At 36.4% G+C, this 72,089-nt stretch overlaps 3 protein-coding genes and 2 non-coding genes across 8 annotated transcripts in view; 1 reads left to right on the top strand and 4 right to left on the bottom strand.

Moving 5' to 3' along the window:
• Positions 1-10,947, top strand: part of mxra5a (matrix-remodelling associated 5a) — a 15,310-nt gene extending 4,363 nt beyond the window's left edge. For both annotated transcript variants that reach the window (XM_046837845.1, XM_046837846.1), the window contains exons 5-7: positions 1,118-5,062; positions 5,792-6,713; positions 8,000-10,947. In XM_046837845.1, the coding sequence (XP_046693801.1) occupies positions 1,118-5,062; positions 5,792-6,713; positions 8,000-9,908 (6,776 nt within the window). In that variant the 3' untranslated portion in view covers positions 9,909-10,947. The remainder of the gene's footprint in view (positions 1-1,117; positions 5,063-5,791; positions 6,714-7,999) is intronic.
• Positions 10,948-18,707: 7,760 nt separating this feature from the next.
• On the bottom strand, positions 18,708-33,247 carry gyg2 (glycogenin 2). The gene is made up of 9 exons (XM_046837284.1): positions 33,038-33,247; positions 31,145-31,286; positions 29,299-29,473; positions 28,188-28,350; positions 27,885-28,011; positions 27,314-27,581; positions 25,871-26,038; positions 22,780-22,920; positions 18,708-18,883 (listed from the first exon to the last, which is right to left on the bottom strand). Exons 1-9 carry the CDS (start codon positions 33,042-33,044, stop codon positions 18,767-18,769), a joined length of 1,308 nt encoding a protein of 435 aa, XP_046693240.1. The 5' UTR covers positions 33,045-33,247; the 3' UTR covers positions 18,708-18,766.
• A 1,090-nt stretch (positions 33,248-34,337) lies between these two features.
• cd99 (CD99 molecule) lies at positions 34,338-63,528 on the bottom strand. 3 transcript variants are annotated; one of them, XM_046837285.1, is made up of 11 exons: positions 63,302-63,515; positions 53,901-53,927; positions 53,700-53,723; positions 50,678-50,704; positions 48,533-48,568; positions 48,317-48,394; positions 47,206-47,232; positions 46,585-46,608; positions 37,091-37,207; positions 36,320-36,373; positions 34,338-36,177 (listed from the first exon to the last, which is right to left on the bottom strand). In XM_046837285.1, exons 1-11 carry the CDS (start codon positions 63,357-63,359, stop codon positions 36,149-36,151), a joined length of 501 nt encoding a protein of 166 aa, XP_046693241.1. In that variant the 5' UTR covers positions 63,360-63,515; the 3' UTR covers positions 34,338-36,148. The 3 variants fall into 3 exon arrangements, with proteins under 3 accessions (XP_046693241.1, XP_046693242.1, XP_046693243.1); XM_046837286.1 differs by lacking the exon at positions 50,678-50,704 and having other exon boundaries at positions 63,302-63,518; XM_046837287.1 differs by lacking the exons at positions 34,338-36,177; positions 36,320-36,373; positions 37,091-37,207 and adding an exon at positions 40,486-42,809 and having other exon boundaries at positions 63,302-63,528.
• On the bottom strand, positions 36,503-36,594 carry trnar-ucu. The gene is given in 2 exon segments: positions 36,503-36,538; positions 36,558-36,594. It is a non-coding gene; the product is annotated as a tRNA-Arg (tRNA).
• trnar-ucu lies at positions 37,905-37,996 on the bottom strand. Its single transcript is given in 2 exon segments — positions 37,905-37,940; positions 37,960-37,996. It is a non-coding gene; the product is annotated as a tRNA-Arg (tRNA).
• Positions 63,529-72,089: the final 8,561 nt, after the last annotated feature.

The following is a 72,089-nucleotide window of genomic DNA, read 5'->3' as shown; positions in this document are numbered from 1 at the left end:
AAATGTAGTTGAGTAAAAAGTAAAATATTTGATTTTGAAATGTAGTGAAGTTCAAGTAAAAGTCTCTCCAAATAGAAATACTTCAGTAAAGTGCAGATACATTAAATAAATACTTAAGTACAGTAAATAATTAGGTTTACATTGTTACTGTCCACCACTCGTAGTGCACCACCTCAAAGCAACAGGGTTTAAGCTTTAAATGTTATTATCATGTCCAAGTAGGTTTCGTGTGGGCATTCTGGTTTCCTCCTATCTTATAAAAGCATGCCATTAGGTAAATTGGTAATGTTAGACTTTATAGATCATGGGAGATCTATTAGTTGTATGTTGGATGTTTGATTTTATTGTTTTTATTTCACTGTAAATGATTAACATTGGCAGTAAATGTTAGTGATGTGTTTAGCAGATTACTACGATGGCATTTTGGTGCCATGTAAAAAAAAAGGATTTCTCATAAAGGTTATTACAAGAAATAAGTCATAGCAATACGAAAATAAAGTAGACATTTTTGGAGAATAAAGTTGTAATTACAAGAATAATGTCAAAATATTTTGAGAATAAAGTCATAGCAATACGAGACTAAAGTAAACCACCGAGTTATAATTAGTAGACCGACACTGCAGTGGTTATGTAGTAATGCAAACTTTATTTATTCAGAAGAAAAAATCAGACAGGCATTGAAGAAATTGCCTCTTTTGTTCAGTCTGAAACGGCAAGCAGTGGTCAAGTCCAAGAATATTGATGGTTACATCTGCATGATATTCGAAGAGGATACATTGTTTCTCAAGAGACTATGAGGATAATTATCAAAGAAATCAACCCTGAAGGAATTAAACACCAGCACGCTGGACATGATTTTTATTCTCCATCTGCTACTACTTTTCAACTATTCTTAAAATATATATTACGTAATTTCAAATTTATTCTTACAATATTTATTTATTCTCGTAATAAAGAAATTCTCATAAATTTGAGAAATTTTCTCAAAATATTACGATTCTCGTATTGCTGCGACTTTAATCTCGTAATCTGAGATTTTTTAAGTAAACACTGTCGTAGATAACTATACACTGCATTACTAAATTATATGCTAATCCTTGAAGTCTTTTCTCATCAGATGTGCTCAAGTGCAAGAAAGACAGAGCATTTCCTGAAGGACAGCTATGCCCTGTATGTTTTTCTCCCCGACAACTAAAGAAAACAAATCTTTGGGAGCTAGACAACCCAAAATGCACTAGTCCTGTGATTAGTGCCCCGCACAAAACCTATGCTGTGGATGCAGCAAGTGAACTTTTGATATTAGAGGACTTCAGTCAACCTCTTGGAAATGTTTCACTCGGCTTGTCAGACGAACACGGAAACCAAGTCGATTTGAATTGTCATGTGAACAACCCGACCAAGCTGACCAGAATGAACTGGACCCATGTTAACTCGTTTCAGATTAACACAAACATCACCTTGTCATTAGACTTGGAATGCCCAATAGACAGGGGTACTTACGAAAAGCTATGGAGACTTGTGGCGTATTATAGCGATGTACCTGCTCACCTGAAGAGAGAGATTATGCTAAGCAAAGACCCCCATATTAGCTACAGGTATCGCCAAGATGCAGAATTGGATGCTGTTTATTTTACTGGTGTGAAAGCTAATATGGTGGCACAACCTGCATGGATAATGCAGTCAATGTTGAATTTACAGTTAAACAGACCTCAGTCCACAAATTCAAGGGTTCGACTCATTCTCAGCACCCATCTTACAGAGCTGGTAGAGGCAGAGAAAGATAGGCAACAGAGGAGAGAGTGGGTTTTGATAGAGTCCCGAAACACCACTAAAACATCTCAGGTTGTTGTGGTCGGCAACCCAATCCAGATGCACTGTAATGTGCACAGCTCAGGAAACCCATTAATAAAGTGGATGCTGCCCAGTGGGTCTAAAGTTGAGGCCCCATATCGAAGCAGTGATAACAGGATCACAGTGTCTCCATCTGGTTTGTTGGCTATAACAGCTGTGGATCATGCAGACTCAGGTGTCTATTACTGTATAGCAATGGTGGAGGTTGATGTAAGCATTCTTCCCTTTCGTGTGACAGTGGAGGAGTCATCTACTCCAGCTCCTGGAAGTGAGGGTGTGGCTGAACCTATGGCAGGAGTTGCTAGTGAGCTTGTTTCTCTTCCCTGCGTAGCCCTGGGTTCTCCTGATCCAGATATAAATTGGATTTTACCAGACAAAACTATTATAAACACATGGTCAAATTTATCGAGGATGTTTGTGGCCTCGAATGGAACTTTAACCATTCGCAATAGCCAGCTTTCAGACAATGGTTATTATAAATGTGTGGCTGAATCTCAACATGGTGTGGATACATTAGCCACAAAAGTAACTCTGACAAGGACCTCTGGAGGACATCCTATAAGAAAGTATTCCAGTAGACCTCAGCCGGCAGAAGGCATCTCAACCAAAATAAAAGCTCCAATAAACAATGATTTGGAGGCATCTGGGGACAATGAAAATGAAGAGCCTGAAGCAAAAGCTTTTCAACGAGTGAATACGTCTTATAAAAGGAGGATTCAAAATGCTCCTGTAAGGGGTGGACACCCAACCAGAAAAGTGTGGAGACGTCCTTCCCTGCCGAGAAGAGGAACTATCTCTATGGCAACTAACAGGAGTAACCTGACAGAAACAAGGAGAAGGATCAGTGTGTCAAATGGCCAGATAGATCCAGAGCATTGGGCTAACATTCTTGCAAAAGTCCGGAGTAGTGGTGAAAATGCAAAAACTACTACCACTGTAAGCTCTGGTCTGATTAGCACAAATACATTACATCACTCTGACATGGCTTTAACAATGCAATCAGGGTCAATACCGAACGTATCAAGACAAGATAGTATTACAGCTAATGCAACCACAAAAACAACACAAGAAGCAGCATACACAACAACAGAGACATCAGTGCAAACCACTGAAGTCAGCCTAGATATCAAACCACTGGATGTTGAAGATCAGATACACATAACCTACCAAATCGCTGCTCCAGATGTCGACCGAGATTCAGATTTGATTGATGTTGCATATACCACAATTGGTCCACAGCCTACTACTCGTTCAGTGGGGGATGCAGATATTGCCAAGTGGAATGAAGTGAGCACTGTTAAGAACACTACTCCATATGGAACCCTTTTACAACATACACAAAAACACACATTGGATAACAAAGAAAGTGAAGCACTTCCCAGGGCTAGAGGTGATGAAAATGACAGTGGCAGTGATTATGAAGACAGCAATTTAAAAAGGCCTGGGGTTGGAGTTTATCAAGGAAAATCTGACCACAGTCCAATATCAACCACATCTATTGTTTATGTAGAACAAAACACAAACAATTGTTTTGTGACTCATTCATTTACTGACAAAACTGTATCACAAGAGATACTTGACAGTTCAAAAATCCCACTGCTTACCACTATGGCACCAAGCGTTCAATCCACTTTAGAACATAACAGAAGAGCACATACTACCTCACTTCATCTTAAGCCTCCCTCTAGGGGCTCGTCCAATTCAAGACGTAAAAATAATGGTAGGCGAAGAAAGCCTAATAGAAATAGAACAAAACCAAAGCTGTCCAAATCTCCATATGTTATAAATATCACTCCAACTACTTCAACCATGGTTTCTGAGACCACCAAGGTGACTTCTACACCTGAATTAAAAGTAGCAACATCTATAGTTTCAATTAGCACTGTTGTATTTACAGACAGCCAAGGAATGCTTACTAAAACAGGCCATGAAAAGAAGACAGATCTTTTGAAGGGCATCATAAATACCAAATTTGCTAATACTTCTGTCAAAAAGAAAGAATCAGAAGTGGAGCCTACACTGGTATATGCCAAACCAGATCATATTTTTCTAAACACTACAATGTTGTCAGTGTCTTCATCAACATCCTTAGGCTTTACAGAACAATCAACTATACACAGAGAAACTGCTTCAACAATACCTTCTTTAATTCAGAACACCCCATCCCATGACCGCGAGACAATTACAAGGCTCCATCCCCTGATGGGAATTCATTTCAAAGAGGCAAAAAGGGAAAGCACTACTACAGGACACCCCGGCTCAGGGATCAAGTTTGACATGTTCCCCGAGAGTCCAAAATTCTCACTTAAACCTTTCTCCTCTTATGCTGTGAAAAACCAGCATGAAATCACTGCAAGCCATGATTTAGAAATCCCTAGCGTTTCGACAATAGCAAACATCTATGAGGGGGCTCATGAGGATTCTCAGGTTACATCGGAGAGGCCTGAAACATCGCAAAATGCTCAACAATCTGCCATGGTCTCTACAACAGAACTAAACAGTGCTTCAAAAGAAACAGGCTCAGGTAGAAAGGAAATTGCAGATACAAATACTGCACCTCTGTTGGAAGATAGGACATACAGTACCCCTGTCACCACCCTGAAAACAACTACTACTACTCCAACACCACCACCACTACCAAAGACATTATCAGCAACAACTATGCTTACAACAGCAACAAAGAAATGGAGAACCCCGGTTATCCACCCGCATACACCTTTCCAGAATGTACCTTCCATTATAGGCAGGTTAGGAATACCTGACAGTCCAAATGATATTCCTGAGAGTAACAGGGAAAGACTTTTAAACCCGGAACAGAATATCAGGTCACCTAACAGAAACATACCAACCGTTTTTCATTCAACACATCTATTAGAAAATACTAAACCAGACAGCACTGACACAGACACCAAAAAGCCAAAACTAGAAACCACACTGAAGGTTCCTTCAGCTATCCCACAAGTTCCTCCTCCAAGACAAAACCTTCCTGTGCAGCCAAAAAGTACTTCTTCTATTATCCACCATCCTACATCCACCTACAATGTCCATCATTCTCAGCCAAAGCCAGTTATCCCAGCTCGAAAAGGACGACCGAAGATTTCCAGCACTAATCTTACCACATTGACAGTACAGGCTGAATCTGATGCCTATCTGCCCTGTGCGGCTATAGGAGAGCCTAAACCTTTCCTCTCCTGGACAAAGGTTTCAACAGGTATGCTGTTCTTTCTTAGAAATAAAATATACATGGCATAATGTTACTTTATATACAGTACAATCGAATATAGAAAATAGTAAAGGTGAGGTCTTTATATAAAACACTGGAAACTTTTTACCATGTCATTAAAGATCATTAGTTCATATCCAGTCACCTGATACAGGGCATACAATATTTTTTTTTCTGGATTAGTAATTTTGTGTTTGCATTTAATGTGTGTTTATTTAAAAAATTTGCATTCCGGGATATCGATTTAAAATAGAAATACAATTTTTAGAAATCCCATAGTTACCATATTTAGCTAAACTGAATATGAATGTATTTCTATTTTAAATCGATATCTCGAACAAATGATTGTATGCCCTGTATCAGGTGATTAGATATGATCTAATGATCTTTAATGACATGGTAAAAAGTTTCCAGTGTTTTATAAATAAAGACCTCACCCTTTCATATTTGAAGACTTGTGAAAATGTTTAGGAAATAATGAATATACTGGTTTAATATATGTTTTTATTAATAGTCTTAATAGTTCCTTGAACTTTCTAACATCGCAAAATCAGACATGTATATCAAATTATGGCTAAATTTAGCCTCTATCTGGTAGAATGTTCAATATCTGGTATCATTCTTATTGTGATTCAATAATTGGACACATAATCTTTCGGTTTTATTATCAGAACTAATATGCAATCTTCTAATCCATGCCATTATATCCCTTTGTAGGAGCCAGCATTACTCAGAACACCAAAATCCAGCGATTTGAAGTACACCTTAATGGCACCCTGACAATTCGTAATGTTCTTCCATTAGACCAGGGCCAGTACCTTTGCAGTGTCCAGAACCAGTATGGACAAGACAAATTGGTGGTCACTCTGATAGTCTTAGCTGAACACCCCAGGGTGTTTCAGCCACGCTATCAAGAAATAATCAAAAACCTAGGAGATACTGTTGACCTTGTGTGCCTTTCAAAAGGAAATCCTCATCCTCGCACTACATGGGTGCTCCCTAACAGGACAATATTACATACTGATGCTTCTTTTCCTGGTACACATGAGCATCGAGTTTTCGTTTTAGCAAATGGCACGCTCCGGATTAAATCTGCTACATACACAGACCGTGGGATTTATAAGTGCATTGCTAGCAATGCAGCAGGCGCAGACTCTATATCAGTTCGTCTTACAGTTTCTGCTTTACCTCCAGTGATCCAACAACTAAAAAATGAGAATATGACTCTCCCAGAAGGCACCACTATCTACCTGAACTGCAGTGCCAGAGGTGCTCCTCCCCCTGCAATACGATGGTCTCTGCCAAATGGTGTACAGCTTCATTCTTCAGAATTTCTTAGCGATCTTAACCTCTTCATTTTTACCAATGGGACCCTGTATATTCGTGGGTTTAGTCCGGCGAATTCCGGGAAATATGAATGCATGGCTACTAATGCAGTAGGGATTTCTTCCAGAACTGTTAATTTGACTGTGAAAAAGTCGATTGCATCAGCCAGAGCCAGGATTACTGCCTCATCTCCACAGAAAACAGATGTCATATATGGGGGAAAGCTCCAACTGGATTGTGTTGCATCAGGAGATCCAGAGCCCAGGGTCATCTGGAGGACTCCATCCAAAAAGCTGGTGGATGCTCATTATAGGTAATAAAAATTTCATTTACAGCAAAAAAAAATTGTTAAACACTTATACCTACATCTGTCTAATGAGTAACAGCACAGCTTTGGGATTTCTGGCTTTATATGTTATTGTCTGAGCAGATTCTGTATATTCCTGGATATTTGGTTTCCACCAACCTTCCAAAAAATACTAATGTACGTAGGTGAATTGGCCATGCTAGATTCCATGTGGGTGTGAACATGGATAGGCAGTATTTATGATACATGTATTTCAAATATGTATTATTTATAAATATATAAATAGGATTTTTATATATATATATATATATATATATATATATATATATATATATATATATATATATATATATATATATATATATGACAGTCCATAGGAATGGCACTCTTGATATTCATTTATTAAAGGTAACAGACACAGCTAAACTAACCTGTATTGCACGTAACGAAGGTGGAGAAGCTAGGCTATATATATAAAATAGGATTTTGTCATTTGTTATTGAGAGGGTTGATGAAAATGGCTTCAAACTTCTATCAAAAAACTTTAGTGTTTTGTATTTTGGTAGTTTTAAATTACTGTAAAATACTTTGTAAGAAGTCTACATGATGACATTATAAAAATCAGGCCTCTGATTGGTGCCTACTCAGTAGATTGCGCAGAATTTTTTAGATCAGAACAGAAAATTGATCCATATAGCAGATGGTGGTGAAGGAAAGAAATGTGCAGGCTGCCAGCTTTCAATGATTAATAAATAAAAATTGTATTGCCAAATATTGTACCCTAAATGAAGTAGCTGTTTAGTTGGATTATGATTTTGGATCATACCATTGCATGAGGGACTGGCAGACACATAATATATTATTATATTTATGATTAACAATCAAATGATTATTTAGTTAGAAACTAGTTGCTATGAATGCAGGTGCCATCATTTGTATTCTTATTAATGGCTTGTATGTTATCGAGTCAGTGTTGCTTATGTAAAGTTGCACTTCATTACCAAACACCAAGTTACTAAATTAAGATACAGTTATGAGTCATTCACAAACTTTTAAACATTGAACTGTTGGTTACTTTAAAACTAACCTTCATCTGGGAGATCAGGGGGAAATGTATGTGAATATTTGATCTGTTAACTGGTTGCATATGTCAGATTTATTGTGTGACTCTGCCTGAGAAAAGCTGTTGCTATTAAATGCTGTTTACTTAATTAACTAAGTCGGTGTAATGGTGAAGGAACTTCATGTTACTTTACACAGTTTACCCATTTGTCAAAATTTTTTGTTTCCAGTTACGATCCTCGAATCAAGGTGTTTGCCAATGGGTCACTGTCTGTCCACTCCATGACAGAGAAAGACGAAGGCGACTATCTTTGTGCTGCACATAATAAAATGGGAGATGACTACGTACCCCTTAAAGTCAGGGTCATGACAAAGCCAGCCAAGATTGAGCAGAAGACACAGATCAACCAGAAGGTTATGTATGGAGGTGATTTGAAAGTCGACTGTGTTGCGTCAGGTCTGCCAAACCCGAAGATCCAGTGGGCTCTGCCTGATGGCACTATGGTAAACAGCATTAGGAAATCTGGCAGCAGCAATGGTGGTCCAAGTAGTAGATATGTGGTTTTTGACAACGGCACTTTATTCTTCAATGATGTGGGGGTGCATGAGGAAGGTGATTATACATGTTATGCTGAGAACCAGATTGGCAAGGATGAGATGAAAGTATATGTCAAGGTGGTGGCAGATGTACCTGTGATCAGAAACAAGACCTTTGAGGTAATCAGGGTCATGTATGGAGATTCAGCCTCACTGAAATGTGCTGCCAAAGGAGATCCCAACCCTTACATATTGTGGTTTTCTCCAACAAATAAAGCAATTCCTTCTGCTTCCGATAAGTACTTAATCCATAATGATGGAACACTGGTCATTCATAAAGTGCAGCGCTTTGATGGGGGGAACTACACATGTTTAGCTAGGAACAGTGCAGGGCAAGATCGTAAAGTGGCCAGGCTGGAGATCCTGGTATCACCTCCTGCTATTAATGGACTAAGAGGCTCTATAAACTCTTTGAAAGTTTCTGCAATGAAGAATCAAAGGAAACTGATCCACTGTGAGGCTTCTGGCACTCCAGTTCCTCATGTGCTATGGGTTTTCCCAAAGAATATCATACTGCCAGCACCTTATTATGGTAGCCGAATGACAGTCCATAGGAATGGCACTCTTGATATTCATTCATTAAAGGTAACAGACACAGCTAAACTAACCTGTATTGCACGTAACGAAGGTGGAGAAGCTAGGCTTATGGTACAACTCGATGTGATGGACTTTACAGAGAAACCAAGACTCAACAGTCCTAAAACGGAATCTCTGTCTCTAACCGTTGGCAGGACAATGATGTTAAATTGTTCGGTCGAAGGTTCCCCAGCACCACAGTTGACCTGGGTTCTTCCTAGTGGTTCTTCAATAATGAGCGGCTCCCAATTTAGCAAGTTCTTTCACAGTTCTGATGGGACTTTGGTCATTTCTAACCCGGCTGTGTCAGAAGCAGGAACATATCGATGCTTGGGGCGCAATGCTGGTGGACTGGTTGAAAGGACTGTGGTGCTGACTCAAGGGCGGAAACCAGAGATTAATAACAGGTACAACTCACCTGTAAGTGTCATAAATGGTGAAAGCCTGCAGTTGCACTGTCTCTCTACTAGTGACTCAGTTCGTCTTACATGGACTTTGCCAAGTGGAGTTGTTCTGAACCAAGCTCAACGGGCAGGTCGTTATGCTGTTCTACCAAATGGTACTCTTTCGATCCAGCAGGCTTCTGTGTACGACCGGGGCTCTTACACTTGCCGTGCTGCAAACGAATATGGAAGCTCCTTGCTAACAATCCCAGTGACTATAATTGCATATTCACCAAGAATCTCCAGTGGGCCGCCTCCTACCACCTATGCCAGAAAAGGAGTTGCAGTTCAACTGAATTGTATAGCTAGTGGTATTCCCAAGGCAGAAGTGGCATGGGAGACTCCAGATAGAACGCGGTTAATTGTCAGCACTCAGCCACGCCTGTTTGGAAACAAGTACATACACCCTCAGGGCTTCCTTATAATCCAGAACCCCACGCCAAAAGACACAGGTTTTTACAGATGCACAGCTAGAAATGTAATTGGGGTTGATTCAAAGGGTACATACCTTCATGTGTACTGAGAAGCAATAAATATAAAACGTGCCCAATGATCTGTCAGGTTCACCTAATCCATAGCTTTAGTCTAGCTATTTTTTCAATGTGTACATGACTTACTATCAATCCAGGACATGTTCTGCTGTGTTGGTGGAATCCTTGTCATCACTTTGTCAGTCGGTTATTTCTATCGCATCAATTATTGCTAACATTTAGGGAGTTGTGCTACTTATCCCATTCATACCAAATACCCAGTAGCTACTAATCTGACAATTCAGTGTAGGTTTTTTTGTAAATACTGAAACCCCTTTTTCATGGTTTTAGCCAGGGGCAATTTATGTCAAACTGTATATATAAGGCCTATATATTTTTTTATTTAATCTTTAAAAAAAAAATAATCTGAGGTTATTACTGACGTCTCCAGTATGAAAATAATATGAATCATTCAGGGATATTGAACCAGACAGCTACATTAACTAATGTTTTGAATTTTAAATTGGAAATTAAAAAAACTTTCAATTTTTTTATTTTTTTTAAACACATTAGTCATTCTTATTTTCCTACACTCAAACCTATAAAGGTATACTTTTTTTCCAATTTCTTTTAAATATTTGCTGTTGGACACCTTGATGACTGACTGGGAGAAATTCAAACCCTAACCATGGAGAGCACTATGTTTAGTAAAAAAAACAGTAAAACTCCTCATTTGGGCTTAGTTAAAGTACATGGGCTAGATATGTGTCCACAAAGAACTGAACAAAGGATTTGGATGAGAAATTCTTTTTCTTATAACATTTTTATATATAAAAATATGTTTTATAGAGCTTCCTTTTAGATTATAAACAGAAATCTTTTCAAAGGTGAAAATTGTCTAAACTTGTATGTTGCACCCAGTTGGCCAATTGAATAAAATTGTATATGTATACTGACAGCATCTTTGTAAAACTGACCAAAGAAAGGCACATGTTTTTTTTTTTTCTATGATGTTGCTTTAACTTATTTGTCCTTCAAAGACTTGTACTGAGATTTAATTTTATTTTGGATATCTGTAATAAAGACCATTTTAAACAACTTATTTTAAAGTTTTCTTGAAACCAACCATAACAAACCTCTATAGTGTCAAATGAGAACAGCCAAGTGGCAATTCTACAACAAAAGAATAAACTAGTGAATAAGGAAGTTAACTTAAATTACTTAAGTCAGGCATTTATGTAGTTTCCTTAATGCTTCTTTGAACAAATGAATTTGCTTTTACACAATTTTGTATTCTACATTTTTAAGAATGTTATTTAAGAATATATATTAGGAATAAAATTGTAGTTTGTTGGAGGATGGTTTCCAAATTCCATAGTTCCTTAAAATAGTCAATACTGATTTACCATCTGTAAACAAAATCAAACACTTTTTTTGCTAAATTTAAAGCTCATTTATTCAGAAAACTTTGCACTTTCATATGAATAAATAATTATAACAGTTTATTACCTCTAATGTGTAAATAAGACATTACACCCTTGTATTTTGGCCCCTTGACATTTACACCCAAATATGGTCCCCAAACAATTTTGTAAGCAAATAATTATATTGCATGTCTTTGTCTGCTGTAACATTACAATTTCCCTTCATTGGAACTAAGAGGCCCAAAGCTTGACAATTTATCTCTACTTAAAACTGAGCAACAGAAAGACATGGTTTGCCAGGTTTAGTGTAAAAAAATTCGAGTGGCCTGTTCAAAACCCTGAACTCCACAGAGCCCTAACACCCACTGAACATTCTTGAGACCGAATGAAACCCTGACTTGGGATAAATCCCAATAGTTAGCATAAAAACAAAGGGTGGACAATGAAACATTCAAAACTAACATATGGCCATATTGTGTGATTGCTGTTTGTTGCTAATCTGAGCTTTGTTCAAATGAATAGCATGGCTTAATTCCAATCCACATAAAGTGAATCTTTGTTCACTTTGCCTACTCCCTTCCTTTCCCCAAACTTCTGGTTAATGGTGCTTAAAGCGTGGGTAATCATTTTTCCAAGACTCAAAGCTGAAAGGCTATAAATTGAAAAGTGCGAGCATCCACAGGACAGATTTTTTCCAACTGGAGGCAGCAACAAAAAGTGAAAGAAAGCTTAATTTTTTCTGAATTGGATTTGGTCCTAGACAATCAAGAGCTGGACTGTTGAATCTTGGGCACACCTGCAAATTTTGACCTGCCAGAATTGTGACAAAGTGGTCATAGAGTAATTGTATTTCCTCAATGTTTAAAGCTAGCAGCCTCAGTCTCCTTTCTAGATTAGATACTATTTCATTGTTGTAAATAAAAAGGGTCAAACTAATATTATGTAACAGAAATAATACTAAAGATTTAGCTCCTTCGTATCTCTTTCAGCAGAGAAATACATTTAAATCATTTCACGTAATGATTCTCAAATATTTGTATCTTGGTACTGCATAAGAAATAGAAATGCAAGAATTTAAGAGAAAATGAAGATAGATATTTTAATTAATTCCCATAGCATAATTTATTGTCACTTATAGTAGACCTCAGGCCTGATTTGGCAGTGGGACCACCAAGATGTCACTGCTGAGCACTTGAGCAAGGTTTTTAACCCTCAGTTGCCCAGTTGTAAGTCACTCTGGATTGGGCCTGCCAAAATACCATAAATGTAGAGTTGTACCTTATAAACTTATAAACCTTTGTGAAATAAGAGTTAACTGAATGCTAATGGAAATGTGATTCAGCAAGTGGACATGGAGAAAAAAGTACTAATCCCAGTTTGTATAGGCTCAACATGCACTGTCATGTTTGGTGCCATCCTAGACCTAGGGCCAATAGGATTAGTACAAGGCATAGCCATAACACTTCAGCAATGCAATGGAAGGACTGAGGGAGCCAAATTTCCAATGTGCTTTGCAAAACGTATTTTGTGTCTCTGTAAGAGTTTCCCTTAGAAATCCCAGAACACACAAATGGCAAAAGGTTCTTGATGCCAGTGAACATTTCTAACATCTGGTTTTGCCACATCACTTTTTACTTTTTTTTTTGTAATAAAAGGAAACAATGTCAGCATTGGCGGTTTCTAGCCTTTTTGGCACCTTCGGCAAGATTCCTACTGTCAAAGACACCCACACCCCCAATGGCCCTGCCCTCTCACCACAGTAGTCTACTCCCACACCATACAAATCATTTGCAACCTTTCATAAAAAAGGTTAAACATTTAATAATCATAGCAAAATTGCCTAAATTGAAGTATTTAAACATATACTGTATATTAAACACCAGCAGAAAAACAGGTAAATAATTTAAATTGGCGAGGGCACAGCTGGCGGCAAGGCAGGGGGTGCTTACTGGTACATATATATTTGAGTTTTATTACTTTTTTTTTTAACCACAAAGGTCCTGGATTACATAAATAAATATCAAAAATCAAATTCCAGTCACACCAACTGCCACACCTGGACCCCTGAGCAAGACCCTTAACCCCTACTCAATTGTATAAATGAGATAAATGTAAGTTGCTGTGAATATGAATCTGCCAAATGCTATAAATGTAAGGTAAAGTTAGAAGGTTAGAAGAGCCTATTCCTATAAACTGACAACTCAGTGTAAGCTATTAATGCAATGTCTCACATGCATTAATTGTGCTGAAAGACCTGCAGCTACCCAAGTTGTCAAGATGGCTTCCTATATGTTCGCATTCTTTACTAGCGATGAGCGTTAGACATGAAAATACAGCTTAATTAGAATGCAATATGCAGCAGTTTCAATCATAATTAAAGAGATGACTTAATATGAAGGAAAATTTAATTGTATATTTTGTAAACACTGGTAATTAGCAGATGGTATACTTGTGGATGTGAACTACCAACATTTTCACATGTGCTAGCAGACCACTTGGCTTTTATTTGGTTTGAGCATCCAAATGTTAGGAGTTGCCGGGCTGAGTCAGCAGTGTGCAAATGGTGAGGGATTTGCTTCCATAGTGACTTTTTCCAGAGTGGTTTCAATTTTATCACCTCATTACTGAATTCACCAGCTTCATCCTTCAAAGTAAGCAACATTTGGACTCATTTGGTGACGTCCTAGTGTGAAGGTCCATTTTCAATCTTTTTATAGGCTGTAAATGCCTTACGACACATATGTGTTTTCATCAGAATTTAGGTTTGGGTCATTCATTGTGCATAGTATGGATGTTGACTTCGGCCATGTGGAGGTATTTTAGGCTGCGTGGGAGCTGATGACCAAAAACCCACTGACACTGGTGGCCCAGCAGGCTAGTCCACAAAGCTCAAAGCTATGTTTGTCCACACAAATATATATATATATATATATATATATATATATATATATATATATATATATATATATATATATATATATATATATGTGTGTGTGTGTGTGTGTGTGTGTGTGTGTGTGTGTATGTATAAATATAATAAAATATATAAAATAACTGCTACTGTTCACTTCTTCCCAAGACTAGATTAAAAGAAACAATTGCAAGCTTTATATATTTTGTTCAAGGTTTTAACTTTTTCACTCGAATGAACATTTTTTTTATTAAATATGTTAATTTTAAGCTTTTAATAAAGTTTCACCTGTTATTGGGTAAAACCAAATGAAACGTAAAATTTCACTTATTGCATTTAATTAATTTATATTTATTACAAAAATACACATAAAACGTGCCAATAACTATGGGCTTGACTATGCAGGTTTATAGAAGAAGAATGTCTTGCATGAGTTTATGGTCCAAAAACAATACAGAGAATTTAAGCTGAATAACAACAACAGCAAGAAGAAGAAAAAGCAGAACATTTGTATGTAAATGTACAGAAGATGGAAGGCGAAAGAGCATGCAGGACAGATGTTAAATTCCCAGGACACTCTTTTCCCAGTTGACATCTGCTGTCCTCTTCAGTGTTTCTGTTTATTTTCCCCAGACAGCTAGTTTTCAAAGCACACAAATCTATGATCTTAGCGTAGCAGACCGAGCATGTATAATGTATAATGTATAAGTACAAGGGTCTTATCAGTGGATCATAGCTTTGCATGTGAAAGACTTGAGAAATTGAGTAAAATTCGTTGAATAATATTGATGATTCAGCCTAAATATTTATAACAGGAACAAACAGGTTCAGTTTATTGTCTCCACAAACAAACCACAACCGACATAAATGATGATGACTTGTGCTGCTTCCTATGCTTTGATTGCAGAGTCCAACCGAATGGAAATATTTACTTTGTCGGTGGAGATTTATGAATAAACCTGATAAACAGCACAAATATCAGATCGTTCTGTGAAAATTGGCAGGTACTTACACATGTTCATGCTGAAAATGACATTTCAGGTCAGAAATCCACTTTATTTCACATTATTTCATTTATAACATGTTATTAGTTGCTGTTTCGGGATTTTGTCCTTTTAGCATAATATCCCTTTATGTAAGTTGAAAGTAGTTATAAGGTCAAAATTATGGGATTACTCACGGGTATTAATATAATATCCTGGAACAATGAGTTCAATAAAATATATTTTTTTTAAAACATGCTGTTATAGAACTGGGTGATGTGAGTTACTGTTACAACCCCAAGATTGATTATTTTATATAAGATATTATTCAATTATATTGTTATGTAGCGAAATATAGAAAGTATTTAACTCTTTTATACTGTAATTAGCCAATAATAAGGATTTTAAATTTATTAAAGGTCATTCTTTTTTAACAAAATAAATACAAAATGTAAACCAGAAACAGTGGACACTGGAGACTAATGTTAAATAATTATATGCTTAATATAAAAATTAATAATTATATCCTATAATAAAACTATCATAAAGCATCTAAAATATAATCTGATAATTATTATCATTAAATGATGTACAATAGATATAAAATAAACCTTCTTTACCCGCTATGTAAAAAATTTAAAGGAGAATACTTAAGAGGAAAATATTAGAAAACAAATAGGAGGAAAAATAAGAAAAAAACAAAAAACAATAACCTAGTTGCATAAGTGCACACCCCTAAATCAACAGTTTATAGAACACATTTGGATTTTAGGAATATTTTCATATCAAACATTTTGTTTGATTCAGGATTGGGATCCGGTCAAAAACGCTGATGTGCATTGTTGTGTTGATTTGAATGTTTGCTTTGGATCATTTGTATTCTAAAATGTAAGATTCCTTACCAGCTTCTGCTTATTAGCAGGCACCTGAAGGTTTGGCTAAAAAAATGGCTGGTATTTGTAGCTATTGCTTAAAATCTACCTTGATAAAAGCTCCAGTCCTGGCTGAAGAAAAACAGACCTAATTTCTAACGGGGTCTTTGTTTTTTTTTTTGTTTTTTTGCACCAAACATACCTTTTGAAATGATGAAGTGACATGCATGTATTGGCATGATTCAGGGTGATTCGGGGTGATTCAGTCATGCTTGAATGTGAGAATGTTTTTTTGTGAGAAAGGACATCTGTCTATATCCCATAGCCTGGACATGTGAATAATACGAGCAAAGAGTAAAAAGTACTTGTCAGGAATTTCTGCGACTCCTTTAATGTTGTTGTAGTTCTCTTGGCAGCCTTCCTGGTTAGTTTTTGTTTTTCTGTTCATGTCAGTGATGTCAGTGTGGTGCTGCATTTTTTCCTATTTGTTAACCTTCATGGTGTCCAAGATTCACAAACAATATAGACTGATGCAGATGAAGGTGGAGGAAACCAGAAAATGAGATCCAGAACCAGAAAAGCAATCGAACGACCGGTATCAAACAACACAGAGCAGACTTCATAAAGTGAGTGTGAAGTCGGGATGCTTGTGTGGATGTGCAACAAATTGAGTCCAGGCGTGTGCAATCAGTAGTGAACGTGAACAAGAGTGTGTCCGCAGTGGCTGTAAGTCTTTGGTGGGCCATGTGTTACACCTCAGTGTAATCTGGGCATTGGAGTTCAATGCTGTTTCCATCACTGACATGACAGATACGTCTAATGTTCGAGACATTCTTTTATTACCCCTATCCTGATCTGTTGCTCTCAACAAGTAAGGTGCCATGCATGCTTTGTAAGCTCTTTGCAGACCATAGCAGTCGGAAATCAAAAAATACCAGAAGATGAGAAGAAAATCTTTGCGGAGCATCTGATCTTTATTTGGGGTTAATCAGAATAATCTCATTGATGGCAGCTGTATGAGAAGTACTTTTGGGCATGTGATTAAAGGTGATTGGTTCATTCTGAACACAACCACATCCTCAGTTATAAAAGGGTGTGCAGATTTAAGCAGCTGAGTTATTGGGAATGTTTTTTTTTCCTTTTTTTCTGCTTTAATGTACTGTTTTTTTCCTAAAATAATTTAGTGAATTTAAAAGTTCCTCTTTGAATTATTGGTGTACATTTTATATAACAGAAACCTGCCATTTGAACAGGCAGGTGAAGATGTTGTATATCCATTGTTCGTGCTAAAAAAACTGTAATGTATTTGGGTAAATAATTTTTTATAAAAAAAAAAAAAAAATGAATACTGGAGAATAGAACTAGAGAATGTGTCAAAATAACATAGAACACATTTATCGTATTTTTTATTCCTTCTTTTAACAGTAGGGAAAAACAGCATCTCAAAACCATACACTCAGCAACTGTCTCACTGTGCAACACATCCATACTAGTCTAACTACTGTGTTTATTTCATTGCAAAATGACTGCCACCTATAAAAAAAAAATACTTAGTTGTATTTCTATTATTTAATGCTATCTGAAACCAAAACACATACTGTACAAATGGCCAAAAATATGCCTCAATCTTCGAGCAAATCAGAGATGAATCAGGATGTTTGTAGGTAACATCTGTTAAAGTTTGCAGCGTTCTCTACAGGGAGACGAATGAGTGTGCTGTTCTACAGGATGAGGATATGGCTGCCATTACAAGCAAACAACTGGCATGCACAGGTAAACAGCAGCATTACTGTTTATTCGAAATGGGTTTAATACAACTCCTAATAAGCTACAATCTAAATTGCTAAAATATGTCTGGAGAGCTTAAACATTTTACAGAATTTGCAGGAAGGGCACCCCCTAGTGTAGCACCAAGGTCAAAATAAGCAGTGCTTAATAATAAAAAAAAAAGTATATATATACAAACATACATACATACAGACAGATACATACATAGATACATGTATGTATGTATGTATAATTGCAGTGTAATATTTAATATTTTGAATATTGTTGAATATAATTTGAACGGGTCATGTGATACTAACCACTTAATTACAAGCACCAAATCTGTGGTCCTCATCAAAACTTAAACAATAAATTCAAACCAAGCATACTGTGTTTTATTAATTCTGATCTGCAAAACACTGGATTAACATTAAATCATTTACATTTTAAAAATTAAAACAAGAAACCGGTGAATAAAAACAAATGTTTGTGATCTTTGTTTCATCTGTATCTTTTACACTAACAGGACCCTCCACACTTTAGTCATCTGCCAATTACAATCTTATAGCTTGATAGCTAGCTGAGAGTTAAGCAGTTATTTTTATAATTTTTCTATCCTTTCTAACTGCTACCCAATACTGTTTCACAAGGCTCCATAGTTCGAAAAGTGATATCTACCCTCTTCTGCAATAATGAGATCTCAAACACCATTGATTGTCTAGTGCCACTTTGACTGACAGAGGAGAAAGAGAGCTCTTTGGACTCCCAGGTCACGCATGGTAGTGACACTAATGAGATTCACACTCACGACCTGCTGACTACAACGCAAATGCATTTTTGTTCTACCACTCAGGAGCCCCTTTGATTAGTGGACACAATAAAGGTAGACACGATAATGGATGCAATCCAGATGAATGTCTGCTATTTATTCACTCACACACACAAAACGGGATGTTAATCAAGAAACTGGTCGAGCTTCATCCGGATGTTTTCAAAGGCATCCTTGCCCAGGTAATCAATACGGCCCTCTTCCCATCTCTTTCGATGCTCCAAATTTGCATTTGAAACTTCCTGGAAAAAGCAAATATAAAAGTGCTTTAATTAAAGGTGATACATACAAGATACAACATGATTTAGAGCATTGTTGAGTAAGTATTGTGAATACAAATGTAAGCTTGCACTACAAATGGACACTGGTTTATCACAAAGTAAAAATCTAATCCATATTTCATTTTAGTCTTGTTTTAGTACCTCCTCTGCTGGCCTAAACTCTATCAGGACTTGTGTTTTCATTTAATTTTGTCCATCATTATGTATTCAACTTCCCAATAGTACATTCTCTCCATTCTCTTCATTTCATAGCGTTTCTTTTAGGTGCACTGCCTCTACAGTATATCCAGATTCGAGTTTCTATCCAATCAGATTACAGCCACCACATCACATGTTGCCAGGGTCAAAGGTATCTGTTTGTTATAAAGTCCTTAGTCATCAGCACTGTGGGGTTTAATTTTGTTTGTTTGGGGTTTTTTTGTATCATAAAATACATTTTGCTCGAAGCAGTTGCTTTAACCAATCAGATTTGGCCCCCTAGCTGGCATCCGATCAAATCTGCATTTTCATGTCCTTGGATGGTCAGAGTTTGCAAACTGCATCTGTAGCAAACTGCACAAGCTCAAATATATTCATATGGATTTATTAGCTGTTTTTTTTTCAATCCATAATGGCTGACAGAGGGGAAGAAATTGATTTGGTTGAACTTACAAGACATTTACAAGACAGACTTTTCAAGAAAAGCTGGACATCGTGAGAAAAGGTCGGACAAAACAGTTTAAAACAGTTTTTTTTTTTTTTTTGGCATGAACAATTTGCCTTTATTTCAAATCCTCAGGAAAAATATGTGCACATAAGAAATGCAAAAATGCAGGGAAAACCCAGGGGCATTTTATGAGGTTAATATCGATGTTTCTGCTAGAGATGATGTATGCAGGTGGTGCAGTTGTGGCTACAGTGAAAGGAGACTTGTTGAACTGTGTTCACTGGGATTCTTGCTTTAGTAATACCATTCGTTCTCACTGTATGAGATTCCTGTCCATGACTATTATCATATTAATGGTTTCTACAGCTGTGGCATCATAATAAAGGTATTAAGTTTGACTTATTGATTGACTTATTGAAACACAAATATGATATTTTTTTTATTTTTATTAAATGCATGGCCATGCTTGTTTTATTTCATTTTTATCACTGTAGCAATATGTCATTAATGAATGGATTAAACTTGTTAAGCTTGTTTTTCATTTTGTTATTTTAATATTTGTTCATATGCCTTCCACAACAGCCAGTTAGTGTTCTGTTATTGTCATGATCACACCAAAGGGGGCGCTAAACAACCATTTTTATCAGCCCCGGCACTTGTGCTGTGTTTTACCACTTCGTTATCGTTGCTTTTGTGTGTGTGTCTAGCTTTAGTTTTTTATTCATATAAAATCAACCTATTTCTTGATACTGAGCAATGCTCTCCTAAACGTTTTTCAATATAAAATAAAAGAATTAGTTGCAGCTCATATAAGGTTGTGACACTTGAATCGCCTTCGCTAAATCTTCACCGTATGAACCACCAGTTATATTTTTCTTTCATTGCATGCATATATTTCATGAAGTATCTGCTACAAAGCCGGTGTGAATTAGTTATTGAGTGATCAATATCATCATTAGCTGCTGTCACTAGTTTAGTTAGTTAGCAGCTTGACCGCTAGCATTTTGTGAGTACTGGTTTTAAAATAGCTAATCTACAGGCAGCCGTAGGCATAAAAAAAACAACAAAAAAAACACCCCCACGTAGAATGCTGTTCTTGATAATCAGACGCAATGGGGTACTGAACATTTGGGATTCCAGTGCAATTAAAATGATAATATACTTTACAAACCCAGGTAATGCAAAGCATGTAATGAAGCGAGCTAATGTAAGTCACTTTGCATCAACTATAATCGTATACAAAATATCTGTGCCTATTAACTGAACACAAACACGTGTTTATTTTGGCCATAATTTATACTTTTATTAACTTTCAATAATAATGCTGATGCTGTGAAGATCCTGAGCCATCTGGAGATGTATTAGCTCCAGTTGGTCCCACTTCTTGAAGAGTACGGACATTGGACTTTAAGGATAAACAACCTTTTAATCAATACTCAATAACATTCTACATATGCTGCTTCTCCATCATTGAGAAATTTGAGAGGGTTGAATTTATAATCACAGATTTTGAGCTCATTTATGAGTAGCTCAGGAGATCCGTTGTCATAGAAATTAAAAAAAAATTAATTGAATTGAATTTAATAATTGGCCTAATTCTAAATAGGTTACTAACTGCCTTAACACTATTGTACTAAATAAAAGAAGCCTTTATTCATCAGTTATTCAGTCATTCTTTTCTTTTCCATATCCCAGCGTGACAGCTAGCATTCTGTGAGCTCTGGTTTAAATGTGATTTAACGTTGAACCTGAATAAGAATTCATTCTACATTTGCATTTATATCACAATAACTAACACATACTACATGTAAAACATGCTAATTTTCCTTATTAATTCCATCTCAACAGCTTGTTTATTTAATCATGGCAGTTAGATTAGATTAGACTTTATGGTTTATAAAATTCTCATTATTTGTTAGTGTTAAGATGAACCTCACACTGGTTCTCTAAACACATTCCTATGTTGTTTGTTCAGTGTCTATAGGATCTTTATGATGTGAGTATGTACGGTACACGGAATGTCGTTGTCTGGTTTTACACATCTCTGGTTACTATGTCTTCGTACCCAATCAGAAACAGTTTTAGCTCAGGTTTTTTCAGTGTGTATATATACTTGTCTGTTGTCTGCATTAAACTGAAGAAGAACATATGCACCATTCTGTGTGCTGTGATTTTCCCCCTGATCAGACACCACAGGCATCGTAGATCGCACTGGAAACCTTTCCAAGAAGTAATCTTTTGTTTGGGCATGATAAAAATCGAACATTATTTCATTTTACTGGTTGTTTCACCTTTTTTTTTTTTCTTTTACTTCCTAGCTAATCTGCTGTAGTCCTTACAGAGGACTTTATTAATAGTGATGGTTAATGTTTCTTTGAACAAACTGATGTTAAATTATTCATACTTTTAATACTAGCAAAGTGTGCACAATGATTTATGTTGGTAATGCTTATTTTTAAGATGGAACCAGACTGTATGCACACATTCACAGAAAATATCTACCAAATCAGACAAGACGCAACAGCGGCTAAGAAAATCACTTTGGACCCCACACACCCAGCCCACTCTCTCTTCAAACTGTTGCCTTCTAGTTGGCGCTACAGAACACCGTCCACCAGAACAGCCAGGCACAAAAACAGTTTTTTTCCTGCAGACTATACTCGGCATAAACAATTAAAATATTCATAACTACACACTGTCCATCATAACTGACACATTTGTACATAGAATCCAAATGGTCCATGTGTAAACTGAACACTTGTAAATAACATCTGTATTTAACAACATTTTTACTCTGTATATATTGCATTATTGTAAACTATCTGGTTTACAATTCTGTTACATTATGTCTGTACTTCTCCTGCACTGGAAGCTCCTCACCCCAAGTCAAACTCCTTGTGTGTGTAAGCATACTTGGTAATAAAGCTATTTCTATTGATTCTGCAAATATCTTGTTTTTGTGCTGGCAAAACAGACTCGAAGTCACGCACTACCGGTTTTTACCAACAGATGGCACTAGTGAATCGTTTTTGAGTACATCTGGATTCATAGTTTTAGAGTTTTTAAAAGAGCAAGGAAAATCTTTAGAGGTTTTGGTGTTCCATTGGAACAATTTGCTTATGTATATCTAAAAATAAGAAATCAATAAATTCATCCACTTTCCATCACACATAAAAAAACAACAACAAATAAAACAAACTCTAAAACCTACAGTGTTTGATGCAGCCTCTGAGAGAACTGATTCTACTCCTGAGATGACTTCTTCCTGTTTTTGTTCAACCGGTGGTTCCTGAAACTGGGACTGTTCCAAAATCTCAGCCTCGGCTTTGGATAAGTCGTCAGGTTTAAGACACTGAGAAAACGAGTAACAGTGACAAATTAGAAATGCACTGAATGGGAATGATTGAAATCTGAAATGGAAATTTGCATGGCTGTTTACCAATAAATTACTTTGTGCTTCAGAAATGTAGATTGGTTCACCTAACACTTCCACAGTTTTTGAATTAAAGCTTGACAATGGATCTAGACATCAGTTCAGTTTTTTAACTTGGTGTGTATTTAAAGGGTTTTCACAAGACATGGCTAAATTCCTCACCAGTTGAAGAATGCCTAAGGGTTTACTGCTGGTTTTCATGATGGAGTCAATTTATTATGAGTCAGAAAAAGAGAGAAAGAGAGAGACAGATTGAGCTTTTCTAATAGTTCCCGAAGTTTCTTTAAAGCTACAGCATCAATCATGAAAAGAAAATCTGAAATTAAATATTAAACTGGAATTTAGCAAAACTCTGATAACAGAAATATTTTAAATATTTTAAATATTTAATTAAAAAATTATAGTCCTAATATTATTACACATCCTTTTATGTATTTGGTGACTAATAAAATAGTTTATAATTCAGTTTGTTAATACCTGCATTCATTGCGGTTAAATTCTCAATTCCGATTGGTCAAAAAGTGTACATTCATTGATCTCTATCAGCAAATAATAGCAAAGGGCAAATTCCGGTGATATAAGAGGAATAAACTCTTATCGGATGTGGTTTTATTCTAAAATACACTATATAGACAAAAGTATTGGGACATTTGACTTTCCCAGCCACATATTATTCTTTCCCAAACTGTTACCACGAAGCTGAAGGCACACATTTGTATCTGGTGTCTTTGGATGTATTTGGTAGCATAAAATATTCTCCTCACTTTAACTAGGAGACTCAAACAAGTTCCAGCATGACAATACCCCACGTGCACAAAGCAGTGGAAGATCTCCTGCCAAAGAGGACTGAACTCAACCCTTTTAGAAAGAATAGGAACTCTGACTGCACCCCAGGCCTCCTCAACTCCCCTGCATCAGCACCAGCACATACCATATTTATGACCAGGTGTCTGAAAACTTTTGCCAATTGTGTATTTATATAAACCTGGTAATCACCAAATAAGAAGGTGTTACTGAAGTGAGTGCAGGTTTTATTTGGTCACATGTGACCAGAGAGAATTTCATCTTTATCTTCACTATAAAATAAAAAGTGTTTGAGGGAGATGTTCTTTGATAAAATTACAGCCCCGATGCCGCATGTCCTCCAGTTAACAGAAAATGAAAAATTACAATTCCTTTTAGCAGAGGAGAGCGATGCAGCCTCTGCGACTTCATTTGTCACAGTGTGTCACAGCCTGGGGGTCATTGCGGAGCTAATATTGTTGCTGAAGAGTCTTTCGAACAAAGCAAACCCATTATGGCTCTGGCTGATGAGTTCCATTCGCACCCTTGAGTCATCCTCCAAATGTTTTGATGGATTTTCTATATAAGTGTATGGAGGGGAGAGAGTGTGTGCAGATGCAGTTACGTTTACTAGGATACTAAACCTGATCGGTTTTATGGTAAAATACACATGTAATTACTCATTACAGTAATTGAGTAGGTTTTTTTTGTGAACTCTTTTTATTTTTTTTAAGTAGTTTGAAATCTTTTATGTTTTAATGACATAACAGGAGATGGACTGTAGTGTTTTTATCAGCGCTGTCAATCGATTCAAATAATTAAGCGCATGATTGTATTGAGTTAACTCTTAATTAATTGCAACTTAATCGCACATTTTTATCGCACCTTAAATTAATACTTTTCAAGTTTTTTCATATTGGTCATGGACCATGTTTATTATTAGTGAAACCAGACTCAACAGAGAGCATGAAGACAAAATATTTTTGTAAATGTTTTAAAGTAATTCTGGTGTTTTAAATTATGTAATCAAAAGGAACTATTGCTATGTTTCCACACGGAGGGTTTTAATTGCCGGATGTGCGTATCATAGCAGTTTTTGTTTTTTGTTTAAAGACTTGGCGCATCAGTAAAACAAATGTTTTTTTTTTTTATATATATCGGAGTAAAAAAAAGGATGTTGTGAATAAATGTGTTGCGATGAAGGATTTAATTAGGCCTCTTTTATTTATTTATATAGTCAAACAGAAATGCGCGCTGCATTAATCGCACGTTATTAAAACGAGGGCTCTTGTATTTGCATTAATGCGTTATTAACACATATTTTATTTTATTTTTATTTATTTTTGTCATCACATTTTAATTAGTGTTCCTTCCATCAAAAATTACTTTGAAATTTATATCCCCTTGTCCTTTTTGAAAAAAATTTTAATCTCCCACCCGACCCCTTCTGTTAAAAAAAAGTCACTCGGTAAATTTTACATTTTTTTTATACTTTTTATTTTGAGTTATTTTTAGACTGGTAACTGTACTTGCACTTAAGTCAAATTTCATTGATTTAACAGTACTTTTATTTGAGTAGGATATTTTATAACTCTTTCCACCTCTGCAAATTGCCTTGTCAATATTGTACAAAATGAATAAATGCTTATTTTATTACTTATTCGGTGATCATTTTATTAGAATTTCCCAGCTAGATGGGAATTTGGGGTTAGTTCTCAGGAACAGCCAATATAGTTATCTTACTGTATTAACAGGTAGGGTTAAGAGCCTTGCTCAAGAGCCAGACACTGGCAGTTTGGCATTGCTGTAGCTTGAATTTCTGACCTTCTGAAGAGTAACTTAATATTTTAACCATAAGTTTCACCATTCCAGGAATCAGTGGTATCTAATTTCCAATCTATGATAGCCAGCAGTTGTGTGCTTAAATTTAAAAACAGACAGAGAACAGATGTGCTATTCTTTGGTCGTTGAGAAACACTGTTACCTGCTCACAAGTTGGATCCTCACTCCAGTTTGCATAAAAGTGTATTTCATTTGAATAAATGCAAATGTAAACAGCTAAACTGCTTAAAATCACTTCACTCACCGTGTCCTCCAGCTGATGACATGTGCTTGAGCTCGGTGCATTCAGCGTCAGCTCCGTAAGCAATTCACTAGGTTCTTTCTCTTCTCTCTCCTCTGCCTGAGGGACTAACTCATGGCTGTGAGGGTGAGGATGAGGAGTGGTGGGTGATGTCACAGAGGGCTGTGAACTCTAGTGCAAAAAAAAAAAAACCCACAGGAAAATAAGCAGCTATCTAGCTTCACATGCTTTGAAAATGGACTCTAACCTTGCTCTGTATGTAAAAGCATGCTGCGCAAATAAGCATGCAGAGTACAAACAGGTTCTAGAGGGCTGTTATATTAGTCAGAGCTTAGGATATAGTATTATGCACGTTCGGTGCAATATAGATGTAAAATATTCAATATGAATATTTAGATGTAGATGAATATATCAATATAATATGAAATATTCAAGAATAAAAAGTAGGAAATGTTTGAAATCATGTCCAGATGTTTTTCGTTCCGAATTCACTAAAATATCGCAACAATTCTCACTTTTATTCTTTAGATCACATCATTTGTCCATTTACAGTTTTGTTTAATGTGGTCAAAGATCAAGCAAAGAGGTTGGTTCTCATCACTTATATTACCATAGTTACAGGGACAAATCTACCGGGGTGGCACGGGGAGGCAACTGCCACCCTAATAAAAACATTGGCCACCACTGGTATCCCAATGTATAAAATATTAATTGAATCAGTTTCCTCAACAGATTTAGAGCAACTTCAATGTGATGAAAAAAAAAAGAAAAAATACAAATAATGGCAAGATATCTCATGTTTTTATTAAAGCGTAGTCCGAACAAACGATTCTTATAAACTGCTTGGTTTTAGTGAATCCAAAATGTTGTGGTGTCTGTGTATTTGTGTTTTTTAAGTAAAACAGTACTTGATACATTAAGGCTTTGTATCTATATATCTGTATTGAAACTCCTTAGAACTCAAGAAACAGAAGTTAAATATACTGTATCTCATCTCTTTTAATTTGTGTCGTCCAATCCAGATCTCACGTTCAGGTAAATTACGCAAAGTCAATCTCATCAGTCTTTATTACATTTTTATAGACCAATATATAAAATGTGGTGTATATATATATATATATATATATATATATATATATATATATATATATATATATATATATATCATTCCTTGAATCCATAAGAACCAGGCAAGAAGGCTTGCTTCAGTGTTGCCACCCCTTATAATTCTTATGCCACCCCCTTGCCACCCCATAAATCATGTTATAACTCCACTTCAGCAAAGTTATAAACTCTTTCACCAATTCTTTTTTATTGTTACTAAAAAAGCCTGCTTGAAAAACATTTCAGTTAAACTTATGAAACTAAAGCATCTTTCCACAATTGCTGATAAAACATTTGCTTACAATAACATGTACACATAAAAAAAATTGTATGTAGCCTTACATGCCATGAAGTGGGCGCTTGTATAGAACAGGGTACAGCCTCTGACATGCCCAGTTGCTCAGTGTGTTCAACATCCTGGAGCTCCTGAGGCTCATCTGCATGCATTTTTGTGTGGCCGTAATACTCCGCCCACCACTGGTCCACATATTTGTCTAAGTTCCTGTTGGTATCCCATTGAGGAGCGTCAGTGGGTGGTTGCTGCTTGTTTGGAATATGCCAGGGCTTGTACCTTCCTAGGAAGTGCACAATCTTTGCTTGATGGCCATATCTGCCCAAAGCATACAAGGTAAACATTGGAAAACAAACAAAGTTAAAGGAATTTTTACTAACATTTTACCTTTGGAAACAATTTCACAGAAAGGAAATACCTATTCCTATTAACATGACACTTCCATAAGTATTCATGTTTTTTTAGTTCAGTACATGGAAATTAAATTTTAGAATTCTTGTCCATGATATCACACATCCTAGTTATTCAGTAGATTACATTGCAGATATCCTTCAGCATGACTATATATTTTGCTTCTGCAGCCACAGAAGCGGTTTATTGATTATTCTGTTAAATACCTACTTGTGAAAAGCCGGCAAATAGGTGTAGATCGCATTGGCGCTGAGGTTGTAAATAAACGGTAGATGCTTATTGATGTCCTTTATTGCCCAGTCACTGAAAAAAGTATTTAAAAGCCCCTGATCACCTCCTTAAAACACACAAACAAACACAATATTATAACTTTGCGACTATATGGATGTTCAGTAACATATTACGCATTCAGAAACGTTATATATGCTGTGGTTATTGTATATTTCCTTACTATATCATCCTATTCCCCATTCTCTTTCTCCTTTACTCCTTCCGTTTCTACTTCATCCTCACCATCAAAGCTGCCACACATCTTGGCATGTTCCAGCAGGCGTGAGTGGGTCTCCAGTGACGGTCTGAATACAAATACACCAGAGTTGAAGCAGTCGGGCCAGCCTGGATCTGGAGCTGCAGAGAGCTCTTCTCGATCAAACAGCTCATCAACATTACACAACACCTGCAGATAACAAAAAAAGAAATACAAAAAAATTGGTCATAAGTTCTTCAAAACCATTTAGTCGAAAAATACACTCCACTGGCTTCCTGTACCAGATCAAATCAGATTTAAAACAGTGACATTTTCCTACAAATGCAAATGGAAAGCACCCAATATCTCACAGCACCCCCACTGCACCATGCTTTCTCCAATCCTCAACCACTGCTTGACTTGTCCAACCATTGTTTTAGGCTACAAATAAGGCCTGCTACATTTGTTCTGGAACCTAGGTGGTGGAAGAACTTTCACATGACTGGGAGGTTCTTGCTCAGTGGTTAAGGCAGAAAGAGTTCAAATCCGAGCACCACCAAGTTTAACTGCTCAGTTATAGTCCAGTAGCTCAGTCCATGGACCACCTCAACCTATACTTTTTAGAAAGTATCTAATTCAGCACTTCTGCTGTTTAAAAAAAATCTTGCTTTTACAAACTATATTCTCAAACTACATAGTTTTTGATTGTTGATGTTCTTAGTTTGAGGAGATGGTAGATTAGTGGTTAAGGCACTGGAATTTGGATTTGAAGGTTGTGAGTTCAAATCCTATCCACACCAAGATGCCACTTCTGGGGCCCTGGGTAAGTCCCTTAACCCAGTTGTGTGATTGAGATAATTATAAGTTGCTCTGAATAAGGGCAAATGCCATACAGCCTTTTTGTACGTTTCTTTGGATAATTGCAAATGTTGAATGTGTTGATTATATGATTTTTCTCTAATAGTGGATGCTCATTATGGAGTCCTATGTCATACTTCATATCTTTTTAGAACAGGTTTTGCTATATAGATGGACAGTAAAAGGGGCATCCACCAACTGTTGTTTTTCAACAAATGAGTTTTTTGCCATTATTGTCCCACAAAACTCAATAATCCAATTACCAGATGCATTAAAAGTTATTACCTACTAACTACTCACAAGTGTATCAGCATCCAGGAACACACATTTGGTGTACTGTGTAAGTGTCCAACAGTGAAGCTTGGTAAAAGTGATTCCCAGATCTGGACGCCCAAGCCAGAAGAGATGAGCTCTGTCCCGGCTGTCCAACATGTCCACCACAATAACCTCATCAAACACATCTTCCAAAGACAAACTGGACACACATACAAGAGAGCAGCTGTGCATGAATGATTAATGTCACCCAGAACTTGTTTTCAAGACTAAAGCATTACTCAGATATTAAATAATAAATTGACAGTTCCATTTTTAGACAACAATAAAAGGCACATCTGTTTAAACCCAGCAAGATATTCACATTGCATGCAAATTAAAAACGCTGAACAATGCCCCTATGCACATGCCAGCGCCATGAAGATCTGCTTTACATGGTTTGGAGAGGAAGATCTTGAGTGGATCTGATCTCATCTCATCTCATTCCTACACCTTTGGGATGAATTGGAATGCTGACTGCACCCCAGACCTCCTCACCCTACATCAGTACCTGACTTTACTAACACCCTTGTGGCGATTGAAAACAAATATCCATAAGCACACTAAAATCTAGTGGAACATCTTTCTTAGAAGAGTGGAGCGAATGTTGAATGCAATGCTCACTCAAAAATCACATACCAAACTTATGACCGGGTGACTTTTGGCAATATAGTGTATATTGGTGTGTGTGTGTGTGTGTGTGTGTGTGTGTGTGTGTGTGTGTGTGTGTGTGTGTGTGTACATAGAATATTATGTTCTATTAAAAGGGCAGGTTTTATGTAGGGAATAGAGACCAGCCCAGAACAAATACCAGTGTGTGATGTGTCCGATGTCAGATGACCATTGAATGACTATACAGAGGTCACTGATCACATAGTAACTTTACAGAAATGTCCATAGAGGAAGGTAAGTTGTAGCTTGAGGACAACTTCTTGTTTGTTTGAACCAAGAAGATACTTGCTGTGTAAAATTTTACAGGATCTTAGTAATATTTCATAGAATCCACAAGTACTAGAATCTGCTTATACAAGCATATAACATTTGACGAAGGTTCTTTGTAAAACATTTGTGGTCTATGTGGATATATGTCCAGGTAATGAACATGAACTATGGTTCTTATAAGTCACTGCACTTGACTGAACTATGTCACGTGTATTGCCTCACTATGCGCTGCACTTTTTGTCTTTTATGATGTTTTTCATAGTTGACATTCATTATCCTGATTATGTTCTTATTATTTCATCAAAATTATCTGCACTTATATGATCTGCCTTCCCTCGCATTACGTGCAAAACCTGATTGTAAGGGGTTCTTCTTTTTTAAATATTTTATGTAGAATATTGAAAGGTTCTCCAACCAGGAATGGTGCTCAATTAGATTTTTAGATTTTTTTAGTAAACTGGGGTTGCATGGCATATATTTGTCTACTTTAGCATGATTTAAAGCTGGCAAGCACCAGTTAAAAATGCACTCAATGCAAGGTTTAATGCTACATTTTAATTAAGCAGGCATTTTTATTATTTTCTTTTGCACATTGTACTGTTTAACATACAGTATGTTTACTGGTGGTGCTGTATTTTGTGTATTTGTCCTACACTATCTTGTGTTGTCTGTTTGCACCAAGTTTCACACGATGCACTTTATGTGGCGAGGACAGCTTACTTTAGTCTTTATATATGTGTTCTTGTCGCTCTATGTTGTTTTTATGTTGTTTTATGTAGCACCAAGGTTCTGGAGAAACGTTGTTTAGTTTCACTCTGTACTGCATCAGCTATATATGGTTGAAATGACAATAAAAACTTCTTGACTTGACTTATTTTAATCACTCTCTTACCGTGCCTCTGTGCTAATGTTCGGAGACACCATCGCCACCAGTTTTCGAGTTGTTCCATGCCTTCGCAAGCACTTGCCCACCACTAGACTCCCCATGCAGTAGGGATCAGTAGTAGCCAGAGTCACAAAAGCCTGGTAAGCCTCTAGTAAAGAATAACAGACAAGAACAGAGTTATAAGTCTGAAGAAGTTTCAGACCTCTACAGCTGAAGAAGAAAGAACAAAAGGTGCTTTATACTTGTCACATGTACATTACAGCACAGTGAAATTTATTTTTTCAAACAAAATGTAACTGCTGCTCTTGACTCTATCTATCTTGAATCTAATTATCTCTGCTCATGAAATTGAAAGCATTGTCACAGTAAAGCATGGTGGTGGTAGAATAATGTTTAGAGCTACCTGTGTTCTTTTGGTTAGTTCTATAACTAATCCCCTATTTACCTGGTCACTGACTTTTGATGGCAGCCTTCTGTAGACAGACTTTGGTAATGCAATGTTCCTTCGCATTTTTTTATAATTAATTTATTGATTCTCCGGAAGGCCGTCAGTGTTTAGGATTTCTTTTTTTTACTTGTTAATTGGTCTAGGATTAGAATACTTTATTGATCCCATTGGGAAACTGTTGGGTTGCCGTTGCTTTTAGAAAAATTAAGGGTAGGATTAAAGTAAAAGAAAAAAATCAGAAATTGTAATAAAATATAGTGAAATGAAATGTGTAGTAACAATGACACAGATGGCAGAAAAGTCAGACTACAATAAAAGTTATACAAGTTATTGCACATGTAACAATTATTATTATTATTATTATTATTATTATTATTATTATTATTGCACATAATTGCCCAAGATATTAGCATTATATAAGCGTGGCATGAAATATCTATATCGCTCATATATATATATATATATACATATATATATATATATATATATATATATATATATATATATATATATATATATATATATATATATACATGGTGCAATATGTTTAGGCATGCTCTTTATTTGTGCAAGTAATAGTGTGTGTCAATTCAAATTCCTCTTGTATCTAAATAGTCCTCTGGTTCCTCTCAAGGTTTCCTTCTTATGCCATCTCAGGGAGTTTTTCCTTGCCACAGTCGCCATCGGCTCGCTCATCAGGGACAAACTTACACTTATAAAGAACATATAAATTTTTTATCACCACATTATCTGTGTAAAGCTGCTTTGAGACAATGTTCATTGTTAAAAGCACAATACAAATAAAAATTAATTGAACTGAATTAAATTAAATCAAAACTTGAACCCCAAATCTGCCAAATTGACATTGAAAATTTCATTTTGTATACTGAACAACACCTTTAATATGATGTAAGATCCTCAGATTTTTCTCCTCTTCCACACCAGGTGGATCATTATCCAGAAATCAGAATTGAGCCGAATGTTGTTCGTTTTAAGTGTACTCTTGCTATAGCTTACTAACATGAAGTGCCCTTTAAAGCGAGCTTGATGAGTCCAAAGCCGTCGGAAATGTGATTAATGGCAGTGTTGTCTCTCTGACCTTCTTTCCAGCAGACCAAAGAAGCAGATGGCTGCTACATGAATGAAATGTCACTATCTACTGAATGGCAATCAAGGTCATAATAACTGAAGAGCTATGTTGCCATGCAGAGGAAACGCAAATTATAGAGTTCATGTTTTCGGGAGCAACACTTTATTCGATATGCTTTATTAATGATAAAAAAAAAAACCCTACACATTCTTTTATACAAATCACATTTCAGTTTATCTTACATGCAGTATATAATATCAGACTTTTGTCATTTACATTCCCTACTCTTATTTTTTCTAGGCCTCTTGAGTTGTCTGAGATCAGAAATATAACAGCATTTTGACATGACTCCTACACTTACCTGGCATTTCCAATGTTGTTCTTTTGTCCTGTGAAATAAATTCAGGCTACCAACTCCTGTTGCTGCTTTACTGAGACCAACACTGTCACTCTATGGCATGCTGCATTCTCAGAGAATCAAGTTGACAGGCTATATCTAGAAATCACTTCTGTAGCCAAGGCTGCAGAGCTTAATCCGTGTGTAGTGGAAAGCAAACTGAAACTCAACCGCTCTGAATTGTAACTCCACATGACGACATGTTAAACAAAAGTTCAGTATGGACTCCAGGTCATGAGACTTTGGTCATTTCGCTGCACAATATTTGGTCTGGAAAAATTGCAGCAAGTTGCACATAAGGTCAAATATGGACAAATGGATAAAAGTTTGTTTCCACCTAACAATAAGATTGGAAAGTGCTTTTTGAACTGGCCACATTTAGATCCAATTTGTTCTTATAATAACCTCCACTCTTCTGGGAAGTTACACTAGAATTTGGAGTATTGGGAGATTTATTACATTTCCGCCACAAAGGTGTTAGTAAAAATCCGGTAGAACTAATCCAAACTGTCCTTGTGTTTTTGTCTCATTGGTAAAAAACTATTTCTTTCTTGATGAATACACTGATCAGTCATAACATTATGATCTCCTGCCTATTATTGTGTTGGTCCCCCTTTTGCTGCCAAAACATTCCTGACCTCAAGCATTAACAGCATTAACTTCTTCAGCAGCTTCAGGAGCTCGTCTGATGGACCGGACCACACGGACCAGCCTTCGCTCCCCATGTGCCTCGGCCACCCATGACCCTGTCGCCGGTTTACCACTGTTTCTTTCTTGGAGCACTTTGAATAAATACTAACCACTGCAGACCAGGAACATCCCACAAGAGCTGCAGTTTTGCCTCTGACCCAGTCTAGACAATTTGGCCCTCAAACAAATCCTTATGGTTACCCATTTTTCCTGCTTCTAACACATCGACTTTGAGGACAGAATATTCACTTTCTGCCTAATAATATCCCACCCACTAACAGGTGCCATGATAAAGAGATAATCAGTGTTCTTGACTTCACCTGTTAGTGGTCATAAAGTTATACCTGTTTGGTGTATATGTATTTTTCCTCTGAAAAGTGAAATCATTTTTAAAAAGTAAAGTTAGGTACTGATGGAGGTGAGGTGAGGAGGCCTGGACTGCAGTCAGTGTTCCAATTTATTCCAAAGGGTTGAGGTCAGAGTTCTATAGCAGGAGATCTTTCACTTAAAGCCATGTAAGCTTGTAATATGTTCATGTAACTGGCTTTTTGTACATTAAAGATTAAAGATGAGATAAACTCAAAAAGGTCATTGGCTTTATTCTTTCGAGACCTTATTGACATCAACCGGGCATATAAATAACAAATGTTTAGCTGTTAGTTATATGGATAAAATTTTGCACAATTAAAGCAATGATGAATGATGACAAAATGTTATTGTTAATCTGTACACAACAAAAAGTTTACAAGTCTGAATACAAAGTGTACAAAGCACGGGCTTCATGTAGTTAATGCTATTTTCCAAAAATGAATGAAAGCAATAGACAATGTCATGGGGCAAAAACTCAAAATCACTTAAAGGCACTTTTGTATAAAAGAAAAATATATGTTAGGAAAAAAAAGGTACAAAATGGGTTTCTTGTACCCTGTGCCATAAGACTTTCATGACAATATAATTTGTAATTGTCATGTAACAGAACTACATGACATGACATTACTAATCACTAACAGAGCTTGAATCAGGATATGCATTTTATTTTCATATTATATATATATATATATATATATATATATATATATATATATATATATATATATATATATATACAGTGTACACCACACACACACACACACACACACACACACACACACACACACAAGTCATTCCCGACTTACCATTACTCCATTAGAACTTGAAAATATCGTAAGCCTACCCAGTGGTCTTAAAGAATGATGGAGTAGTATGGGGTAGTAAACTGTAATTTGTACTGTATATTACTGATACAAGTTGTATGTATTGTATATAAACTATACTGTAAATATGTATGTGGCAGTGGGTGAAAGAATGAACACTGTTTCACGTGTGTGTGTGTGTGTATACTGTATGTATGTATATATATATATATATATATATATATATATATATATATATATATATATATATATATATATATATTTTTTTTTTTTTTTTTTTTAATATAAATTTTATATCACAGGCAGACGGGGAAAAGAGCATTTCACTCTGTGTCCTACTCTGTATGCTGTATGTTGACTTTCTGTCTGTTACCTATAAAATTCAAAACGTAAGCTAAGTAAAAACGATTAGCCAAATCTGGTCATGGTTTATGTTATGTTTATCTCATGTCTGTACTTTACAGCATGGTTCATGTAAATAGTAATGGGGTCAAAGAAATGTTCAGACATCCACAGCAGAAAGTGATACATTACAGCATTTGCATATGGGGAGTGTTTGTAATGTAAATAGGCAGTAAATAGGCATCATAGAACGAATACACACACACACACACACACACACACACACACACACACACACACACACACACACACACTACTAATACTACTATTGCTACTACTACTAGTAAACATCAATATATATCACATCTTTATGTTGTTTTTGTTACAGAAAAGTAACACCTTTTAAGGGAAATTGTATCTATAAAACTGTCTGAGTGTCTTACATGATCAAAGATAAAGAATATTTAAAATGCAGGTTAGTGTATTCTAGCAAAATGTCTAGAAAATCTAAAGATAAGCAAAGAAGTTACCAGTACAACAAAGCACTTTTTCTTGACCACTGAAACTAAAACAATTTTTTATTAAAAAAAAAAAAAAAAAAAATTGTGAATTTTTGTGCAAAAAAAAAAAAAAGTGATTTGTTTGCAACAAAATAATTGTTGATGACGTATTTTAAAGCGAACAGGAATTTCCCCAATATACACATTGATCGACAAAGAACAAAAAACATTGGACCAATTTATACAACTAAGAACAATCTATCAATTAGCAAACTAACTAAAAAAAATGATTCTCTAAGATCCTGTTCGGGCCTCGGCTGGTTTGTAAGTGTGTGCTGATCCACCAGGAGTTAAGATATTCTGAGGAGGTTTCTGGAAGCTGCAGACAAAACAAAGCCGTTTGATCAGAAATAGCATTTTTTTAAATCCCTCTCTGCTAAAAGTCACAGAATGACAACATCCTTTTGAAGGCAACTTAAACCTGTTCTACAATAAAACCGGTTTAATCAAGGGAAGTTCACCTTGTGGATCGGACTGCGTGCCAGGTTGGTTTCCACCGCTCTCAAGGTCAGTGCCTACACACATGCACAAAAACACACACACAAATAAATAATTTTTTTTCACATCCTGCCACATGAGCACTCGTCTTCATTAACCCAAAGTATTTTAATTACTAACTTTATGTAACACTTCATTAAAAACATCGACTCTGGTGGGACTCGAACCCACAACCTTTGAATCACTTCACCAAGTGTTACTTAGAAGTCCAATGCGCTATCCATTGCGCCACAGAGCCACTTGTTGAGAGTCGCGGCTTTATGGGCTTTTGTAACACGACCCCCGCTGCCAGCTGGACGCTGCAATTACATATTTTTATCGCTAGGGGCAGTGTGTTGTTCCAGCACCATATGGAGAATTCATTAATGAATGTAGATTCAGCAAAAAATGTGCTCTGCCCAAAATTTTGGAATCAGAAAGAACCATAATATTGTAATAGACACTTTTCTGCTAGAAATACATTTGGGAAAATAATTTGATTTTGTTAATTTGTTTTTGGATTTGTTGTTTTGTTTTCTAATTTGTTGATTTGTTTTCGGATTTGTTATTTTGGTTTTGCATTTGTTCATTTGTTTTCGGATTTGTTAATGTGTTTTGCACTTCTCGGCCACCGTACAAGGTTCCTGGAAAATGGCATTCAAGTTTTTCTTCTTCGTTGATTCCAAATAGTGTACAAACTTTTGTAGTCAGCTCTCTATGTTAGGGGTATTAGCACTGTATGGTCAATCACTCACCTCCTTGTCCCTTAAAACAGAGTTTCTTCTTCTGGTAAGCGAAATAGCTGGAGGCGGCACCAAATATGGCCACTGCCACAGCGCTGATGATGCCCGCCATCTGCCCACCTTGAGCCGCTGTGTGTCAAACAAAGACATGGTTATAGAACCTCACAAAAAAATATAAAAAATATATGAAATATATATAATATATAAAATATTTAAATATATATATATATATATATATATATATATATATATATATATATATATATATATATATATTGAACTCATCAGGTAATTCCCATGTTAATCAAGGACTCCGATCCACAGGATTGAAAAACTGGCCTAACAAAATATCACAATATTCCAATTATAAATGTAAATAAAAAATTTGGAATGCAGCCCAAGTATATTTGTTCATAAACAACCAGCAAGGGAACTGAAAATGAGTTATTTATAATACTAAATATATTATCCTAACAACGAGGTTAATGAATTGTTAAAGATAATGGTAATACACTGGTCTTGTTGATGAATGTTTTTATTTTGTTTATTTTGTTTGTTTTTTTAAACAAATGCCAAGTCTGGAAATTAGTTTTCTACAGACATTTCTAATTAGAGTCAATTATCTGATAGACTGATGAACGGCTCACAAACTTTGCAGTAACTTTCTATCTAGAGAAAAAAAATACAACAGAAAATATTGAAAAGCATTTATTCTTTATTTATAATATCGAGGCATTTTTTGGGGAAATGACACATTTGAAGTAAACAAGGTTTTATGACAGGCCCTGGAGTATGCTTTTATTTTTTCAAGCTCATTGCAAAACCTCGACTCTGGTGGGACTCGAACCCACAACCTTTGAATCACTTCACCAAGCGTTACTTAGAAGTCCAATGCGCTATCCATTGCGCCACAGAGCCTCTTACTGGGCGAGGAGCAGAAGTGGTTCTGGCAACCATGTTAAAACTTTACATTATTTCAGCTACAATTTCTACAAAGTATTTTAAACGTATTAAATAAACTATAAACCACTGGTTCTATTATTCACATGTTAAAATATCAAACATTTCTTTCACTTGGAATGTTTTCAATTGTTTGTTTTTTTAGACTTTTTTATTATGATTGCAACTTTACAAATGTAAACCATACTTTCAAATACAGCTTTCCTTTATTAATACAACAATGTACTTATTGTATAAAAGAAAACTGGGAATAAAGTAACCCAACATAATGTATAAGTCAGAAATTTATGTTAAATCCACCTACTATATCTATTATATCAAAAATAATATATTTATATGAACTGTTCTGTCATTTCCTTGAATGTACACATTTTAAAGCGAACCTCTGGAATTTTTTGAAACAACAGCCAGAATATATTTCCACCACTAGGTGGCGATGTCTTTCCCAGTTTCCAAAAGTAATGAATGAGGCCCTGTAATTTTAGCGTACTAAAGTTACTGCTATAACACAGTATAACAAACACATCTGTAGCTACAGCACATCCTGCCTGGACATGAAAGATCATTATTTTGGGAAAAGCCAAGTATTATTCAATGAGTCAGTAAATGAGTCATGAGTCATGAGTCAGTGTTCTACTGAATCACATTAAGACATACAGAAGTAAAGTCTGCTGCTTCACAATGAATCAGGCATGGATTAGTGAGTAATGGACCTACACCCAGTCCAGATGATGTTTTAGCCTCTGTGTCAAGAGACTACATTGGCATGTAACAAGTGAGCTTGTTTGGATGTCCAACTAATCAGATCACTAATGATCAGAAAATAATTCATAATTATTATAAAATGTGAGATATTCTGAGGTGTATTTGATAGAATCAATACCAACATTAAGTTTTTACGTTATTTGGATAATCTGATGAAATTAAAAAATTAATAAAAAAAAGAGTACATGAGTAAGGAGATAATCACATTCACGTGAGTTACTTGTAAAAAATATAATTACAATTATTTATTATTCGATAAAAAACTTTTTTTTTTAAATTACATTTTAAAATAGCAACTTTTAGAATTTTACTTTACTTAAGTATTTACTATATTTTCCAAACTCTACAGGTCTTTATTTGTTTGTATGTTTGTTTGTTTATTCATTCATTTATCTATCCATTTATTTGTTTATTTATTTGATTGATTGATTGTTTCTTTCCTCCAGGTGCCTAGGTTTACATTTGACCTGTTAAAAATTTGCATTCATAAATTATACACTGAAATGTAAACTAAAGGACAAATGTCATTTTATTTGTTAAATTGTAATTTGTTCAATTGTCTGTTTTTTTTTTTTTGGGGGGTAAAACCGTTAAAATGTAGTTATATTTTATTAACAAAACAGTGTTTTCCCAACTAAAGCAGTCTGATTTAATTGTGTAAATAATTTAGTGGTTTGGTATAATAATCATAATTCAGTGTTTTTATATTATTTAAGAGATTGGATAATGAGAACTACATTAATGGATATAGTGATAGTAAACACACACACACACACACACACACACACACACACACACACTTCTGGTTATCATTTGGTGGTTGTGATATTGATATTTGCAGTGGCTATTTTTATGTATTACTTTTTTGCCAACGTATGATGTCACAGTGCATTAACCTGCAATCAATTCACACCCAATGGCAAAAATCAAACCTCATTAGTATCAATAGATTGCAGTGTTTGATGCTGTGGGAAAAAACTGTAGAGATTAGTATTATTTCATTGGTACGCCGCACTCAAACGCTCACATAACTATCATAATACGTCAAAAAACAACTTCACAGACGTCCATAATTAATCTGAGTTTAGGTCGTTCTTGTTAATTGTTTGAGAGCATCGTTGACTTGAGGTTCACTACAAGCATGAATAAACATTCTTAAGTCACTAAGCTGTTGAATATGCATTATTTTAATCATGCAAAAAGAAGAACGAAAAACAAGAACCTAAAGATAGTGTCATGATTCATCTAATTATTGAGCTAAAATCAGGGTTTCCTTCTCGACTTATCTGAATTATTCATATTAATATTCATATTCCACAAATATTCGGAATAAATCAGGATAAAAGCAGGAAGTGCTACAGAACTCCTTCGAACCTGTATATTGAGTCAGATCATTTTCAGACATTAACAGTACTCCATCTGAATATAGAAGGGAAAGTGCCAAATCAAATGCAAATGCAGGGAGTGAACATATTTACAAAAAGAACAATATTTGTTATAGAGCTAGCTAGACAGGTCTCAGGCCATTTCTGAATACACACCCTGAGGCAAGAGAGGCCACAAACACATTAATATACATTCTGGAAATATCAGCGGGGGGATGCCATGTTACAGATTGAGTTCTGCTCAGAGATTTAATAATAGCAGTGGCTTCACCAGTGGAAAAAAAAAATGCAGAATGGTTTCACCTTTCGTGTGAATTTTATTTCAAGAACCAAAGAGTCAAGAGCAGGTAGACAGAAGGACAGAAGAAAATACACCAAAAATGAACAGCAATATGTTGTAACAATGTTGTCTTTTCAGTACACAAAAAACCCTTCTAAAAATACTTCCAAAGCTAAAAACAATAAATTAAACCCCTTTTTATTCCTAGCAACCTCCCACTTCATAAGAGATAGTAAGAAACACATGCAGTGCCAAATGCACCTCTCAAATCTTCACATTTCGGAGAAACACAACGTGTCTGATCTCCGCCGTTCTCCGACTAATGAACACATCTTATGTGTGGAATGTGGTGTGACTCACGATCTCGCAGGCTACTGAAATGGCAGTAACAGTGAAGGTCAGCTTGTTATGACAACTTGTTTCAAGGACTAAAGACATTAAACCTGAGAGAAGCCTCTTGATTAATAACGTGTCTCACAAAGAGTACAAACACAAAAACCAGACAGCAACAGTTTTGACTAAAGAGTGGAAGAGAAAGACTAACAAGATGATAATTAGACAAAACAACGACAATATAAAACAAAAACAAGAAGGTTGTAGGTTTCAATCATTTTTTTTTTTCAAGTGCCAATGGATTAAATGTAATAAAAAAGTGAGCTAGTGAAGATACTTGGGTTTGGGAATGACTAAATGGTCAAAAAAAATATCTGCAATCATTTAAAAACCCAAGTATTTGCAGCTGATTCGCAAACTGAATTGTAAGCAGAATCAGTGCAAATAATAAAGAAGGATAGTACTGACTTTTTTTTGGAACTTAACAGGAAATAAAAGCAAAGGAAATGCAAAGAAGCACAAGACATAATAAATGAATGGAAGGAAGGGGAAATGACGCATAGTTCAGAAAAAAAAAAAAGAACGTCAGTTAATTGCTTTTTTGTCTTCACCATTCCATACTCTATACACGTGTACCACAGTGGAAATACAAGTTTCCTACCCTATGTTATGCACAGTATATCCAAATTGCGAGTCATAGTTAATGTTCTTCGAAGGGTCATGTGACCAAAATCATGTCCTAATTTATTCATTTATAGTGATTGATCATATACAGCTTTATGAATCTGTCAATCCGTCAATCGAATACTAAAGATACGTTGTATAAAAATGAACGTGAATTATTGCTTGCAAAAAGCTGTTGCCTGGTAAAACTGGTCAAGTTGTGAATCTTCCTTGTTTCACTGTTACTAAAAGGGTGCTGCTGATGCGGTTTTGTTGTACTGTATTGTCTAATGATTTGATTTCCTTTTATACTATAAAATAAAAACGGTTGCAAAAATGACCGATCTGCTACATATTAATTTGTTTTTTTTGGGTTGTTAATTTACTGAAAAAAAAATCTCTGCTATGATTCTAGTTTGAAACACTAGCATTATCTTGTACAATGCTGTTTGGTTGAACCCTAGGAAATCGTACTAGCTACTTTTGTCAAGTACCTAAAATGTAAACAATTCGGATTCTGCTGTAAGATGGGTTTGCTAACTGTATGAATTAGGCTATATATATATATATATATATATATATATATATATATATATATATATATATATATATATATATATATATATTTTTTTTTTTTTTACTATTGAAAACCAAAAATGATAAAGAATTATTCCAAAATGGTATCAGAAATGGCTACAACTAATGTTTTTAATCGAGAATAGTAAAAAAAAAAAACAGCAAAGCATGAGCTTTAAGGTGTTGAGCTTTGAAGAGCAGTAGCTGAGAGGAATGTCCCATTAAAGGCCTGGGGGATGACTTCATAGCACAAAACCTCAGAGGAGGAGCTGGTTTGTTCTAAAACTAGCAACTAGCAACCACCATTACTGTATTGTAAGCAGATTCAGTGTAATTAAGGAAGAATGGTCGTTCTGACTTTGTTTGGAAATAAACAGGAAGTGAAAAAAAAAAAAACCACACCACTTCAGCTATTAGCTTATCATAGGTCAGAGTTCCAGAAAAAATAACAAATAATAAATCCATTATCCAAACCATAGATGGAGTAACTATACATAAAGCTTAGTTTTAACTGAAATACCAACAACAGTCACACCACCAAACCACCTTCAGTAGCCTGTTCAAACATGCCTCTTGCTTTTAATGTAACCAGACAAACAGACTCATTGGGATCAAGTCTGCTTCTCTGTATCGGCTAAGTCCAGGATCTCCAGCAGCCTTTCTAGAAGGGACAGTACAACTTGTTTAGAGTTGGCAATCCAGGCAAGGAGGCCTTCTGGCATGTTATCTCCTAGCAACGTCAGGAGCTTCAGCCACTGCGGGTATAGTTCTGCAACAACAGGATATCGAAGCAGAGATTTTAGAGAACTGTCTCTCACATCACAGACAGCCAAAGTAAAGCAAACCATGCTTTCTATGACTTTTAAGTACAACCGAAAAACCAGTGGTGGACAGTAACAAAGTCAATGTAATTCGTTGCTGTACTTAAGTAGATTTTTCATGTATTTGTACTTTAAAGAAGTATTTCTATTTAGGGAGACTTTTACTTGAACTTCACTGCATTTGAGTAAAAAGTCAAATACTCTGTCAAGTATACTTTGGATACTTAAGTACATTTAAATGCAAATACTTTTGACTTTTGTACTTCTACTCAAGTGGAGGTTTGAAGGGAGCACTTCGAATACTTTTCGCAACATTTTACCTACTGTATTTCTACTTTTACTCAAGTTCAGAGTTTGTAGAATTTTATAGGATTCTTTGGATGTGGTAGCCTTACATTTTCCCTTCAATAGAACTAGGAGAACCAAAACAAAGCTCAATGAACATATGGGTTACAATGTTTGATGATCTTGAGCCGCCTGCTATGGAGCTCTGACCTCCGAATGGGAATGCTGACTGAACCCCGGTCCTCATTACCTACATCAGTAGAATTTCCAGCATCATGAGTGAAATAAAGACAGCAAATAAAGGATTCGAAGCACCAATACAGTATAAGAACAAGATGGACGTGTGTTTTGAAATTGCTGTTAAGATGGAATCTGAAATCCAAGCACCAGATCACCAGACCACTACAGTAATTTCCTCCATGTGTTGGAATGTCTGGCGCTCATGAAAGCATCATGGGGCATTTAAATCTGCCAAAGTGCTTTTTAAAAACACACAGAAATCCGAACATGCAGTTTATGCTACAAGGAGCAGATGAAGACCAAATTAAAGGGCATAAGCATTCATAATCTACCAGTGCGACACAGGGTCATACTTCCATGATTTGCAAGTGCATGCCTTTTCCTGTGTATTCTTCCTGGGATATTATTACTATTAGGGACTTCATCATAAACTTTAAACTTTCAGCATTTCTATATCCTAACTGCGCGAGTCCGGATCCAACCAGGCATACATGTACCTGCCGCCCATATTTATCACCAAAAATTCAAATCTTTCCAGATTCTAGCTAAAAAAAACGAGTAGACAGTTACGCTACCAGTACAATAGATGCTAAAAAAAGTTAAAACAAGAAGGAAAAGACAATAAAAGGAATAAAAGGAAGGCAGGGACGTTTTGAAAGTGGGCCTTATTCTAAACACAAGGACAACTAAAGGATACCAAATATACAAATCATGTCACACTTCAGAATTACTGTTGACAGTTAGTATTACCAAGGGGCATTGGTGTGTCAGGAACAATGTGTGCCAGTGAAAGTGGTGGAGCTTTCTGAAATTACTGATATTTGTTCCTGTTTACAGAGCATACATACAGAACCACAAAGATCAACTCTATTCTATTTAACAGAACTTTTATTAAGAGCCGATGAAATGTTGAAAATACAGACCACTCCTACGACCGCACATAAGAGAACTTACTAATCTACCAAGTGTTTACTCATCTATTACAGCTAGTTCAGTCGTTCTAAAAGTTCAGCCATCTCTAGAAGAGGCTGAACATCCACCATATAGAACACAAACAGAGAAAACATGATGATGATGATGATGATGACCTCAGAGACCTCATCACATCACTCACTGCACCACGCTGTCTGAGATCCTCCAGCACTGCTCGACTGATACCACCTTCTCTCAGAATGAGAGGTACGAATACTTCAAGGCTCTTCTCTGTTCTGGCACCGAGGTGGTGGAATGAACTTCCCCTAGATGTCCGTACAGCGGAGTCCCTGGCTATCTTCAAGTGACGGTTGAAGACCTACCTCTTCCTGAAACACTTAAATTAGCACTTTCCAAGTTTGCTTTGTAGAATTCAAGAGTTATATTAAGTTTGCAAACTTGCGTATCAGTGTAGATTTATTCATTGCTAGAGACTCAAAGCACTTTTGTACATCGCTCTGGATAAGGGCGTCTGCTAAATGCCGCAAATGTAAATTACTGTTTAAATTAAGAGAAGATTTAGCCATAGATGTCAAAATGTGTTTCCTGAACAGGACTAATAGGAGATGCCTACTGCAGAGCAAAGCACTTTCTATAAAAAAAAAAAAAAAAAGACAATTCACATGACAAACTGTGACCAAACTGTAAACATGCTCTAACTAACACTTTTAAGCCTTAGTATGTTAGTTCTTCTGTGGAAAATAATTAAAAGATTTCAAACTTTTTAACACAAAGATAAACGGACTGGATAAGACTGAACTCTGGAAGTCAGAGCTCTTAACTAGTCCACTCTACTAAAAAGGTAGACAGATGCATAAAAAAAAAAGATCCATCTAACACTCTGAACAGCTTAATTTGAATCTGCATTTGTTTCTATAGGAGAACCCAGTGTAAAACCTGTTGTGCACAAAACACAACATCTTATTTCCCTTTCAGAAAGGGTTCCACATTCATTTATAGGAAACCAGAGCTTGTCCCTACCCAAGAACGCTCACCAACACCTTTTTCGTAGATTTAAATTGGCCAGAAACCCTTAAATATCCAGAATCTGAGAAACCCCTATAGAGTGCACAAACAGAAAGTTGGAAATATCCAGCATAATAACAGGTTTTCAGATGTCCCTTTGGAGAAACCTTTAAATGCAAAACACCACAGTCTGGGTTTTTTTTTCATTTTTTTTTTTCAGTGTTACTGTTGTTAGACTACATACAATACTTGTCCATACTTGTCCACAGGAGTCCATCCAGTGATTTCTTGGTTTTGTTTCTCTGGGTAAAGGTTCTATCTATAACACTACAACAGAGTTTCCAAGAAGAATCATAAACTGCTCATTATCCAGCAAATCCAAAGAACATTTCATTCTAAGACCGCATTATCCAAAAAAATAACACCTATAAAACCCATAAAGTTTTCACACATAACCTTACCACAGCAGGTATCAGTTTATAAAAACAAAACAAAAAAACAGCATTTCCATCTAACAATGTAATGTGCTTTCATTGGGTCCCTTTGCACTACAACACGAAGGAACCCTCAGGAAGCCCGAACATATAACCATCAAAACCACTTGTTGTTTTCTTATAGTAAAGCAGTGTAATATATACACATGGGGAAAAGGGTCTCAACTAGAACTGTAAAACTTTCTTCAGTTTGTCTCTATGAGGATTTTCATGCTGAATCATATGACACCCTTTAAGGAGAATTCCATTATATATATCAAAAACCCTCAAGTAAAGCTAGACAAAAAGGGTTTCATGAAACTACTGTGGCTGGCAATAAATACACTCTTTGTTATGAACCCTGAGGTTTATAAATAGAGCTGTTTAGGAAGCTAAAACACTAAAAATTGCAAAAGTAAAAAAAAAAAAAATAGATTTCCAGAAGTGTAGAGACAATATTTTAGAGGAGGTTCTGTTTATTGAGATATTGTGTTGAGGTAGGTTTGTGTCAATGTTCAATGTAAACTGAGTTGTGTGTCATAGTAAATAGTCTTTAGGTGTGTGTCAAAGTAAATTGTAAAAAATACTGTAAAAAACAAAAACAAAAAAAAACAATACAGAACTCCTTTTATAAAATCTACAAAACATATAAACTCAATATTAGGATTAGTGAGGCTAGATTTAACATAACATCTCTGAGGACCAACACTAGTAACAAAATTTAGACAAGACTATAATATTATAATATGAATAACCCAATAATCTCAATAAAATAATGTGTATTTACCCTTAGTTTCGTCATCTCGGTCATCTAAAGAGAAAAATGTACAAACAAATGTAAGATATATGAGTCTTTTTAACATGCAGGATTGTAGCTGATATAAATATCTGTATCGAGTTGTAATCATATATGACTACATTATTAATTTTTTTTCCGGGGGGTGGGGGGCTTGGGGGGTTAAGCGATGAAATTTCTGTGGCAAAAAAGCCTATTAACACATTATGTAGTGTTGTTTTTGTTAGTGTAAAAGTAGCTGACTGTGTGATTTATTACATTTACAGTATCCTTAGTAACTGCCTGTTCAGGGTTACTGTGGTTTTGAAGGTGTACATCCAAATTCAGATATTTGAAACACTATAAATACACAGATAAGACTGTACACTTTACACGTCATATATACATATCACAGCCGTTTCCTGACATTACACACTTCCTTCCTCTTTACATCTGTTTAGGATTGTACTAACCAATTCAAACCAAACACCAATATGAATCAGCCGATAGGATCTTCTCATTAATTAAATGTACTAAATTTAGCAAATTCTAGTCAAATTTCCCATGTTTTGTGTTTCTAGTCAACACAGACCACAGCACATGTTAACCATAAAAAAAGGAAGAACATCTTACCTGTGACTCCACCGAAATCATCTACGCCTACAGGAACAGGCACAGGGAGAAACAAAAAACAGAAATGAATAAGAAATACTAATGAAGAAAATCAGAAAATTAAAGAACACAATAAAAAATAACTGCTTTTTGATGCTTTCACACACTGTAAACAAAACAACATTCTAAGCAGTTCATGCTAGTATTTTGCTAACTAACTACTCTAGATTGCTAGCTGAATGAGATTAAATAAAATCTTTTCATAATCATTATAGCATTCATTTTGTGACCTGATTGCTCAGGAAGTAAAAATTCCTCAGTTCAATTCCACTGTGCCTGAAAAGACCCTGTTTATTATAGTATTACATGTAAAAATGTTCTATCTATCTATCTATCTATCTATCTATCTATCTATCTATCTATCTATCTATCTATCTATCTATCTATCTATCTATCTAACTATACAGTATATATATATATATATATATATATATATATATATATATATATATATATATATATATATATATATATATATTTCAGAAATAAACAATTTCAACATAAGATTTCAATTTTGTAAGTCACAAAATGATGTGAATGAATAGGAAATAATCTGCATCACTACACGCCTTTATTCCAGATCATTTCAGCAACATCACTGGCTGCAATATCAAATCATAGAGTCCAAAAATCTGCATTTTGCTGCAGTCACATTTATATTGGGTAAAGTTGCTTCTGTTTTTATACACTGTGTTTTATAGTGATAGCAAGAGCACTGCTTTAACAACAGCTGAATGTAAGACATTGTCCACATGCAATACACTGTCCTTGCATAGAATTATGAGTTATGCTTTTATAACCAGCACTGTATTGCAGCATTCAAATAGACTTAATTTATCTGCATGGAAACCTGACTGACTCTTTCCAAGCATTTGTACAGATCAACACACGGCAGATTAAGTTTTGGAACAATTCTTTTGTTCTTGCGAGGTCAGGTTTGCTTCATAAAAGATGGTTTAGGATTTGTTTTTTTTCCGCTTTATCTCTAAATTCTATTTTGCAATCCATAAAAAAATTAATGAATGTTTCGTTTTTAGTTTGATTTGAAATATAGTCTGAGATCAGGGTGTACCTCCAGACCGATCTCCTTTACCAGGATCAGGCTTGTGTCCATCACTAGCAAAAGCAAGATCGTCATCACTAAGGTCACCTGTAGAAAATGGAGGACATTAACAGTAGTGATAATACATAGACACACACAAACACACACACACACACACACACACACACACACACACACACACACACACACACACACACACACACACACAGAGAATAGGACTCATACCTCCATCTTTTGCTGGAACTACAGGTTTCTTAGTTTCTACAGAAGCATACAATATGAAGTTATTAACAGTAGGAAGGATAACTATAAGAAATATATACAGAAATACATGCAATAAATTCTTGCATTGCTGCTTACTGTTTAGAAAACTCTGCTACCTCTACCCCCCTTTTACATCTATAAGAAATATATTGCCAAACAATTGACAAAACAACCCTCTATAGATATTGCGTATGCATCTTAAGTTGCTTTTGGAAGAAAAGAGGAAGAGTGAAGCAGCTGTGATACGGTATGAGGTAGAGCCGAGAATATGTAAAGAGAAACTGGAAAGGGAGAAACTAGCCAGATTCAGTAAATAGTAATACTGCAAAGCTTTTCTCTGAAGGTGTATATGAAATTCTATATTTCCAGAGCCCTAGAAACACTTTGACAAAACAACAAACTGCATCTTGAAGTTGTTATTAACAGCACCAGATTTCACCAGATATTGTCCTGACACTCATTCAGATTAGGAATTTATTTTGTGGAATTTATTAACTTTTTTTGTGTGGGTACGCACACATACAGGTGCATCTATCTATCTATAAATAAATAAAAATTATATTTAAAAAAATTATATATACACAAACACATACATAGATACATACAGGTGCATTTCAATACATTTGAATTTCATAAATAGTTGATTTATTTTAGTGATTTAATACAAAACTTGAAACTTGTATATTATATAGCTTTATCACATAATATTTCAATATATTTCTTTGAACTAAATATAGAATGAGATTCTCAAAAAATCACATTTGAGAATCTCATTCCATATTTAGTTCCCATTTGCTGTTATAATAATCCCCACTCTTCTGGGAAGACGCTCTAAGAGATTCACCCACAAGGATATTAGCAAAGTCAGGTACTGCTATAGGTCAAGTGAAGAAGCCTGGAGCACATTCAACATTCACATTCATCCTAAAGGTGATCACTAGGGTTGAAGCTAGAGCTCTGCTCAAGATCTTCCCTTGATCAACATATATAAAGTATATCTTTATTATAATTAATAAGCCCAAGGGCTCAACAGTGGTAGCTTGGCTGTGCTGGGGTTCGAACCGCTGACCTTGTGATCAGTAACCCAGAGCCTTAACCACTGGACTACCACTGCCCTTTTTTTTTTTTTTTTTTTTTTAAAGCTGGATGTGCATTGCTTTGTGCACAGGGGTATTGTCAAGCTGGAACAGGTTTGGGCCTCCTAGCTCAAGTAAAAAAAACATTTTATGCTATTGCATCCGAAGACATCCTATACAACTTGACTCCAACTTTGTGGTAACAGTTTGGGGAAGAACCACAAATGGCTGAAAAAGTCAGGTGTCCCGATAATTTTTTGCATACACTATATTGCCAAAAGTATTGGGTCACCCGGTCATAAGTTTAAAATATGATTTTTGAGCATCTTATTCCACATTTAGTCCCAATTTGCTCTTATAATTCCCTCCACTCTTCTGGAAAGATGTTCCACTAGATTTTGGAGTGGGCTTATGGATATTTGTGTTCCTCAGCCACAAGGGTATTATGAAAGGCTGGAACTGATGTAGATGAGGAGGCCTGGGGTGCAGTCAGCATTCGCATTCATCCCAAAGGTGTTCAGTAGGGATGAGATCAGAGCTCTATAGCAGGACACTCAAGATCTTCCTCTCCAAAGCATGTAAACCAGATCTTCAATGAGCTTACTTTGTGCACAGGGGCATTGCCATGCTAGAACAGGTTTGGGGTTTCCAAGTTCAAGTGAATGCTAAATTCTATTATAGTGCATCTAAAGACGTCCTGTACAATTAAGTGCCTGGAAAAGAACCACATATAGCAAGAAAGCTCAGGTGTCCCAAAACATTTGGCAATATAGTGTATATCTATTAAAAATCAAATCAAATCAAATCTTATTTGTCACATAGACATACATACAGGGTACGACATGCAGTGAAATGCTTTATTAAATCTCCAAACTCTCATAACCCTTAAAATATTAAAATAGTGAATTATACAGTTTTCATGATTCCAAACGTTGAAGATTTTTTTCAGACTACAAAACACATGTAACATGTTGTAATGTCAACAACTTAACAAAAACTGTGTAAAGAAATAAATATATAGGGACTTTACCTGGTTTAGCTGTAGTCACATCCTCATCTTAAAATCAGAGCATTATAATTAATAAGAATGATACAAATTTGTTTTTTAATATTGGAAACAAATGAAAATATATATATATATATATATATATACACACATACAGTGAGGAAAATAAGTATTTGAACACCCTGCTATTTTGCAAGTTCTCCCACTTAGAAATCATGGAGGGGTCTGAAATTGTCATCGTAGGTGCATGTTCACTGTGAGAGACATAATCTCAAAAAAAAAATCCAGAAATCACAATATATGATTTTTTAACTATTTATTTGTATGATACAGCTGCAAATAAGTATTTGAACACCTGAGAAAGTCAATGTTAATATTTGGTACAGTAGCCTTTATTTGCAATTACAGAGGTAAACGTTTCCTGTAGTTTTTCACCAGGTTTGCACACACTGCAGGAGGGATTTTGGCCCACTCCTCCACACAGATCTTCTCTAGATCAGTCAGGTTTCTGGCCTGTTGCTGAGAAACACAGAGTTTGAGCTCCTTCCAAAGATTCTCTATTGGGTTTAGGTCTGGAGACTGGCTAGGCCACGCCAGAACCTTGATATGCTTCTTACAGAGCCACTCCTTGGTTATCCTGGCTGTGTGCTTCGGGTCATTGTCATGTTGGAAGACCCAGCCTCGACCCATCTTCAATGCTCTAACTGAGGGAAGGAGGTTGTTCCCCAAAATCTCGCAATACATGGCCCCGGTCATCCTCTCCTTAATACAGTGCAGTCGCCCTGTCCCATGTGCAGAAAAACACCCCCAAAGCATGATGCTACCACTTCCATGCTTCACAGAAGGGATGGTGTTCTTGGGATGGTACTCATCATTCTTCTTCCTCCAAACACGTTTAGTGGAATTATGACCCAAAAGTTCTATTTTGGTCTCATCTGACCACATGACTTTCTCCCATGACTCCTCTGGATCATCCAAATGGTCATTGGCAAACTTAAGATGTGCCTGGACATGTGCTGGTTTAAGCAGGGGAACCTTTCGTGCCATGCATGATTTTAAACCATGACGTCTTAGAGTATTACCAACAGTAACCTTGGAAACAGTGGTCCCAGCTCTTTTCAGGTCATTGACCAGCTCCTCCGGTGTCGTTCTGGGCTGATTTCTCACCTTTCTTAGGATCATTGAGACCCCACGAGGTGAGATCTTGCATGGAGCCCCAGTCCGAGGGAGATTGACAGTCATGTTTAGCTTCTTCCATTTTCTAATGATTGCTCCAACAGTGGACCTTTTTTCACCAAGCTGCTTGGCAATTTCCCTGTAGCCCTTTCCAGCCTTGTGGAGGTGTACAATTTTGTCTCTAGTGTCTTTAGACATCTCTTTGGTCTTGGCCATGTTAGTAGTTGGATTCTTACTGATTGTATGGGGTGGACGGATGTCTTTATGCAGCTAACGACCTCAAACAGGTGCATCTAATTTAGGATAATAAATGTAGTGGAGGTGGACATTTTAAAGGCAGACTAACAGGTTTTTGAGGGTCAGAATTCTAGCTGATAGACAGGTGTTCAAATACTTATTTGCAGCTGTATCATACAAATAAATAGTTTAAAAATCATATTGTGGTTTCTGGATTTTTTTTTTAGATTATGTCTCTCACAGTGGACATGCACCTACGATGACAATTTCAGACCCCTCCATGATTTCTAAGTGGGAGAATTTGCAAAAGAGCAGGGTGTTCAAATACTTATTTTCCTCACTGTATATACACAAACACATACATAGATACATACAGGTGCATTTCCAAAAATTTGAATTTCATATATAGTTGATTTATTTTAGTAATTGAACACAAAATGTGAAACTCATATATTATATAGATTCATCACATAATATTTTAATATATTTCTTTGAACTAAATATAGAATGAGAGTCTCAAAAAAGCACATTTGAGAATCTCATTCCATATTTAGTTTCAATTTGCCGTTATAATAATCCCCACTCTTCTGGGAAGACGCTCTAAGAGATTCATCCACAAGAGTATTAGTAAAGTCAGGTACTGCTATAGGTCAAGTGAAGAAGCCTGGGGCGCATTCAGCATTCACATTCATCCTAAAGGTGATCACTAGGGTTGAAGCTAGAGCTCTGCTCAAGATCTTCCCATGATCAACCCATATAAAGTATATCTTTATTAAGTTTGCTTTGTGCACAGGGGTATTGTCAAGCTGGAACAGGTTTGGGCCTCCTAGCTCAAGTGAAAGGAACATTTTATGCTATTGCATCCAAAGACATCCTATACAACTTGCCTCCAACTTTGTGGTAACAGTTTGGGGAAGAACCACAAATGGCTAAAAAAAGTCAGGTGTCCCGATAATTTTTGCATACACTATATTGCCAAACGTATTGGGTCACCCGGTCATAAGTTTGGTATGTGATTTTTGAGCATCTTATTCCACATTTAGTCCCAATTTGCTCTTATAATTCCCTCCACTCTTCTGGAAAGATGTTCCACTAGATTTTGGAGTGGGCTTATGGATATTTATGTTCATCAGCCACAAGGGTATTATGAAAGGCAGGAACTGATGTAGGTGAGGAAGCCTGTTGTGCAGTCAGCGTTCCAATTCATCAGAGCTCTATAGAAGGAGACTCAAGATCTTCCTCTCCAAAGCATGTAAACCAGATCTTCATGGACCTCATTTTGTGCACAGGGACATTGCCATGCTGGAACAGGTTTGGGGTTTCTAAGTTCAAGTGAATGCTAAATTCTATTATAGTGCATCTAAAGACGTCCTGTACAATTGAGTGCCTCCAGTTTGGAAAAAAAAGCACATATAGCAGGAAAGGGCAGGTGTCCCAATACATTTGGCAATATAGTGTACATCTATTAAATCTTCAAACTCTCATAACCCTTGAAAGGTTAAAATATTGAATTATACAGCTTTCAGGATATCAAACTTTGGAGATTTTTTTAAGACTACAAAACACGTGTAACGTTGTAATGTCAACAACGTAACAAAAACAGTGTAAAGAAATAAATATATAGGGACTTTACCTGGTTTAGCTGTAGGTTCATCATCTTAAAATCAGAGCATTATAATTAATAAGAATGATACAAATTTGTTTTTTAATATTGGAAACAGGTGAAAAAAAACAACAACACATTCTTCTAAATGTTTATAAAATTAACCAATTATTAGAAGGTTCAACTGAAATTTAAAACATGTTCCAAGTTCACAAATGTGTGTTAACTTACCTAGTAAGGCATCACCAAGATTAAAATCTGCAATAGAAGGGGGGAAAAAAACAGTTATTAATATTGAGATATTAGAATTACATACAAACTATTTCCTAGACCCTGTTCAAACATGACAATTATTATCAAAACTATTATCAACTTCAAACCACTATGGAAAGTGAATCATTGTTTAATTAGCATATAAATTGAATTTGTACACACATTCAGCAAATGACTATGTTACTAAACCTCTAGGGTTTTCAAGTGGAAACAGAGAAATGCTGTGTACACAAACTACACCTTTATTTTCCATCAGATATATTAATCAGGTAAGCCGACTAAACCAAAACCAGACAAGCTGAACTGAAAGTCTAAAATATATCTGCCTTAATAAAGTTAAAGGGAGAAGGTGGGTAAACATCTTACACTGCATTCCAACAAATGTTTTGCGAATGTGAGTGTTCTTTAATTGTGAAAAAAATAAAACGTGTTAATTTGTACTGGTTCTCATTGATGTTTGTTTTACTTCTGCAGTTCATGCAGTTACAGGTAAATTTTTACTGAGGAAAAAAAAAAGATAAAACTAGTTCTAACAGTACTAATAGTTGTATCTTTATTCATATCAACCTTTTATATCATGTTAATGGCCATAATCTTTAATCTTGGCACTGTATGAATGTACCTTTTTTCAGGGTTTTTGTCTAGCTACAGAAAACCAATTCTCTTTTTCATTACTATCACAATAACGACCCACTATAGCTAACGCTGGGTTCACACTGTGACAGACACATGGAATAATAATGCCATACTAATGAAGTGCTATAACGAAAGTAAAGTCTATTTTTAACAACCTCCACACTCAAAAGCTGACACATTAATGTAATATTTTATACAACCAGTATTCTCTTCTATAAACAATGCATCAGCTTCAATTTTTTTTTAAGTTAACAATGACATTTATTTCTATAGGCAAAATAAAACAGTTCTAAGCAGTTCATGACAGACACTTGGCACAAGATGATTTTAATCTTTAAAATAAATAAAGTTTTTTAATAAATCGGACCACACCCTAACAGACATACAACACAATAACTACAGACCTGCTTGTTTCGTCAACCTGCACACACTATGACTGAAACATGACACAATAATGACGTTTAAATCTGTAGCTAAAGTAAAGAAAGGCCACTTTTATCAATCTTCACACTGCTTCTTTATTCACTCTGCACTTTCTTTGACAGACATTACACAATAATCATATATTCATAAGCAAAGCAAACCTGTTCATTGAATCAGACTCTATGGTTGACTGATCGAGTTACAAGCTGTGACATCGCTATAAATAAAACAGGATCAAAATCTTTAAATTAGGTCTGTCTAACAATTAGATCCAGCCGTACATACTGTATATGTAACTCAGAATCGGATCCAGAGTCTGAAAATCAACTTCTATCACAACAGAAGCAAAGACGACTACAGCAGGACATGTCTATATGGTAAGTATTGAGTATTGAACGAAGTTCTCTCTCCCTCACATCCAAAAACACACTTCCATTAACTAATGAAGGACGGTGATGGGCGTGGCTCTTGCTCTGGTTGCTGTGTGTTTGATCTTTTGGGAAAAGTGCTTATACAAGGTATTTCGGCCTTCATGGTGTCATTAAGAGCCACACTCAATAAAATAACTTTCCAATGATTATATTAACCAAGAAGCAGTAACGAGGATGAAAAAAAGTTTATTAGAGGGACAGCGAATGTAGGATGTTTTGGGGACAAAGTTAGAGGCTGGATTGAGATGGTTTGGACATGTGCAGAGGAGGAACATGGGGTATATCGGTAGGAGAATGCTGAGGATAGAGCCACTAGGAAGGAGGAAAAGAGGAAGACTAAGGAGAAGGTTTATGGATGTGGTGAGGGAAAACATGCAGGTAGTTGGGTTGAAAGAGGCAGATGTAGAGGACAGGGGGGTATGAAGACGGATGATCTGCTGTGACGACCCCTAATGGGAGCAGCCGAAAGAAGAAGAAGATATGAACCAAGAAGGAGTGTATTTGGCATATGAATATGTCCAAATTGTGTTTTTAATATTTACCCATGCTTAGAATGAGAATCCAACAGTATAAATAATATATTATTTATATACCATCCCATCATTATCTATTGCTAAAATATAATATGTATGTTTAACAATCTTAAAATCCCATGACAGACACATGACCCAGTAATAACGTTAACTTATACATAAAAAATATAAGCCTTGTTTTTATCAATCTACAGACTCATTATACACACATGACATAGCAAAGATATTTCGATCTGTAGCTAAATATAAAATAAGCCCCTTTTTTCAATCTTTACACTATATGATAAAACAGATGACACAATATTAGCATCTCATCTATAACTAAAGTAAACCAAGGCCTATTTTCTGTTTTATTTACCATTTTAGACCACCTGGGTATGACTGAACCACTGAGCAGTGTACCATTCTTGATAGACCAGGATATGCAAGGCAGGTCACATATTATAAGTATACACAAAAGGAAGTTAAAACCACATCCTTGGCACCAGGCTGCACTACTTAAATTAACAGATTAACCTTATACAACGTATAATCGTATAATTGCCCTTGAATTAAATTCAGACCTGTTGGAGACTTTTGGAGATCTTTCCTGACTTTCTATGTTCCATTGAAACATTATGTTCCAGTTCTAAAGGTCATTAATTGTATTTAAGAGGGGGGAAAAAAAGGTTTGGAAATCTGATTTTATATAACAAACACATGCATAAAATACTAAATACTCCTTCCTTGCTTTTTCCAGGACTCAAAATGAGTGAAAAGAACCTTGCAAAACAGCAAAACACTGGGAATACTTCCAGTGAAGGAAACGTAAGAAACAATTTGAATCAGCATTTTACTACAACCTCATAATGAACACGCCCTGCACCACAAATGTCACTTGTGCTCTTTCGGACAAGCTCCACTTCCACTTCCCTGCACATAATGTCCACAATAAAGGAAATTGCCTTGAAATGTTTAAAACCTTGACTTGACTTTCAAAAATATCTAAATCACATTGGATGGGGCCTTTGCATTTATGACCACGCCTGATATTTTTAACATCAGTGGTGTAGCATGTCTGAATGAGTCATGGAAGAAACCTTAAACCGACACGCCGTGTGTATTCCATATAAACAGGTTGCCATGGTGATGTTTTTGGTTGTTATTGTTCATTTGTACCCCACGGTGATTAATGTTGACTCATACTAAAACTAAAGAATGTTTCTTTTAAGATCAGGGTGAGGCTCGATCTGCCAAATAGCAAGAGGAACTTGAGAACATTTGAATTGTAACTCAACAATGCTAAGCATGAAAGTCAGCTAGCATTAAGCCAAGCTAGGTTTTAGCATTGTTTAGTTGTATCCCATTGAGTCTGAGTTTTTCTTACGTTATATTGAACGTTTGACTGCAATTACATGTTTTTTAGCTCAAAGTACACAGAGGAACTCTGTGAATGTAAAACCAGGAATGCTAATGCTAATTTAAATGCTAGGAAAGTGGTAGCAACTGTGTATTTTGTTTTTCAGCTCATTTTCATATGAGGCTCACAACTGCAAGCATGTATCATTAGTGACAGTATTTCTTCTACAGAGTCACATGTAATTCACTCTGGATAAACACGTTTTGTCAAAATTAATAAATTGTGATCTCCTTCCGGGTACAAGGAAGAACTGTTTCCAGAATCTTCTCTGTTCTGGCACTATGGGCAAATGATCTTCCACTTTATGTTGTGACAGCAGAGTCTCTAGCAGTCTTTAAATCATGTCTAAAAACCTGTACCCGGATATCTGTATATGTATCTGGGATGAATAAAGTGATCTATACTGTATATCGGTAACAATGGCAGATTCTGAGAACATGCATGTCGAAATTATCTAAACGATCTAGTCTTGTGACATGTTTGTAAAAAAATCGGTTGCTATGATTACTTAAAAAAAACAGGCAGCCACGAGATTAAAAAAGGGGAAAATTTGACTCATGCAATTTTATTGAAATGAAAGCCACACATGCATGTGTTTGAGTGCGTTTTTTTTTTTTGCTCGTGGGCACGTTACTGTCACGGCATCAAAGGAAGTGCACGGCTCAGAGTCAGCAAAAAAGCTAAATAAGGAACACTCTGTACCACTTACTTTTAGACCTTATTTTGGTTAAATATGACTTAATATTTGAACTATAGCTTGATGTTAGATTTAAGGGCTCAGGCTCAAATTCTATCTGTGGTAATATCACTGTCTTCATGTGCCTTTAAAGAAACAAAGTAAAGCTAGTATTTAGTTTTAACATACTACTATTATACTATATAATTATACTATTATACTACTAATTTTATTTAATTGTACGCACTGTAAGTGATTACATTTATCCAACATATTGAAGACTTTTAGTATATACAACATATACTGCATAAAATAAACGAATAAATGAATACATTAAATAGTCACGGCTGTGAGGATATCAGCTATAATTGGGGCTTTAGAAAAAACAATGAGGCAGATGGTAAAATAATGACACTGCAATTTAAAATGCTAAATTTCTGACTAGATTAATAAAATTAATTGCCTATACAGTTATTTGCACATTTTGTCTTGGAAATCTTTTCCCCCTTTACATCTGAATGGATCTTGGATCCAAGATGGCAGCGTGGCAGTAGCTTGCAGCTGCAGCTCCGGACCCAAAATGGTGCTTGTATGTCGCACCAGGGTTCAGGAGGAACATTTTTTAATTTTACTGTGTACTGCGTCAGCTATATATGGTTGAAATGACCATAAAAGCTTCCTGTCTTGACTTAAATGGAAATGTGCTTCACTAGAATGGTTTACAATCAATTCATACGATTAGTCGAACCTCTAAAACCCCTATACAGGCTATATGTCTGTTTTCTTAATATCGCAAAAAAAGCAAACAGGATTATACACACTAATAATGTATTTTGCCTTCAATCCATTAAACATGTTTTTCTCAATATACTTGTAGAGCTCTGCTGGGTAACGCATTTCAAGTTTGAAGTCGATCGCAAATCCACATTGAAAACCAGTATGGCTGCAGCTATCGATTATTTTAGTAATCGAGTATTCTACCGATTATTCCATCAGATAAGAAATACTTTTTCTTTACTAAAAACAATACTAAATATACAAGAGAAAAAAATTACGTGTCTCTTAAAATTAAGAACTTTTCCTTTTAGAAAAATTAAAAACCTTTTATTGCTAAAATTGTATACAAGAATATATATATGAACCCATTTAATTGCCATATTACATCAAAAAATAAATGTTATTAAATATTATTTTAATTCTAAAAACTTTAAAAACAAATGAAAACTGTACTGTGTTTTTTTTAATGTTAAAGTTTAAAATTATCCCAACATTTGGTAACTTTCTGTCATTTTCTTTGGCCTGAATCTTCTCCTCGCCCTTCTCCCTGTTCATCTATTTTTCATTCGGCTTCTGTGTTATCTGTCCAGAGCGCTCCAGAGTTTAGCAGATACTATGTCAGCAATAACGGTCCATGGGGAAACACAGTGCTCATTGTGTAGTTAAATGGACTAAACCTTTTTTGTATTCGAATTACTCGAGTTACTTGAGGAATCGTTTCAGTTCTAAAAGCCAACACATGATAATGTCGTATATCAGACACAGCTGGTAGGTGTAGATGTTTATCAGCCCTTCGTTCCTATGAGTCGTGAGCTACAAGGTCTGTGAACAAGTTTGCACGGCCTAATGAGGTTTGCAGTTTTCCAATACATTCTGCATAACACAATAATACTGTACTCTACTAATATGTTGCCTGTAACAATGTGTAGTCATGCACTGATCACTGGTATGAATTTTATAATAATATAAATTAAATAAATATAAAATATTTAATTACTTTTACCTCGATCAGATGCTGAAAACACAAATTACTGTCTGCAGCCTGCTACATAGTGTACACTATTTAGCTGAGGCACGTGGCTAAAAATATCTATGTTATAAACAAGTATGACAACTAAAGCATAGGTGGATCATGAGCAGCTGGACCTTAAATTAGAAGCTTTGGATGAGTCGTTGGTGATTTGGATGATAATAGGTGGTTACAAAAAGGCCAAAATCAATTTTTTGTCTCTCAAATGTGCCTGCTTCTGATTGGACGGGAATGACAGTGGATGGTTTTATACGAAAACAATTAGAATAAAAAGTAACCTCATACTTGGTCCTGTTCTCAGCTGACAGAAATACAACCCTCATGTGATCTGCTGCAGTTGTGTGCTGTGAGATCTGAGATGCATTTCTACATGTGGTTATTGACTGTAGACTTTATGTTCTTTCTAAACATCATATGTGGTAAAATCCCAAACTGGCGGTTTCTAAAACACGGAATCTGTTACCAACAAACATGCCACAGTCGAAGTTGCTGAGATGTGATTTGAGAGTCTGAAATGAAGGATATCTGAAGCTCTTGACTTCAATTTGTTTTTATGTGTTGCGATGCTGTGATATAAATGAGAGGATGTACTGCGATTCCAGTGAATAATTTAATATGTGCTTGTAGTTTTTATACAGTAATTTCCGGGCTATAAAGCGCACCCATATATAAGCCGCTGAATTTGACAAATATTTTAATTTTTAACATCAATAAGCCGCACCTGTCTATAAGCCGCATTAGTGTAGTGTCTACACTAATGTACTTTACACAGGCTTTAACGAAAGACACGTTACACACGGTGTAACAGGTGAAATATGTTGCCCTTCCTTTAGGAGCATAGCGGTATTTTGGGAATAGCCTGCCACTGCATTTTTCCAGTATTACTGCATGTGTGCTAGACCGAGGAATATGTCCTTATTATTTTCTGATGCTCATTTCTAAGTTTCTTTGACTAACCTGTAATGCTGTTGCCAAGAAAAATAAAAAAGCATGAGTTTTGGAAACCTGTCTGTGCTTATATGATTTCTGTTGTAACTGGAGTTAGTGAGCTATCCCTTCACCCAGACTCAACGCGCTACAGCGGCTTGTATCTAAACAGTAGCCTACCAAGTAAGTCATTGTTCACTGTCTTCCTACTTCCTTTCACAACTATTCCTCTCGGGAGTTTATCTTTTGGCATCGTTGTGCGTTTAAAAAAAACTTTTTTCTTTTGAACCGTGCAGCGCAAAACACAGACGAGGTGCGTTTTTTCGTTTCCGTTCGGAAATTATAGTCCGAAAAATACGGTACATAGGAAACACAATAGAGAATATAATAAAATTGGATTTTTTTTTTTTTCATTTTTCTTCTGTAGCATCTATCAAATCTAAATGCATATTTAATGTATTTTCCCCTTTTTTCTTTTTGATTTTAAAGATTTCATACCTAAAATGAAGCCAGAGGAAAAATACAATACGCACTGTTTTTGTGGGTTTTTTTCCTAATGGTTGTTTATTGCAGCGAACACGATGATACCATTCCTGTCTCTACTGACCCTTAAACTTTCTGTGTCTTAATCCATTTATATTTAATGTGCCTTATCAAAGAATAAGGAGTGCCACAGAGATAAACAACCCCTGGTGTAAAACTAATAAAAAAAAAAAAAAAAAGAGAGACGAGCAACATAGCAAAAAATATTATCTCACAATAAGTCATATTTACTCATCAACCATCCTGAAAGGATCACCTGTACACCTGTAATCTTCCAATCTGTCTATTATGTGGTTTGAGTGTTGAAACTGCTAATCTTCTTTGATATTCACACACAAACGTGTCAAGACTTTTTTTAAGTGACAAATCAGAAGAGAATGGCCAGACTAGTTGTAGCTGAGAAGAAATAACTCAAATAATTACTCAACCGTGATGGGCAGAAAAGCATCTCAGAATGCACATCTTAAATCCTGAGGTGGATGTGCTACAAAGACAGAAGCGCACATCAGATCACATGCCTTCAAGCCAAAAATGGGAGTGGGATGGTACAGTAAGCACACGCATTAATAATAACCGACTTCCTAGATTATTGCATTTTAGTCAAAAAAAAGAAAGAAAAAAAAAGAGGAAAAAAAAATTGTACCAATTTGTGTTAGGAACAAAATCGTTTGCACAAATTTTTTTGTAAAATTTTTTTCCTCTTTTTCATTTATTTATTTTTATTTTTTAATTAGACAGTTCCTTTTTTTTTATTTTTACGAAAGAGGAAAAAATGGGGCATAAAAGCACTGAGTCTAATCAAATATATTGCAATGTAATTACATCATAAAACAGATATCATTATGACTAATTCCGTAGCTGCACGCTACAGAATATTGTATTGTTTAAACGAGAAGGTGTTTTGTTCATTGTACAATTAATGCCCATTAAGCACAGCGTTATTCACATTGCAAATGGAAATAAGACTTCCCAGATTATTGCATTTTAGTCAAAAAAAAAGAGGAAAAAAATTGTAAAATAGAAAAAGAAAATTGCACATTTTTTGTAACTTTTTTTTCCTCTTTTTTTATGTATTTATTTTATATATTTTTTTACACAAAAGAGGAACAAAAGGGGCATAAAAGCACTGAGTCTGAGTCAGAATATTGTATTGTTTAGCGAGAACGTGTTTTGTTAATTGTACAATTAATGCCCATGCAAAAAATTAAATTAAATTAAATTAAATTAAATTCTCTTGCAGAATGTCCTGAAATGAAACTGCTGCCTTTTTTCCATGCTATTCCCAAACCTACATGTTCTTCTCAGTAACTCAAGTGACTCACTGAAGGAGCATGCTTGAGGTTTTCCAAACATGGCACGTCTACAAGTTTCTACTCAGCCCTAAATACACCTTAATAATAAACTTAATCACTTTTTTCTTTATAGAACTTTAATGTACATGTAATGTGCTTGCTTTGCTTAACCTTAACCATTATATACACTAAAGACAAACATAACAAATAATACCAAACTATATATAAATATAAATACCTGTTTTTCTGTTATTTGTTCTCTAAATGCAGCCTACAGTATAAAACAACATTGTCACAATGTCTCTAATTCATTGCATTAAAAGGCCACACAACCAACATTGAAATAATTGTACACATTGTGATTAATAAACTTGTGTGAAACTTTGCATTTGAAGTTTTGTCGGCAGAACTATGTGTAGCAAGGGTGCACAAACTTTTGCACTTTGCCGTAGAGACCGATTACACTCATGTGAAAAGTACATTATGTGCGCGAGCATTCTGCATGGCAGTCAGTATAAATAGACCTTGTGTTGCAACATTGTTTGTTACATGTGTGTGAAAGTTTGAACCTGGAAAAAACATCAAGTAGCTTTACAAGAGATACTTCAAAGAGGAAAAAAAAAGTGGAGAACAAACATGCATAACTCAAATGCAAACACATCCCTTTCCAGATGTGGGAAAACATCACCTACCCTGGGCTTTGGTTATCACGAGCGCACCAAAAAGTAAAATCCACATATAGAAAGTCATTTTCTTTTCCGCTTATGTTGTTTATATCTGGCTGTTGGATCTCTGGAGTTGTGCTTGACTCGTGTGCCCATGCACAAAGAGTTAATCTATTTGAAATGGGTGTGTCAAGTCAAAAACGATCCACCCTGCAGGAGAAACGAGTAAATCTACCCCACACTCCGCCTTGCAGTCTCGAGCGGTTTAGACCTCTGAACTGGGGCAGGGAACATGTGGAAGGCCATCAGTGTCAAAAACGTTTCAAAATGCAATTACAATAAAAAATTTCAAATTTCCGGCACTTTGTTTCAGTCGCAATTTTTTTTAGATAAATTCAGCACGCAATGATTCTGCATTATAGTGAGTTATATTTGCAATAATAATAAAAAAGAGAATAAAAAAGGAATTAATAATAAAAAAATCATAATTAAATGAATAATGAAATCATGTATAATTGTAATATGCATGTTAATGCACATTACAATATACCCCCCACACACACACACACACACACACAAAGGTTAAAAACATTTTTGTCTCAAATTGCAAAAGGTTGGAGACCGTCCGCTTTAAGTTTATTAGACCGCGGACCCGTTTCACGCAAGACAGTTTTTCCACGGATCGCAGCAGGGGGTCATGTTATATCATTTTATATGATTTCATTATTTATTTAATTATCACATATATAATAAAAATGTAGGTCAACAAATCATAATGCTGAATCAGTTGCATCCTAATTTATCGATGAAAAGGGAAAAGAAATGCGACTGAAACAAGTGTGGAAAGTAGGTGGAAATGGTCATCTTTTAAAATATGCCAAAGGCAGAGAAAATAGAAATAAAATGTACAGTTTTTATAAACTGAAGGTTTTCTATGCAGCCTGGTAGCAGCTGATTCACTGCCCAGTATCGGTGTTACAACAGATTCTGTGACCATCGTATGTTGTGACCCTAGAGGGCGCTGTTGCTAAAATGCAGCTGCCGCACAAACAGCGTCAATTCAAACATCAGCAATGTTCATGAAATGTTGGTGCGAGAACGCGCCTGGTGTCGTGCACGTTATCTTAAACAGTCTTGGAGAACAATCTGCTGTCGAGTTGCAGAGAAACAGATAATTGCGCCATTACTGTTCATAAAAGTCTAATTTACAGTATTTAAAAAACAAAGTTATTCAAACGCTTTTGCCGTCTCCATTTTAATCACTGCTTTTTTTACCCACCCTGAACATTATTTATTAATTAATGCTAATAAAACGTCATGTAGTCAGATGCAGATGCTTTAGACTGTTAATTGTATATATATTTTTATTTTATTAATTATGTTAACATTGTTTATAAATGTGTGTGTCTTTATATATACTATATTGGCAAATGTATTGGGACACCTGACCTTTCCTGCTATATGTGGTTTTTTTCTAAACTGTTACCACAATCTGGAGGCACTCAGTTGTACTGTGTCTTTAGATGCACTATAATAAAATTTAACATTCACTTGAACTTGGAAACCAAAACCTGTTCCAGCATGGCGATGCCCCTGTGCACAAAGTGAGCTCCTTAAAGATCTGGTTTACATGCTTTGGAGAAGAAGATCTTGAGTGTCCTGCTATAGAGCTCTGATCTCATCCCTACTGAACACCTTCGGGATGAATGTGAACGCTGACTGCACTCCAGGTCTCCTCACCTACATCAGTACCTGCCTTTCATAATACTCTTGTGGCTGATGAACACAAATATCCATAAGCACACTCCAAAATCTAGTGGAGCATCTTCCCAGAAGAGTGGAGGAAGTTATAAGAGCACATTGGGACTAAATGTGAAATGGGATGCTCAAAAAAATTACATACCAAATTTATGACTAGGTGACCCAATACTTTTGGAAATACAACATGTGTGTGTGTGTGTGTGTATATATATATATATATATATATATATATATATATATATATATATATATATATATATATATATATATATAGACAGAGAGAGAGAGAGAGAGAGAGAGAGAGAGAGAGAGAGAGAGAGAGATTCACATTGAAACAGAGCTCAGGCGTTTGTGGGGCGTATGGTATTCCACAGCTTTATGCTCCAGGCTGGGTTGGGTGTGTCATGTGAAAGTTTATTTGCGTATTTTTTGTCTGATCTTTCCACCATTTCAGTGCAGTCTAAATGCAAGCCATATGAAGGCTTGTTTTTATGTTGCATGAATGCATCTCTTTATTTTATCTCTCCCCTTTTTCACACTCATCCTCTCATCTCCTCTCATCTCCTTCTAGTTATAAACAGGGTTTAAACTCTAAAATGAGTTCTTTATTCTCATTCAGCTGAACAATGCCTTCGCTGATCACTGATTTCTGTAGTTAGACGAGATTTTTACAACGTAATGTGCATCATGTCAATGTTCTACACATCTATAGAGTTATAAAAAATACTCTGTGTGTGTGTGTGTGTGTGTGTGTGTGTGTGTGTGTGTGTGTGTGTGTAAAGTTATTTTTATAAAGATAGATAGATAGATAGATAGATAGATAGATAGATAGATAGATAGATAGATAGATAGATAGATAGATAGATAGACAGATAGATAGATAGATAGATAGATAGATAGATAGATAGATAGATAGATAGATAGATAGATTGCTTGTATCTAACCAATGCAGTTAGCATCTATCTATCTATCTATCTATCATCTATCTATCTATCTATCTATCTATCTATCTATCTATCTCTCTCTCTCTCTCTCTCTCTATCTATCTATCTATCTATCTATCTATCTATCTATCTATCTATCTATCTTTATAAAAAATAACTTTACACACACACTAGATTTGAGAATCCACATGTTCACACCAGATTTGAGAATCCACATGTTCACACCAGATTTGAGAATCCACATGTTCACACCAGATTTGAGAATCCACATGTTCACACCAGATTTAAGAATCCACGTGTTCACACTAGATTTGAGAATCCACATGTTCACACTAGATTTGAGAATTCACACGTTCACACCAGATTTGAGAATCCACATGTTCACACCAGATTTGAGAATCCACATTTTCACATCAGATTTGAGAATCCACACGTTCACACCAGATTTGAGAATCCACATTTTCACACCAGATTTGAGAATCCACATGTTCACACCAGATTTGAGAATCCACACGTTCACACCAGATTTGAGAATTCACATGTTCACACCATATTTGAGAATTCACATGTTCACACTAGATTTGAGAATTCACATGTTCACACCAGATTTGAGAATCCACATGTTCACACTAGATTTAAGAATTCACATGTTCACACTAGATTTGAGAGTTCACATGTTCACACCAGATTTGAGAATCCACATGTTCACACTAGATTTAAGAATTCACATGTTCACACTAGATTTGAGAATCCACATGTTCACACTAGATTTGAGAATCCACATGTTCACACTAGATTTGAGAATTCCTCAGCACTAAACAGTGATCAACAATGTAGGGACAAAGTTTTCCTATTTATCTGTTCTGAAAGAAGCATGTTTCACAGACCTAATTACAACGCTGATTTGATTTGTGTGTGCAATTAGGCCCTGGAACACTCGAATTTGGCTTTTGGGTTTATAAATCACTGAGAGAAGAATTCGAAATGAGATGGAAATTCGTCAGCAGTGTTTTAGTATATGAAGTACGAGAGCATCAGGGAGCAAATGAGGAATTTTTCAGAGCCATTTCAGAGTCTCCTTGTACCAAACATGTTTGTATTGTGATTGAGATGTTTATGAAAGATGTTAAAGTTAGAGATGAAGGCCACTAACCCTGCGCTAATGTTAGCTATGAAGTCAGTAATTCATTAGTCAGAGTCACTGTGAATCCGGAGCGTATGTTGGAAAGGCAGGAAGACACACTGGATAGAATGCTGGTTCTTCTTAAGCCATTGTGCACACACACTTTCCCATACCTGGGGGCAATTTCAAGTCACAAAGCCTCCTATTTGCATATTGGTGAAAAGATTCAGGAAACCAGAAGACCTACGCAGACATACCAGAGAACATGCACAAGCAGGAACCTGTAAAAAAAAGAACCCCGAGATCGAGATCAAGATCTGGAAGTGGAGATCTGTAGCATCTGCACCTGTGTTTTCATCTGATTCTGATCACAGTGTGGTTTGAACCTGGTGGTTCAGTAATATGTATCAGTAGTGTGTATAAAAGTGTAGAGTTTATTTGGAGATCCGGGTCTTGTGTGAACACATTAGAATCAGTAGTGCACATGAAGACCTGTTGATTACTTCGGTTTCTTCTGCCCCCTAGTGTTTATATGAAGCAAACACAACAAAGCGTGCCAGATCCAGAAGTGTGTTGAGCATCCACTCATCTCTCGCTCTTTCTCTCTTTATCTCTCCCTCTCTTTCTGTCTCCATCTCTCTCTCTCTCTCTCTCTCTCTCTCTCTCTCTCTCTCTCTCTCTCTTTCTCTCTCTCTCTCTCTCTCTCTTCTCTCTCTCTCTCTCTCTCTCTCTCTCTCTCTATGTCTCTCTCTCTCTTCTATCCACCCATCCTTCTCTCCTCTCTGTCATCTCGCTCTTGCTCTCTCTCTCTCTTCATCCATCTTTCTCTGTCTCTCTCTCTCTCTCTATATATATATATTTCTCTCCCATTCATCTCTCTCTTTCTCTCCATCTCTTTTCTTACTCAATCTCTCTCTCTATCTTTCTCTCTGTCTTTCTCTCTTACTCCATCTATCTCTCTCTCCATCTCTCTCTTTCTCCCATCATCATCATCATCTCTCTCTCTCTCTCTCTCTCCCATTGCTCTCTTCCTCCACAATTCTCCCTCTCCATCCCTCCCTCTTTCCATCCCTCTTTTTCAATCTCTGTCTCTCAGTCTCTTCATCCCTTTCTCTACTCCCTCGCCATCCTTCTCTCTCTCTCTCTCTCTCTCTCTCTCTCTCTCTCTCCCTCTTTCTGTGACCTTGCGCGGGTGCAACATCCTCAATCACTTCATCATCCACTCTCTAGTCCACCCGTTGGTGAGGATCTGGAGCTGAAGCAGGAGAACATTAGTGCATCATCGCGCGCTGAGATGAGTTGAAACTTCTCCTCTTTTTCCTGGTTTGACTTTTGGATAATCTAAATAGTTGCATTTTTTTCTCTCTTTAAACCGGATCGTTGTTTTTGTTGTTCTTGAACCGGCTCGGTGCTTAAAGAGCCTATAGGGTCACCTCGACCCCCGTGGACGCGGTGATCACCGGATGCGCAAGAGCGCGGACCTGCTTTTTCTTCTTTTTCTTCTTCTTCCTTTTTTTCTTTCCTCTTCTCCCTAAAGATCTCACGGCGCGCGCGCGCTCGTTTATCGCCCCGTTCCTCCTGCGGCGCGAGCGACGGCACCACGCGTCTCGGCGCGCGCCCATGCGGACGCCGCGGATTGGCTCCGAGCGGCTCGGCGGCGGCGGCGGCTGCGGCGGCTCGCGTGCGTCCGGCTCTCGTGAACGTCTCGCGCCCGCGCCGCTGCCATGCAGTCTCTAATCTCACCGGTGACCAAAGCGATCTTGGTTGCCTTGTTCATTTTCGCCATCTTGCTCATCCTCTACGTGATCCTGTGGTACATATGTCGTGACGTGGACTGCGACCACGGCATCTGATCCATCATTATTATTATTATATCCATCTTCTCCGGAGAGCGCGAGCTGCTTTGGGAACGGGGACATGACCCCGGTTTGGTGAGTGTACAGTTTATTTTCTGCTACCGGCATTTCAGTGCAATGCAAAAAAAAAAAATAATCAGAGCAGGAAAGACAAAAAACAAACAAACAGATCCAACCCTTATCATATATGTATATATATATTTGCTGTGCGCGTGTGTGCGCTTGAATGATCGAGCTCGCGCAACATTTCCTTCCCCCCCACATGTTGCTGCTGCTGCAAAACCAGGCAAGATCTTCTCATACGGATTCACCACCAAAACATTTATTCCCCATTCACATGCATGCATCTTTTTTTCCCCTTTTCTGTTTTCTACAGCACACGAATAGGAGCAGAGCGCGCGCCTATAACATGCATCTTGACCGTAAAGTTGTGCACCGCGAGCAGTTCGGTGCCACAAGTCTGCGTTCCTACAGGTGACCATGAGGTCGGTGGTAGTAAAAGTGCAACGCAGACCTGTAGCACATCTTCTGTTCGAGCCCTTAGATACACGAATACGGTTTGGAACCTGGATACGTTTATTTCCCCCCCTTGCGCGCGCTGATTAGTATGCACAGGTTCGTGCGCGCGCACTGACTGCATAGACGCCTGTGGTGTTTTTTTGTTTTGTTTTTTTTTCCTCCCACATTGATTTATTTACCCCCGTTTCACGCGTGGGTTGGGGGTAAAACGTTGATCGGGGTGACTCACCGATTTTTAATCCTCGCGCTACGGACGTGGGGGGAATCGCAAGCGCGCTCCGTGTATATAGTGTGTGTGTGTGTGTGTGTGTGTGTGTGAGTGCCTACGTAGGGTAAAGTCGCCGCGCGAGGTGGTAACGGACCAAACCCACGCGCGCGACCCATGCACTCCACGTACCATGCACGCCACATTGCACCACATCACATCACATTACATCACATCACATCACATCAAAACACAACACAACACAACACAACACAACACAACACACATACAGTGCGCAAAGGCAAATGCGCATACATTTTGCGCCGTGAAGGACAAATAGAGGGCACCGTTTCCTGCGCCTTTCTATGAAACATCCGTGCGTTCTTGAGTTTGGTGTCTGAAAAGAAAGACAAAGGATTCAGCTGTTGTTGTTGTTGTTGTTTTGGAGATTCCTTCTTCTTTTTCTTCTTCTTTTTCTCAAGTACCCTGGAGTCTTGTTCCTTCTGTTGGTACGTTGGGAATGCGTTCTGACAGGAAGCCATGGATGCAAACAAACTCAGTGGAAGAGATGTGACAGCTGTTATGCAGCATTGACAAAGTGTGTATCTGTGTGTGTGTGTGTGTGTGTGTGTGTGTGTGTGTGTGTGTGTGATGGCTGGCGGGCATGCAGTTCTGAGATTCACGGCTCGTGAGTCATGACCAAGGTCGGCCTTGAACGCCACGCGCTCCTGGCCAAGTGAAATAAGGTTTTGGAAGGCTGAGATGTGTGGCGGAATCCCAGCGAGGCAGCTGATGATTTGCAGCATTGCGTGTGTTTACATCGTGCAGTGATACATCGGCATCGGCAGGGCAAAAGGTTACCCCTGTGTACTCCTCTAAAACAACGCGGGGAGCATTTTAAAATCCCAATCAATGATTCATCTCCCAAGTTCTGATACATCTCATTATTTTCTCAACTGCCACCATGAGAACTTTTCAGGTCTTAATTTGAGAGTGTGCTATAACGGACAGACCTGAGAGCAATCTCAGAAGGAAAATCCCTGTTTTTTTTTTACACATGCAGCCACACGGACACAAAGGGGATCTCGTGGTTGCTCCGGCTTTGTGCACAGCATTGGAATTTGATTTCCAGTCTGAGCCTGCTGTGCCATCTCCTTGGAGCTTTCTCCCTGCAGTTTAACAGTGGAGCGAAAGCTCTTCATTACGCACTTGGCGATATCGAGTGGGATGTGTGAGCCACAACCCGAGGCAGTGAGTTCACGAGCAACGTCGTGAACTACGAATAAGGTTATTTTAACCATTTTTTAAAACACAAAATCAGACAATCAGACGATCAGACGATACCTGATAATGACCTAAAACAATTTCATGCAGAAAATCCTAGTGAGTTTTTGATGATCATTGGATCGGTTCAACATTAAATCTCATAAAACCTTTAAAGTAACTGGAAAGGGTTTAAAAGGGGTTTAAAGGTTAGTCTAACTTCTGTGTGGAAGCTTACATGAACCCTTTTAGGATGCTGAGAACCTATAAATATTGGTTTTAATAAATATTCAATCAACCCTCAAAGAAGCCATAAAAAGCAACTTTTACTATGAGTGTAGCACTTCTCAGGACTAGATATTAAACATCTACGATGTTCTAGGAATTCAAATAGCCTCCAGCAATTTTCATTATCAACATGGTTCTTCAAGGGTTCACTGGTTAATTAAAAATTGTTAGCTTACAAATATATGATCTTTCTCTGAACCCTTTCTGATGGTAACACACATTGTGGGCATCTATATGCCACCGTTCTCCAAGGTTTCTCTCATGGCCCCTATAAAGGACCAACAGGGTCTCGAACTCTTCAACTGTTTGCTCTACAATTGTAAATATAGATTTCTAGACCTAAAGCCATTATGACCCTAACACCAACTGGTTTCAGCTTTGTTTGGTACATCCTTAATCGTTCTAGTGCTCAGCCATGCTTAAAGGACATGAGAAAATAAAAGGTAATGACTCCCACAGGGCATGGTGGTCTGAAATACTGAAGTACTGAAAGGGGATCTTCTGGGATCTGCAGCGAAAAAAAAAAACAGTCAAAGTGGTTACAGGAGATGGTAGCTCAGTTGTTAGGATTTTGGAACAGAAGGTCATGAGTTCAACCCTAACCCTAACCCTAACCCTTGCTCAGCACCATCAAGGTGCCACTGCTGGGCTCTTGAGCAAGATACTTAACTGCTCATTTGTAAGTTGCTCTGGATAAGGGAGTCCTCCAAATGCCAAAGGTAAATGGTTAAGACATTGGACTTCTGATCAGAATGTTATAAGTTCAAATCCTAGAACGATCAGGCTGTTACTGCTGGGCCCTTGAGCCCTTAACTCTCAACTACTCAAGTCGCCCTGGATGAGATCGTCTACCAAA

This window comes from Silurus meridionalis, chromosome 24 (assembly GCF_014805685.1).
Source record: "Silurus meridionalis isolate SWU-2019-XX chromosome 24, ASM1480568v1, whole genome shotgun sequence".
NCBI classification, from domain to species: domain Eukaryota; kingdom Metazoa; phylum Chordata; class Actinopteri; order Siluriformes; family Siluridae; genus Silurus; species Silurus meridionalis.
The sequence above is the reverse complement of the archived record's forward strand: the minus strand, read 5'-3'. Positions and strand labels throughout refer to the sequence as shown.

Coding starts and splice junctions, on each gene's coding strand:
- cd99 (XM_046837285.1), bottom strand. CDS start 63,359: ATGACTTTCTATATGTGGATTTTACTTTTTGGTGCGCTCGTGATAACC. Junction 53,928..63,301: donor CGTGATAACCAAAGCCCAGG/GTAGGTGATGTT, acceptor CTTCTATTGCAG/ATTTTAATCTTGGTGATGCC. Junction 47,233..48,316: donor TAAAGGAGATCGGTCTGGAG/GTACACCCTGAT, acceptor CTGTTCCTGTAG/GCGTAGATGATTTCGGTGGA.
- gyg2 (XM_046837284.1), bottom strand. Junction 28,351..29,298: donor TCCTGGATGCTGATACACTT/GTGAGTAGTTAG, acceptor TGTTATCTGCAG/GTGTTGTGTAATGTTGATGA. Junction 18,884..22,779: donor CAGAGGCTGCATCAAACACT/GTAGGTTTTAGA, acceptor TGCTTTTTCCAG/GAAGTTTCAAATGCAAATTT.